The sequence below is a fragment of the Onychomys torridus genome, chromosome 6, assembly GCF_903995425.1.
Source record: "Onychomys torridus chromosome 6, mOncTor1.1, whole genome shotgun sequence".
Lineage (NCBI taxonomy): Eukaryota > Metazoa > Chordata > Mammalia > Rodentia > Cricetidae > Onychomys > Onychomys torridus.
The window spans coordinates 100,060,395-100,132,483 of NC_050448.1; positions in this window are offsets into that span (position 1 = coordinate 100,060,395).

A 72,089-nucleotide genomic window follows, 5' to 3' on the forward strand; every position below is an offset into this window, starting at 1 on the left:
CCAAGGAAAGTTGCTAACAGAGAGTGATACCAGACCAAGAGAAAGAAGTATTGTTATAGTCAATAGAGCTGAATGGAGCTGGGGATCTGAAGAACAGTTTGACATCAGACATCGAGATGCAGAATTTAGAATTTGCCTAGCTAGTTTTCAGTCTTGGTTCAGTATTTCCTCACTATGCTGACTTGCCAGCATATTGGAATGGTAATGAATATCCTATGCCATTATATGTGGGAAGCTATGGGATGTGTTCTTGATTTTTACTTTTGTAGGTGATTACAGTTAGAACATTGCATGGATCTCAGAAGAGACTTTGAACTTTATACTTTAAAATATTGTTGAGACTTTGATAGACTATGGGGACATTTGAAGTTGGATTAAATGTGTTTTGTGTTATGATATTTTCATAAGTTTATGGGGGCCAGGGAGTGGAATATAGTAGTTTGAATGTAATTGGCACCCATAAGGTCATAGGGAATGGCACTATTAGAAAAAGTGCCTTTGTTGAAGTAGTTATGGCCTTGTGGAGGAAGTGTGCCAATGTGGGGGGTGGGCTTTGTGGTAGCATATATGCCTAAGCCACTTCCAGTGCTTTAGACCATTTCCTGTTGCTTTCTGATCAAGATATAGCCTGCATTATGTCTGTCTGCAGGCCCCCATGCTCCCTGCAGTTATGGTAATTGACTGAACTTCTGAAACAGTAAGCTAGCCATTCCAATTCAATGTCTTCCTAATAAGAGTTGCAGTGGTCATCGTGTCTCATTACAACATTAGAAACTGTAACTAAGATGTTCCGCTACCATCTATGCTTGGACTATGAAGCACATTTTATATACCAGCACAGTCCCCTCCTTCCTCCTGACTTCCTTCATTAGTCTTAGGGTTTCTATTGCTGTGAAGAGACATCATGACCACTGCAACTATTATAAAGGAAAACATTTAATTGGGTGATTTACAGTTCAGAGATTTAGCCCATTATCATCATGGTGGGACACAGCAGCGTGAAAGCAGACATAGTGCAGAAGAGGAAGTTGAGAGTCCTACATCTTGCACAAGAAACAGAAATTCAACTGCCTCACTGGGCATTATTTGAGTATATGTGAGACCTCAAAGCCCTATAGTGACATGCTGCCTCCAACAAGGCCACACCAACTCCAAGAAGGCCACACCTCATAATAGTACCGCTCCTTACGGGGGTCATTTTCTTTCAAACCACCACACCATTTCCAACTTCTAGGCCTAACGTGAGTATACATTCTCATTTCTGGAATAACATTTTGTTAATTTTTGCATCTATTAATTAATTAATTTATTTTTTCAATACAGAGTTTCTCTGTGTAGCCTTGGTTGCCCTGGAACTCACTCTGTAGACCAGACTGGACTTCAACTCAGAGATCTGCCTGTCTTTGCCTCCTAGGTACTGGGATTAAAGGCAGCACCACTACCCAGCTCCTGTGACATTTTATTTTATTTTTTATTTTTGTTTTGTTTTGTTTTTTAAATTTAATTAATTTATTTTTTTGGGTTTTGTTTCTTTTATTATTATTATTATATTAGTGTTTTAATTTTACACATCAGCCATGGGTTCCGCTGTCCTCCCCTGTCCCGTCCCCACCTCCACCTTTCCCACATCCCCTCCCCTCCATTCCCATCTACTCCAGGGCCAAGACTCCCCTGGGGATTCATTTAAACCTGGTGGATTCAGTACAGGCAGGTCCAGTCCACTCCTTCCAGGCTGAACAAAGTGTCCCTGTGTAAGCCCTAGCTTCCAAACAGCCAGCTCATGCACTAAGGACAGGTCCCAGTCCCACAGCCTGGGTGCCTCCCAAACAGTTCAAGCTATTCAATTGTCTCACTTATCCAGAGGGCCTGATCCAGCTGAGGGCTCCATAGTCTTTGGTTCATAATTCATGTGCTTCCATTCGTTTGGCTATTTGTCCCTGTGCTTTTTCCAATCTTGGTCTGAACAATTCATGCTCCTACAGTCCCTCCTCTTTCTCCACAATTGGACATCTGGAGCTCCACCTGGGGCCTGGCTGAGGATCTCTGCATGCACTTCTATCAGTTATTGGATGAGAGTTCCAGCATGACTGTTAGGGTGTTTGGCCATCTGATCATCAGACTAGGTCAGATCAGGCTTTCTCTTGACCATTGCCAGGAGTCTACAGAGGATGTATCATTGTGGATTTCTGGGGATCTCTCCAGCACTCTGCCTATTCCTGTTCTCATGTGGTCTTCATTTATCATGGTCTGTTATTCCTTGTTTTCCCTTTCTTTTCTTGATCCAGCTGGGATCTCCTGCTCCCCTAAGCTTTCTTTCCCTCAAACCTTGCCCTTATTATTCCCACTGTTGTCCAGGTTGTTCATGTAGATCTCATCCATTTCTTTGTCATTGGGTGATCCCTGTGTCTTTCCTAGGGTCCCATTTTCTAGGTAGCCTCCCTGGAATTGTGAGTAGCAGTCTAGTCATCTTTGTTTTACATCTAGTATCCTCCTATGAGTGAGTACATACTATGTTTGTCCTTCTGAGTCTGGGTTACTTCACTCAGGATGATTTTTTCTAGATCCATCCATTTGCATGCAAACCTCATGATGTCATTGTTTTTATCTGCTGAGTAGTACTCCATTGTGTATATGTACCATATTTTCTTTATCCATTCTTCAGTTGAAGGGCATCTAGGTTGTTTCCAGGTTCTGACTATTACACACAATGCTGATATGAACATAGCTGAGCAAATGCCCTTGTGGTATGATTGAACATTCCTTGTATATATGCCCAAGAGTGCTACAGCTGTGTCTTGGGGGAGATGGATTCCCAATTTTCTAAGGAAGCACCATATTGATTTCCAAAGTGGCTGTAGAAGCTTGCATTCCCACCAGCAGTGGAGGAGAGTTCCCCTTGCTCCACATCCTCTCCAGCATAAGCTGTCTTCTGTGTTTTTGATCTTTTCCATTTGGACAGGTGTAAGGTGGTATCTCAGAGTCGTTTTGATTTGCATTTCCCGGATAATTAGGGATGTTGACCAATTCCTTAAATGTCTTTCAGCCATTTGAACTTCCTTTGTGGAGAATTCTCTGTTTATTTCTATAGCCCATTTCTTAATTGGACTGTTGGGCATTTTGATGTCTAATTTCTTTAGTTCTTTATATATTCTGGATATCAGCCCTCTGTCAGATGTGGGGTTGGTGAAGACCTTTTCCCATTCTGTAGGCTGTCACTTTGTCTTGTTGACCATGTCCTATACTCTAAAAAAGCTTCTCAATTTCAATAGATCCCATTGATTGTTTCTCTCAGTGTCTGTGCTACTGGTGTTATATTTAGAAAGTGATCTCCGGTGCCAATGCGTTCAAGAGTACTTCCTACTTTCTCTTCTATCAGGTTCAGAGTAACTGGATTTATGTTGAGGTTTTTGATCCACTTGGACTTAAGTTTTGTGCCTGGTGACAGATATGGATCTATTTGCAACCTTCTACACATTGACATCAGGTTATGCTAGCACCATTTGTTGAAGATGCTTCCTTTTTTCTATTGTACATTTTTGGTTACTTTGTCAAAAATTATATGTTCATAGGTGTGTGGGTTAATGTCAGGGTCTTCAGTTCGATTCCATTGGTACACATGTCTGTTTTTATGCCAGTACCAAGCTGTTTTTATTATGGTAGCTCTATAGTAGAGCTTGAGGTTGGGGATTGTGATGCCCCCAGAGGTTGTTTTATTGTACAGGATTCTGTTGGCTATCCTGGGTTTTTTGTTTTTCCATATGAAGTTGAGTATTATTCTTTCCAGGTCTGTGAACAATTGCGTTGATAATTTGATGGGGATTACATTGAATATGTAGATTGCTTTAGGTAAAATCGTCATTTTTACTATGTTAATCCTGCCTATCCATGAGCATTGGAGATCTTTCCATTTTCTGACATCTTCTTCAATTTCTTTTTTCAGGGACATAAGTCTCGGGCAAATGGATGTGGGGGCAGGGTGTGGAGACTGCAGGGTCTGCCTGCAGTCTTGGAAAAGGGGAGCCTTCCCACAGGGCCTGATGAATGGCCAGAAACTAGGGCCAAGTTGGGCAGGTCCTCCCTGGATGGCTGGTGCCCAGGGGTGGGACCCAGAGGTGGTTGCCTCTCTGACTACAACCCCAGGCACTCACCTCTGGTCCAGATGGGTGTTCCAGGGCAGGATGGAAGCTGGGGGCTGGTTTCTAAATCTCAGGAAGTGCCTGATGTCTTGGACATATGGGTGTGGGGGCAGGGCATGGAGGTTGTAGGGTTCACCAGAAGGTCTTATAGAGGAGGAACCTTCCCAGTGGGGATGGGGCATCCTGCCCTATGGCCAGAACCTGGGGCCCAGTTGGGCAGGTCTTCCCTGAAGTGGCTAGTGCCCTGGGCTCTGACCCAGGTGCGGGCCACTCTGAGTGTGACCCCTGGCACTCACCTCTGGTCCAGGTGGGAGTTCCAGGGCAGGATGGAAGCTGGGGGCTGGTCTCTGATTCTCAGGAAGTGGCTGGGGTCTTGGGCAAATGGGTGTGGGGGCAGGGTGTGGAGCTCCTGTGACATTTTAAAATTACAACTATTTTTAGTGCTTTGCCTCAGCTATCGTTTCTTGTCTTCAATCTATCCAACCATTTTTCTGATAGTCTCAAGCAAGCTTGCAAGTCCATCTAGCAATTTACATCATTTTAGTATCAGTACTATATATTCTGCCATAGAATATATTTCATCAATAATATTATTACTCTCATCAGATTTTTCTTGTGTTACTGCATCTTTTACTTTCCTTTAAGTTGTTGAACATATTAAAAAGTAACATGTTCCATGTTCTAATTTCAAGTGCTACATGCATATAAGCAAAAGGTGTATGTCCTTTTATTTTCCCGGCATTCATGAAAATGGGTGACAATTCTTTTTCATGTCAGGTAATTTTATATTATTAGTATAAACTGAAAATAATAGAGTAGGGAACTTAACAAAGTATTTATTCAATTTTATGCACTATATTAATGTTTAATTAGGAGAACATCAAGAAATCATGCCATGCTTCTCATTTTATTCATGCACTATAAAAAATGTATGTCCCCAAATTTAATAAGAGTTATTATTAGGTTTGAGGTAATACAAAATGTACTTTGATAATATTAATATTCACCAGATAAGGAAAATCTTAATTGCTTTACCTCTATCATTCCTGTGTAGATATAATTTAATGAGTCATTTTCATCACAACTAGTACATTGTTGATACATAAAATAGAAAGCAAAGTCAGTATTTTAAAATTTAATTTTACTTAATGTTTTAGTAAAATGATAAAAAATTTTGCTGAGTTACTTAGCATAACTTTCTGAGAGCTTCACTCTGTAAACACAGTAGTTAACATTTACCTTCACTTTCCAATTAATAAAAGTAAGTAGATTTCACTTCATCAAATGCTGTGAAGTTGGTGAAACATTTCAATTTTTTCCTTGCTAATTCCCTCTGTATAAGGAATCTCGTGTAGACAAAGAAATAATTTTATAAAGTTTTAATAAAGTAACCTTAATCTCTTTCCATTCCTTAGTTTTTACATTTGCATTTTCATAAATGTATCTTAACTTGTTGGACCTTAAGGATCATATTTTGTGAGTCAGTTAGTCAAATTTAAACTCATTGTCCCAGAGAACATGAAACCTAGTTGCTTGGTTGCATCTCTTCACATAACTGATTTCTGCATTCATGGGATGCTGATGAAGTAACTGCCCGTTCAGTTATTCAGATAGGTTCACAGGCCTCCATGGCTGTATTCATACCAGGTCTCCCCAAACTGTGAAAGGGAAGGAAATGAAGCTGCTAGCTTCTCCATGAGCATCCATGGTATAAAACAAGCAAGGGAAGTAACCATGCCATGCAAGTTTAGACAATGAAACGGTTGATTTATTTTCAGGGAAGTTGGAAAAGAATAGTAAGAAAACGATGTTACCTAATATCATGTAAATTATAAAACAAGTTTTTCTAATTTTTAAATTGCAAGATTTTCCCAAAGTCCTTTCAACACACACTGTTAAAATTGATTGCATTATAGATAGATACTGGTAATGACAGGGCTAGTTGTTTCCCACACCATGAGATTATAACTAAACCTGCACATATTTGAAAAATAAGCCCAGTGAATGTTTAATGTGTAACCTTAAACATATTTCACCAAAATGCATTGAAAGCATCTATGGTGTGCCACCTTCTGGTTATCTAATATTTTTTGCATATTTTAAATCTTTTGGTAAACTAATGCTCATCCTTAAAGTTAACATATACTGGCAGGTAAGCTAATGCAATATTTAAAAACACATATATATTTTGAAGGTAAATTCTAACAAATTACAAATAGTCCACATAAAAACCTAAAAATAAATAATTTAAAAAATAGAACATGTCTGAGTGGGAAAATTGAGTGTGCAGTGTTCATGGAAGGATTGAAGGGAGGGGTGAAAATGATGTAGTTATATACTAATAAAATTTTTAAAACTTACCACCTTAATCTTGTCTTTAGAGAGATTTCTCTGTGTAGTATTCTAAAGAATACTGGCACTATATGTTTGAAGTTCATGACATATATCCATGTGAGTCTATGTAAAGTCCCTGAAGCTTAGTTTAGAAGGTCAGGGTGTTTAAGGACTAAAACTGAAGAAAGTGAGAGGAAGTCAAAGAGACATATGGATGAACTTTGAGTAATGAGATATAATGTACTAAACAGGTAATTTTGAATGAGGTAAAATGACTGAACGACTTTGATATCTTTCTTCAAACACACTAGAGTTTCTCAATAGGATAATTAATGTGATGATGGAGGCAGAGACTGTAACTCTGTCAATTTCTATGTGTTCTATGGCTTCTGATAGACAAACATCTGAAAATAGAATTTACTTACTGGCAAATTTTGTCTGTGCCTATACTTCCATGTCACAGTCCATCAAGTAAAGGCATCAGGGCAGGAACTCAAAGCAAGAACCTGTAGGCAGGAACTAAAGCAGAGGCATGGAGGAGTGCTACTTAGTGGCTTTTTCTTTATGGGTATATTGTCCTGCTTTTTTTTTTTTTTTTTTTTACATAGGGCCATGACCAGCCCAGAGGTATTACCATCCACAGGGTGCCCTCCCATACTAATCTTCAATCAAGAATATTCATCACAAGCTTGCATGTAGGCAAATCATACAGAGGTGTTTTCTAAATTGAGATCCCTCTTCCCAAATAACTCTAACTTGTGTCAAGTTTATAGTAAACCATCTGGGACAAGCCTCTTAACTTGGAAGGTGTTAGGATGCAGCAATTTGTAGTGTTTGTACATATCTCCTGACAGCCTTTCTCCAGGGATAGCTGTTTGAAAAGTGTCATCTCAAAAACAATTCTGAGACCAAATAGATGTCTTGCTTAAGAAAGATAGCATGTTTGAATCCTGGCATATTCAATAGCAAAGGCAAGAAAATGACTGCTTAGCTGGCATTTTCACAAGACTGGAGATAGAACATTCAGGTTCCTTGTATTTGAGCTACATGCGCAGGAATCACAATGGTGAATTCTGATTTAGATCTGTAAAAGAAAAGGGGAAAACACAAAGCTCTTGCTTCTTGGTCTTCTACCACTAAGGCAATCTCTAAATTCATCTCACTCAATCATTTCTTGTTGACTCAATTGGTAAAACTACCAAGCAAACCAAAAAGATCATTCTATTGTGTGAGTTCCTGTTAGAACATTCTTCTAATGACTATAAGCATTCTGCCAGTACTATATCTAAAATCGTTGATTCCATTGTTTTTACATCTCAGTTTGATGTTACTCTGCTAGGAAGTGAAAGGGGAAATACAACATACATATCACTCATTACCTCAAACTCAAACTTAAACTATGGAATGAACTAATAAAGATGCAGGGACAGAATATGTCAGATTTCTATCATTGTGATAGAACATCAGAGGCAATCATTTTAGAAAGAAGAATTGTCTATTTTTGCTCAAAATTTATAGGTTTTCAAGTCATGTCTCTTGGTTTGTTACTCTGCCTTATGACAAGGCAGAGGCCTATAACAGGTGAAGGACACTGGACATTGCTTATTTGTTTGCTTGGGTACAGGAATAGAGAAAAATTATAGATTCCCAATATCCGTTCAAGGATGTGATTATGATAACTGTAACTTTGCTTACTACACCCATTTCTTCTCCAAATATGGACCAGTAGAAGGCCAAGCCTTCACAAGTGTTTGCAGAACATTCAAGATCCAAATACTAGCACTGGAAATCAATATTATCCAAAAATATTCTGGTTACTACAAAAATCTCAGAGGTAGTGCAAACATGTCTGGATACAAAGCACTTCCAAAGAAGAAATGTCATGTCTCCATATCCTTCATGCCTGCCTCTACATTTGTGTCTTATTTCATCATGTTTAGTAAATTACCAGGTTTGAAAACTTTATTAGTAAATGGGAAAACTACTGTGAAGGGTCCAAACAATGTTTTCATAGAACTGAAAATTAAGTATTCAATCCAGCAGCTTTGAGTCTCATATTGAACCATTGCATACCACAAAAGACATAACACCATAGTTTTTGTTTTTTAGAGTAAATTTTTAAGAAAGCTAACTTATAGTAGAAACAACCAATCTCTGTTTAGATCAGAATCACAAGGAAAAGCCTGATATATTGTTCTTTCTTGACAAATAACCATGTCCCTGGAAGAATCTCCTGTAAGAATTTCATTACTCAGTGAGCGCCTACGCTCATCAGGGATCAGCTGATCTAACTATCCCAGAATTCTTCTACGGGAAACAAACCTGTTTCCTTATGGATTATTTAAATTCACATGAAAGAAATTTTTAAAAAGTCTTCGCATATTTTGGGTTTCCCAGAAACAAGTGTAATACAAGGATGTGCATAAAATTATTTGCAAAGTGTTCCCAATAAACATTGTTATGAGAGAGGAAAATTGAGACAAATATAGAAAAGAAGCAATTTCAAGTCCCTTATTAAGACAGTTTGATGAGCACATGAAGGAAAATTCTGCCTGGGATCCTGGGACCTCCTTTAGAGCACACAGTATGGAGACATCACACCTGGAAGCCAGGGACCTGCAGTGCAACCACATTAATTCCCATCAATCACTGGATGAGAGATGCTCCCTCAGGCATGTTAGTTCACAGGCATCACCATGTGGTGTGGGTACAGCAGGATGCAGAGGGCAGGGAACACCTGCAGAGAGTCTCAGGGGCTGACAGTTGGATGTTATTCTGGTATGAACAAAAATGTTAAATACTGACAGGACACTGGTAACATGCCAAAGACATTTACAACACATTTTATTTGATAAGAAAGACAAAATTTACTGATTAATAAATTTAATAATAAATAATTCTTTATAGAGTCTTGATTTGGATAAAAATAACTATTCAGGTTCTTGTTTTTCTGCAAATAAATTAGCTGTAATTCTTAATTTTGATGATATGATAATAAAAATGAGTTCTTCAAACTTTCTAATTTGAAGGCTTTGATCTTATATCAACATCAAGATTATTGTATCACATTAAATAAGGTCAATGAGATAATTACACAAGAAAGTGCAATGTAATGCTTAAGTACTATAATGATTTCAGTTAATTAAGTCCATAAATTTGACATTTAAAGATTAATAGCTGTTAAATGCCTTACTTACCCAAGAAGTGGAAATTTAAAAAGATATGTGGGATTTTTTCCTATAGAAAGCTTTAAGAATTATTCTTTAAGTAAATCCATCTATAAAATGCAAAATATTTCAAATCATGTCAAAACATTTAAGTTATATTTTGTGTTTGACATGAAATTAATTAATAGTCCATGCTAAGCATGAGGAAGTTGTATAGAAAAAACAAAAAAGTGATTCCTACTGTCTTACATGATATTCTATATGAAGTAAATTGAAGAAATGGAGTATTAGAATGCATTGAGAACAAATGTCTTAATATATCTTTATTTAGTGAAAACAGTAAATATTAGAAAGTGTGGACATTATTATGGATTATCTAAAAGACAGATTTAAAACTTTACCTTTAGTAACAATAACTGAATCTTTTAAATCATGCATACATTGATTGTATAATGTGATCTGTACCATCAGATACATGGTCTGAAAAGGCTTTCTTTTTCAATAAAATGTTCTTTGATTTCTGTTTTAACTTTCATTAAAATAAAATTTAGTAGTAATTATACATATGCCAGGCTTTTAATATATGAGATGTATTTTAACCTATAGAAGTCAGTGACTATAGATTGTAAAGTGCATGTATAATTTAAAGAAATTGAAAAATAGCAATTGAATGTCTGAATTAGTACTACATTCATGACAATTGAAGGATAAATACTGCTACTGATGCAATGTTTTGCTTTCTGAAACTGAAGCTTGCACTGGGAGATTCAAGGAAGTTGGTGTAGAAAATGAGATTTCTTTCTTCATGACTACATGATTTTCGTTATAGGTATTCTAGTAAATCTACACTTACACTTGTATACTTTTGTAAGCATGGTGTGAACCAGCACTATATATTTACATCCACTTTTATCTATAAAATTTACATGAACACGTATGTTGTTATTTTTTTTCAAGTAACAAATGCATAGACTGAATTCTTGGAAGGTATGAACAATGAATAATGAAACTGCAAATGCAGGCATCTCTTAGCATGCTGATTTCACTTTCTTTGCATACATAACCAGAAATCAGTTTGCTGGATCATATAGTGATATATATTTTTAGGTTTCTAAGGAATCTTGACTTATGTAACAATGATACTAAATTGTATTCCTACCCACAGTGAATAAGGATTCTGTCTACTTTCTTCTGCCAAAATTTGTCCTTTTGCATTTTCCTTATTATTCACAGCTACTGTTCTAGAAAGTGGAAAGTAGTATATTGAGTCTCTCCAACACTTTAATGAATTTTATTTGCAAGTATTTTGGGAATGTTAGGGATTGTATATATTCTAATTTGTAATAAATATTAAACATATAATAAATATTGAGATCTACTATAGTGCAGCAATTTAGTTTCACTTTCTTACTTAGAATTTCTTGTAAATTGAGAGAAGATAGAGTTTTCAGAGTTTCCTATCTGCTGTAAGATAGAGAATATTTGTGTAACTTTTCTCTGTAAATTTACTTCATAACACACAGTAAAATTATTAAGTAAAAATGTAAAAAGTCACTGTTAAATTCAAAGTATATAAAGTTATAAAATGTTTGAAAATTAAAAATTGCAAAAATGTATTAATGCTTATTTGAAAGGGTTATCTGAAAATAAAAACATATTAGCTGCTAAAAATTAAACAATACTACATTAGAATTTTCTGATATTGTATTCAAAAGCACATTAGTTGGATTTAATTTGAACATTTCATTATTGTCAATAATAATGTAAATAAAATTAAAATGTTTCCCATGGAAATAGAAAACAATTATATCTATCTATCTATCAATCTATCTGTAATTATATATATATATATATAGTATTCATTTAAACTAAAATAAATGAAAGAGCAAAGCGCCTAAGTAATTGATATCTATTATATTTATGAAACCAATAGTTTCAAATAAATGATTATGCATGAGAAGGTATTGCAGTTATTAAACTTTTGTTTGACTCAAATGTGTCTAGTTAGAGAAAATATAATTTTGAATCATTTCTATAAGTAGAATGATAGTAATAAGGTAATAGCCATCTGTAAATCATACTTATATTAGAATTTTCTCTATTTCATTAGAGAAGAATATGTTATGAAATGCATTATGTTTTCTTCTCCAAACTCTTGTATGACTTTGCTACATTCCTCAGTAGTCTGAATTTGTTGCAATATATATATATATATATATATATATATATATATATATATTACACTAAAATTAGAATAACTTAATATAGATGTTTATCTCAAAGAACCAACTCTTTGTTTCATTTTTTTTGTATTGTTCTCTTTGTTTCTATTTTGTTGATTTCAACTCTCAATTTGATAATTTCCTGGTATCTGTTCTTCCTGGGAGACTTTGCTTCTTCTTGTTATAGCACTTTCAGGTGTGCTGTTAAGTCACTAGTGTGAGATTTCTCCAGCTTCTTTATGTGGGCATTTAGTGCTATGAATTTCCCTCTTAGCACTGCTTTCACAGTGTCCCATAAGTTTGGGTATGTGGTATATTCATTTTTGTTGATCTCTAGGAACTCTTTAATTTCTTTCTTTATATCTTCCTTAACCCATTGGTGATTCAGTTGAGCATTATTCAGTTTCCATGAGATTGTAGGATTTCCATAGTTTTTGTTGTTGAAATCTAACTTTAAACCAATGGTGGTCTGATAGAACACAGGAGGTTATTCCAATTGTTTTGTACCTGTTGAGATTTGCTTTGTAGCCAAGTAGGTGGTTGATTTTAGAGAAGGTTCCATGGGGTGCAGAGAAGAAGGCATATTCTCTTTTGTTAGGATGGAATGCCCTTCAACTGAAGAATGGATAAAGAAGAAAAACAATGACATCCTGAGGTTTTCAGGCAAATGGATGGATCTAGAAAAAATCATCCTGAGTGAGGTAATCCAGACTTAGAAAGACAAACATGGTATGTACTCACTCAGAGAAGGATACTAGATGTAAAACAAAGATGACTAGACTGTTACTCACAACTCCAGGGATGCTACCTAGAAAACAGGATCCTAAGAAAGACACAGGGATCACCCAATGGCAGAGAAATGGATGAGATCTACATGGACAACCTGGATGTGAGTGGGGGTAATGAAGGGGAAGTTCAAGGGAAAGAGAGCTTAGGGGAGCAGGAGATCCCAGCTGGATCAAGAACAGAAAGGGAGAAAAAGGAATAACAGACCATGATAAATGAAGACCACATGAGAACAGGAAGAAGCAAAGTGCTAGAGAGTTAACCAGAAATCCACAAAGATACCTCCACTATAGACTACTGGTAGTGGTCAAGAGAAAACCCGAACTGACCCAGTATTGTGATCAGATGGCCAAACACCCTAAGTGTCATGCTAAAAATCTCATCCAATGACTGAGGGAAGGGGATGCAAAGAGCCATGGCCAGGCCCCAGGTGGAGATCCAGAAGTCCAATTGGTGAGAAAGAGGATTGATTATATGAGTGAGAATTGTTGAGACCAAGATTGGAAAAAGCACAGGGACAAATAGCCAAACTAATGGAAACACATGAATTATGAACCAAAAGCTGTGGAGCCCCCAGCTGGATCAGGCCCTCTGGATAAGCGAGACAACTGAATAGCTTGAACTGTTTGGGAGGCACCCAGGCTGTGGGACCAGGACCTGTCCTTAGTGCATGAGCTGGCTGTTTGGAACCTTGGGTTTACACAGGGACACTTTGCTCAGCCTGGGAGGAGGGCACTGGACCTGCCTAGACTGAATCTACCAGGTTGAGCTGAAACCCCAGGGAAGTCTTTGCCCTGGAAGAGATGGGAATGAGGGGTGGGCTGGGGGAAGCAGGAGTTGGAGGGGGGAGGACAGGGGAACCCATGGCTGATATGAAAAATTAAATTAAATTATAAATAAAATGAAAAAATATAGATGTTTTGGATAAAAATATCAGATTATTCAATTATTTTATATTCATAGGATGACTTATTTATTGTCCAAAAATATTTTTTCTTCTATTTAACACAAAACTTATCTTTCTAAATATTAATCCTATGCAGCAAAATATGACAATATTTCATGAATTCTGTTTCAATCTTGAAATAACAAATAAAATAGCCAAATGCACTAGGCCACACCTTAAGGAAATAAAGAGCTGTGACATGCACAGAGAACAATCTGGCCAGAGGAAACCTGACCCATAAACTCCAAAATGAAAGGTGATGACATGCAGCCCCAGAGCCAACCAAGAAACACCACAGTAGCTAGGAGCAGAGCCCTCCAAAAATCCACATATATAAACCTCAGATCTTTGTTTAACAAAAGAGAGATTGCTTGCAAATCTCCCAGAGTCTGTGTCATTGACTCTGCATCTGTTCACTCCCGGCCCCTTAGATCAGGGACAGCAGGACCCCAGCTGCAGAACCAGCAAGACATCATTAACTTTTAAATCTATGTATGTATGTATGTATGTATGTATGTATGTATGTATGTATGTATTTATATGCATATTTGTTTGAATGTTTATATGAATGTTTAAATACCACATTTGTGCTTCCTGGTGACTGTGTATGTCATAAAAAGTTGTTAAAGCCACCAGGACTAGAATTAGATTTTTGAGCTGTTATGTGGGTGCTGGGAATTGGACTCAAGTCATTTGCAAGAAGAGCCAGCATTCTATATCATTGAGTTACCTATTAACTCCTCAATAATTATCTTTTTAGACAGTAAATATATTTCTAAACTAGAAATGACAAGAAAAACTAAACCTATTATTAATGAAGACAATCATCCCATGGGACACATTGCAAATTTAACTAAATCAATAACGCTATCTCCACTAATTAAGACTTTCCAAGTATGTGACACCACTATTTGTATAAAATAAAGCTTTTTACACCCATTTTTATTTCACCCACATCATTCTCTTTATGATAAAAATGACTGCAGTTTTATGAGAAAAAGATTGAAACCATGATTTAAATGGTTAAGTATGGGAAAATAGCCTCCTTAACCTCATCAGGTCTCATATTGTTCTGCTCCTTGTTACATTATCAGATGAGCTCCCAATTCTTTGTACAACTGTGGAAATGAAATAAGATGCAGAATCAGACTGTCTCTCTACTATTCTTATGTGTTATGTCATTTCAATTTTCAGCACATGATCCAAACTATAGACCAAAACATGTGGAGACAAAAAAGAACAATGAAGAACTTTAAATATTAAGCTGGGCAGTGGTGACACATGCCTTTAATCCCAGCACTCAGGTGACAGATCCTGGCTAATCTCTGTGATTTTGAGGCCAGCCTGGTCTACAGTGTGAGATACAAACAGGCACCAAAACAACACAGAGAAACCCTATCTGGAAACCACCCCCCCAAAAAAACCAAACAAACAAACAAAAATAATATTACATATGAAAGAAAGGGTAGACTTATTTTGTTTTATTCCTTAACATACATAGCAATCCATGATTTGAGGTTTATATAATAAAGGGATAATAAATCTTTGAGAAACTTATTATATCCCTACTGAATTAAAATATGAAAGAAGGTCACACATTTACTCAAATATATTAGGCTACTGGGCAAATAGACATGAAAAGTAGAGTTAATATTGAGATAGGCCTTTTGTGAAATGTCTAAGGAAATTATGTTTCATTCAGTGTATAACCAAGTGGGAACTGTATCTAGAAAACAGTTGAAAGCTGATATTATAAGTAACAGATGCTTGGTTATATAACCTGCCAGAGCCTGACTATCTACATGGAAAAAAAAATATAGAGTTAATAAAACTGTAATTTGAGCTATGTTTTTTTTTTCAAGTGGCTTAACCAATAAAAAAAAAAAAAGAATGGGAATGAACATGTCATAGATGCTTAGAGTTTATGTTTCCAGCAGGAATTGAGCTTTGGCTCTTCATATAGAAGAGGGACTAGGTATGAATTTTATTTATGAGAAATTATGTGATATTTTAGTCTGGGGACTGAAAATTTTATTGAAACAAACAGGCAAGGGATAGGTATGTACTAGATGAAGAAGTAAGATGCCATGGCTATATGTTATCTTTTTGGACCAAAGTAGTTTCTCCTATGGAAATGCAATGAACATAAGCCAAGCTATTATTCTTCATAGGGATGACAAGTTAACCAAGGTAGCTCATTAAAATTGTTTTAACCATTCATATAATGCTGTGGTAACTTACACAAATGGAAAGCACTTAGGATGAGAAATAATGATACCCAGAATTATTTTCTTAAACCTTACAAACATTCTAATGGTTATGTCTCTATCTCAAAAGTTAGAAATTGCTTTATTCTTTAAGCATATGGGATTGTAAGTTATATATTATGAAATTTTATATTTCATATATGATATATATATATATTAAATTATATATAATATATTACATATATAATATAATAATAATCTATAGTATCTGTGACATTTCTAAGAACATGTGAAGTACAGTGTAGCACATATAAATAACATAACTGCAGCTGAATCAGTGACTGAAGTTGTAGCTGGAGTTAAATTCAGTCCCACTGGGGCCTGCAGCCACAAGTAAACACACAGAGACTTGTATTACTTATAAACTGTATGGCCATGGCAGGCTTCTAGCTATCTAGTTCTTACATCTTAAATTAACCCATTTCTATAAATCTATACCTTGCCACATGGCTTGTGGCTTACCAGCACTTTACATCTTACTTCTCATGGGGGCAGCAGCTGGCAGTGTCTCCTGACTCAGCCTTCTTGTTCCCCCAATTCTCCTCTCTCTTTGTCCAGCCTATACTGTCTGCCTGACTACTGGCCAATCAGCACTTTATTTATTAACCAACCAGAGCACACATTCATAGCATAGAGATATCCACAGCATAAAGTTACATACATTAAATCTGCCATGCCTGCAGTAGAGTGTGCAGTGTCAAAGGATGTGATCATGCTTGTGACACTCCCCTAGGTCACCCTACGTTTATAACTGCTTCATAGGTCCATTTTGTTATCTTTTGAAATCTAGACCAACTCTTATGTGTCCTTCTTCTAAGCACTGATCTCATCAATTTACTTCATGAGAATAAAATGAAGAAAGAAAGAAACAGACACGGTGATGAAAGAGGTACACACAGACAGAAAGAGAGATAGAGACAGAGAAAAGCAAAGAGACAGAGAGAGATCATGACTGTTGGTGGGAGTGAATCTGTGAGGAATTTGGTGAGAGAAGCAAATAAGAACAAAACCACATTGTATGGATTCCTTAAAGAATGAGTAAAGATATTGTTTAAATAAAGCACTGCTTCTCTGTGGTGATAGATTGTGTCCCCCAACATATTGTGCACCCTAATAAACTTATCTGAGGATGAGAGACAGATCCAGTCACTAGATTAGACATAGAGGCCAGATAGTGGTGTCACACATAACGTTCATCCTATCACTCAGAGGTAGAGATCCATCTGGATCTCTGTGAGTTCAAGGCTGCACTAGAAACAGAGCCAGGCATGGTGGCACACACCTTTAATCCTAGTCCTTGAGATCTCATGTCATTGCTATCAAATATTTGGGAAGCACACACACCTTTAATCCCAGCACTAGGAAGGAAGGAAGATGGCAGGGCACACAAAGGTACATAAGGTGTGAGTAAACAGGAAGTCTCACTCTGGAGGCTGAGGGGTTGGTGAGGTGAGGTTGGCGGTGGCTTGTTCTGCTTCTCTGATCTTTTCATTCACCACAATATCTGGCTCTGGGTTTTTAAAAAATTTTTTTTTAATTAATAAGACCGTTAAGATTCGTGTTACACTGCTCCATACATAAAGCTTTTAGGATACTGGAAGTTTTCAGGTAAAATTTACAATTTTGCCAATGTTGATGTGTTCTTGATATGTCTTTTATTAAATAGGAATAAATATAGATTCACATTTTAAATCATCTGTATGCTGTATCTTTGTATATTTTTTCTCTGAGCTTTTTGTAACCTCATGTTTAAAGATTTATTTATCTGTATGGGTGTTTTTCCTGAATGTTTGTTTTTATACTACATGCATGCCTGGTGTCCACAGGGGCAAGAAGTTGGTATGAAATCTATATATCAAGTTACAGATGGTTGTGAGCTACCATGTGGGTGATATAAGTTAAGATTGTGTTCTCTGTAAGAACAGATAATGATCTTAACCACTTAGCCATTACTCTAGCCACTAATCTCTTGTTTAAAGTGTGTCTTCTACACACAGATTTAAAAGCTAACAATCCAACCTTAAGTGATAAGATCATTTTACTCATCATTACTAAGCTGTTCACAAACATGCTAATACCTATGATATTTTTATGGATTTTACTTTCATTTATGTTTATTTTTGAGAGTTGAAGTGAGGTCTTCCTATAAAAGTTAGGATGGGAGCACTAACTTCCAGGACTTATAGTCTTCACAGCGGTGGCTCTCTAGTGTGAGAAAGTCCTACAAAGGAGTTTTTAGAAAAAGGTTTCTATCTCAAACTGATAGTGAAAATACAATTAATTATCTGTTGTCTAAATTAAGTACTGTATGTTAACTTTAATACACACACACGCATACACACACACACACACACACACACACACACACACACACACAAATTACACCTTGTTGACTGGTAATACCTCTCCCCAAGAGCACTAGACTATTAAAAACTCAGTGACAAGCATGGTATGGGATATGTGCCTTCAAAGTTTTGGGCAGGGGAGTCCAAAAGATTCCCCAAAACAAAGTAGGATATCGCTATTTCCCTTGGTTTCTTCTAAGAATTTGAAGGGAAGAATTTATTACAGTATAAAACATACCCTTAGGACAGAATACTTAGAGGATACAGCTGGGATTGATCTGGAAGCTTCCTCCCTGATAATAACATTCATAGTATCCAATGATACTACATATGCTGCCTAGGGAGAAAAGCAATCAATAATCTTATTGAGCTTTGAAGCTTACACATGTAATAATGACCAGCAGTGCAAGGAATCCCACAAGGTGAAATAATGGCACTTAGATCTTGTGGATAACCAATGGCTTTCTAATTTGACTTACAACTTAATAGGAGGGAAATTCAAGCCTGGTTCTGTATACCTAGGCAGGCTAATGAGGGTATGGCACCAGAGGGGCTTTCCAAAGGAATATAATTTCTAACTCTTCTTTACATATAAATTTCTTGTATGTACTTACAAGCTTTTCTTAAAAGTTTCTTGTTAGGCATATAAAAACTATTAAAGAAAATCACCACTAGTCAAAATGCAAAGAACAACAAGTTGTAGGGTGTCCACCTTTCTTGATATGTCTTCAATTCAACACTTTTACCTAAAGCTCAGGGAAAATTGTGAAAGGTATAAAAAGACTGTAAGAGCCCCAAGACCAATGTATCTACTTAATACAGGTTAGGGAAACTTACGTAATCTTAGAGTACAGTTTCCTCATCAAGATTTGGAGTATGACAACAACATTGTATGTGAAACAGAGATGTGGCAAATTTCACAATGTCTCACACTTAAATGAAGAGCTACTGGCAATCAATGGCTGCTAAGATAAGAAGAATCAGTCTTCTCCAGAGATAAGCATCCTCATACGCAACACCAAGCAGTTAACCCTAAACACACACATACATATTAGCAATACTAAAGAGACTCATCAAGTTGCTATGTAAATACATTGTGTGTGTGTGTGTGTGTGTGTGTGTGTGTGTGTGTGCGGTTTGTGTGTGTGTGTTGGTGTGTGTGTGTGTGTGGTGTGTGTATGTGTGTGTGTATAGTGTGTGTGTGTGTGTGTGTGTGTGTGGTGTGTATGTGTGTGTGTGTGTGGTATGTGTATGTGTGTGTGTGTGTTGGTGTGTGTGTGTATGTGTGTGTGTGTGTAGCAATGAAAGTTAAAGAAGATAAATTCAGTAATTTGTATAGGGATTGAAGAGACATCAATTGGAGAAAGAAGAGGGGTGTGGAAACGCTGTAAGTACAGTACTCATCTATGAAATTCTGAAAACAAAAAAACATTTAAAAAAATGAGGAAAGGTGGGTCACTGGCCTCTAGCCAGGGAGAAGCCTGCCTAAATCTTCACCAAACTGAGGGAGGTAATTTTAGAGTTTATTGATATCTAAGCAAGAATAGAAGCTCTGCATTTTTTCTGATTCTGAAATTCAGTGAAAAATATATAGAATACAGAAAATGGCTATGCTAAATTAACAGGCATTAAAATAAAAATAACAGTAGCAACAGATAAATCAACCTTAAAGTATTCTGACAGGGATTAAAGTGAATGTCTACAGTTTACGGAAATGACTGAGAGGCTTACACAATGCCACAGCTGGCTTAGTCTATTTCTCTAATGAGCCTGCTCATATCAGGCCAAAAGCCTTTCAGAACTTTGGTCTGTCTGCTTGGAAGCCATCTCTCAACTTCCACAATCCTGTATTATTTTTCCCACTTGACTATCATTTCAAACGATATTGCTAAAGAATGCATTTTGTTATTACTGTATGGCAAATGAATGTAGAGGTAAATTGTCATACATCTTCAGCTTTGCTTTGTGACTTAAAATTACACCCTGCCCTTCCATTAGTTTGCTTTTTCCCAAAGCTCCATTGTAGTACAGTTTCCATGAAAACAGTAACCACACACGAGTCTTGCCTGCCATCATCTTTTCAGTGTGTAACACCTAGCATGAAATCTAATGCATTATTGATCCTTTTTAAATTATGGGTCACACAGATTTTTCTTAAGGCTAATGATAAGAATATTCACTCAGTAATTAATTCACACAGATTCTGTTACGCTGTTTCCTATTGCTGGTCAATGTGAAGCTAATAATAGCAAATTTTCCATAGGAGTTTAAGGATATAAAGTAAATGAATGAATGTAAAACTTTATAACGTACTCATGAAATGAATAATTAAATAGAAATTAATAAGTATTAAATTTATACACAAGCTAAAAAGGAATAATTTAATGCTGCCTACAAAAAATGTAAACATATTTTGAGTAGTTGATTATTTTATAAATTTCTTTCCAATACGGGAACACTTTGTAAAAACACAAACACAACTATCTTACAATGTAGTCGCATAGTTCAAAGCCTGTACCTTTATTTCTCCCAGAGTTTAAGCCAAAGACATAATGAGAGCAATTATCTTTACAAGGTTAAAGATACATTTTTGCAATGTAGTGATCTGCATATAAAAATCCATGTTGACATTGCACATAGTCCTCATAATAATTGCATTCAGTGTTACAGTTTAAGAAAACAGCTTGTTGATAAATATTTCTTTTCTTTTTTTAAATTTTACTTTTTGAACATTCTTTCATCTGTTATTTAGAATGACTCTTTGCTTGCAGGATATCCACCACAATTGGGGACAAGAGTGAAAAAAATATAGACCACACATACATTTGCCATTGGGAAACAAAACCTAAAATGATGCTAATCATGTTCTCTACAAGCTCCCTCACCCTTTTCAAAGAACCTTAGTATATGTGCCTCATTTTACAGAGAGAATTCAGAAGAAACTGAGCATCCCTAACTTGGCCTCCTCAATCCAGGATTTGCATAACTGCCTAGCTCTACCCTCCTCACATGACAGTCACAGGGCTTCTAAGGTCACTATGTCATGTTTGGTGATAGTAGTTTATACAGATGACTTATTATCTTCAAATATAGTATTATTTTACATACCTTAATATTAAGTTTATTTCTCTAACCACATTTTAAAATTAATTTAAAAATTGTGTCTGCAAAAGCAGACAGACTGTTGAAACAGAATGTAAACCTGATGATCTGAATTTGAAACTTACATCCCAACATTTGAGAGAATCAACTTCCAAAATTTTCCTATGACTTTCATTCATATACCATGACATCCATTGTACAAACACAATAATAATGGAAAAGAAAATGAAATGAAATAAAAATTAAAGTCTCTCTAGGTAATTCTACTGTGCAGCAAAAATGGAAATAGCATCTTAAGCTCTGTTTTGTGTTTGCACTTTACCTTCTTTCCATTAATTATAAGGCCATTATTCATATCAGAGCTATATTGTTGTTGTCCCAGGATAACCTAACCAGGTGTCCCAGGTGTTCTTCATATGAAACCCTGAACTGTTTGATACTTATGTTAAGATGTTACCTTTTTCAGAAGATCCTCAGGACAGAGGTAAATTTGTCTTTTAATTTTGAGTCCTTAGACATTTTCAACTTTAAATATACAAGAGACATCTGATGAAGAAAATTAATCATGAGGTGGGAACTGCAATGATGTTAGGTTCAATGCTAAACTTCAACATTGTCATGGAATTGCCCACAATATATCGAGTATTTGGCATATGAGGGATTGTAGAAGAAACTAGTTCTTATTCTCAACAGGCTCCTTGGATGCAGCTCTGATAAATCTAAGTAATGCACTAAAGAGTGAAACAGAATTTCCTAAGGGTACAACTGTAAATAAGCTCAATGTAAATATAAAATTTAGTCAACTATTTTTGTCATTCTACTTTTCACTAGCGCAAGAAAAAACACAAAATATTTAGACATGTAGTAAAATACTGGAGGCTGCAACATCATCACCATTGTCAATAGCAAGTGGGTAGTTCATCACCATTGTATTTATATAGTCTAGATCACCATTTTTTCAAAGAAGTCTGGCCTGAAGGTCTGTCAGGAGCTTCAACATGAAAAGAACACACAGCTTGCTGTCACGAATCCTAGTTGTTTTTAAAGATTCCTGTTGATGTCTGACTCAGAGGGGCCAGAGGCAGGATGTAACTTAAAGACGTATTTTTTAAATCTTCCCTATTATGACAGACTCTTACCCTCTGGAACCATAATCCCAAATAAACTCCTTCCTCTACAGTTTTTATCACAGCCACAGAAGTGTAACTCCAACAATGAGCAGACATCCTTTTTAATACTTCATCAAATAAATCTCCACTGAAATCAATACATAGATGTTATCATATCTAATTTTATGTATCAAGATGAGGTTTCTGTGCACATTTCTGCAGCCTTAATAGTCCTGAGATCAAGACAAGAGGGTCGAGTGATGAGCCATGTCTGAGAATAAATCCTTGGATAAAAGAATGGGGAAGGGAATTAGTGGTTAGGATTATGGCCAATACCTAGTTTTTGGTGTCTCTCACCCATGCACACATAGAGGCATACTTGTGCTAAGAAATAGCCTATGAAAGAATTCAAAAGCTCACTGACATTACACACCAGACATTTTCTGGCACAGTACTTTCTTCTGAATCCCAAAGTACATTTAATAGTGCTGAGGGAGTTGATTGTTGAAGATCACAAACAGATACCACAAATTCTCCCAAGACAAACAAAGAAACAAATAAAATTGCATTATTTTATTTATTAAATGTTTACTAATATTTCTGTTAGGACTTTCTTGATTTATAGCATTGACTGAAGAGTCTTTATACTATTTTATCAGGGATTGTATTATGGGGAATAAAGTATAACATCTTCCAAGCAGTATGATACAAACATCTCCTTTTCCTGCTAGTATCTTATTATGTGTGTTTCTGTTCTCTGAAGCCATTCAGCTAGTCACATCCAGCTAGCTGTCTAGGTACTCTTTTAATAGCATCCCTGATAAAATTGATGACTGGTGAAAGTTTGCTGATTATTTTACATTCTTATATATTATTCATCACTAGAATGTAGTCTATTTTAATCTTATAACTCTAGAGTTTTTTTTAGCCTTAAATTCATTTGGAACTCCCTTAGGGACTCTTTATAGAGTCAATGCAGGCCTTAAAGGGCCTAGGTATTGCCATCTTACTCCTGGGTTTATCTTTGCTCAGAGAAGGAGAACTGAAAGAAAGGATAAAGAGTTCAGTCAAGCAAGTCAACCTTTGGTTCAAGGCTACCCTCTCCAGAATCCCATCTGATATCTGCTCCAAAGACGTTGAGAGTAGAATGATTGATATTTGCAGTACACACACACACACACACACACACACACACACACACACACACACACACAGTAGTTTAGACATTCAAGATGTGGTAGAGGCTCTAAGATCCTCCACTCCAGTTTGTGAAAAAAAAATCCATCCATCCACCTCTAATGTAAGACATGGGAAGTAGTTCATCTTCTTTATTAATAAGGCCGAAAAGGATGGGCTGCAAAATTGAGTGAATAAATGTTCAAGAAGGACACATAATCTAAGAGAAAGCAAAGTAGAAGAGACACTCAACAAAAAACTTCCAAGAAAATTAGTTTCAGTTTTTCATGGACCCACTAAGATATAGGAAGTAACATAACATTTTATTTGGAGATAGACCAATAAATAATTGGAGTTATTTTAATTCTAAGCAAAATTATAAGGGAAAGATAATGTTAATCACAACTAAGAATGGGGAGTTCTCTATCTTTCAGAAGACATTTTCTATTACCATTAGTTTATATTTTTGATTTTAAACAACTATTATCTTCTCTTTGTCCCCTTTCTTTCCTTTTATAAAGTATATATACACATACCTGTTTAACAAAGGTGAATATCCCCATACAGTTATAACTTGTGTATTGTATCACACACACACACACACACACACACACACACACACACACACACACACACACAGCTGAGACTACCAGTGACTCCCTTTCTGGGAGGATAGATGTGGGTAAGAATCTATTTCTGGTGGCTCCATGGCTTCTCTGATCAAAAGAAAAGGCAACTGAGCAGAGTGCCCTCATTATCCTGAGTCCTCACTGCTCTTGGCAGGCAATACCCAAGCTTTTCCATGTCCTCTCTGACCCCCTTATCCTCTTTGGTACAAACTCCTTAGCTTCCTTGAACACCCAGGAGAGAATTTCACCAGTCTTGTAATTTAAACCCTTTTAAACATGTAAATAAGGCTTAGACAAAGCAATCTAAACATTTAAAAAACAAAGCTTGTTTTATTTTTTAATTTTTATTTATTTTTAATAAATATTTTTATTTTATAATTAATTTAGTTTTACATATCAGCCACGAATTCCCCTGTCCTCCCTCCTCCCACCCCCAACCTTCCCCCACAATCCACCCCCACATTCCCACCTCCTCTAAGGCAAGGTCTCCCCTGGGGATTCAGCCCAGCCTAGTAGATTCAGTTGAGGCAGGTCCAGTCCCCTCCTCCCTCCACCAAGGCTGAGCAAAGTGTCCCAGCATAGGCCCTAGGTTCCAAAAGGCCAGTTCAAGCACTAAGGACAGGTCCCAGTCCTACTGCCTGGGAGCCTCCTAAACAATTCAAGCCAAACAACTGTCTCACTTATCCAGAGGCCCTGATCAAGTTCCATGGGGGTTCCTCAGCTAATGTTCACAGTTCATGTGTTTCTGTGCTTTTTCCAATTGTTGTTTCAATATCTCTTGCTCATATAATCCCCCCTCTCTCTCATCGATTGGACTCCTGGAGCTCCACCTGGGGCTTGGCCATGGATCTCTGCATCTGCTTCCACCAGTAACTGGATGAGAGTTCTATCATGACAGTTAGGGTGTTCAGCCATCTGATCACCAGAGTTCTTTTCTAATGAGTCAATTTTATAAGGTGGTTAAGGTTTAACAAAGTTAGCAAAACAGTAAGTGATTATTCTTATTAGGTGTACATATTTAGGATCGTTTGGGTGCATGAACAGAACATTATAATGCTATGAGTTGTAATAAACTTGAATTATTAAGCATATATCATTCTTAAGTTCCATACTCCATAAGCCTTATATAACTCCCTTTGACTTTCTGTGACTTTAAGCCTTTGTGGTTTTGTCATAATACTTTGTCTTTCATTCTTAGAACAAAATCTTATTTTCCATGCAGAATCCATTCTTATTCAAAATACTTTTTAAAAAACATTTCAAACAAAAAAATATAACCTAAAGCTTTTATTCTTTTCAAAAAATTTATATATATTGTTTCTTATTTATTTCCATACTTAAAACTTGAATCAAATTTCATATATGACATATTGCAGAACAAGATAACCTATACACATATTGTCAAATTAACAGTATAGTTCATTAAATTTTTGTTCATTTGCATATTTGTACACTATTTTTTTTAACTTAAGCTGAAGCAACATGTAAAACACTGGTTGAATATTTAAAATTATGAGGGTTAGTAATTAATATAGCAATATTCACTTGAATCACTTAATACATCTAAAATATTTTATTAGAATTATGCAAATGCAAAAATTAGTGCATAATCTGAACCTTTATGAAAAATAAATTTGAAGAAAATGGATTAGAGTATTTAAATTATTTTATTTAATTTTATAAATAAAATTTTATTTTATTAAATAAATGAAAACATATTAAAATAGTTGGCATTAAGAATGTGTCATAATGGCTCCCATGAGGATGTGTAATGAAAACCTCAGTGACAGAGTAGGCTATAAACTGCTTGGTACACTACAGAACTTCTAAATAAGATGTGCCCCCTGGTGTAATAGTGGCATGATTACTGTGGAGTACCCAACTGTGTTCTAATTGAATATGAGGCCTTCTCCATGGGAAGGAATTAATGTCCTATACTATAAACATGTTAAAGACCCATGGCTGAGGAGATTTTAGGCCCAATGGAGTAAGATACTGTTGTTGTTTTGCTAAATAGATATGCTGTACTTATCAAACCGTAAGCTTATTGTTTCAAACAGCTAAAGACAGCAGTGATTCTTCCTGCTGTGGGCTAAAATTACTTTGGAGGCTTACAACTGGTCAAAATATTGGAGTGTTAGTCTCCTCCTATATTATCCTTCTAGAACTCAAAGTATGTCATGAAAGAGGAAGTGGAAAGACTGTAGCAGTTGAAAAAGGAGATGCACGATGAACACTATGTTCCTGGAATGATGTGCAAATTATATTCATGAACTCACAACAATTCTCATGATCTGTTGAAAACCCAATAAGGATTGGGATTTCACATTCTGTTATGAATTGGAAAAGGTTCACAAGGCCTCACTGCACTTTGAAGATCAATTGGCAATTATTATTTGTAGAGAGAGGAAACTTAGCCTTCAGTAGCCACTGATAAGTAACCCATGCACCTGTAAATAATTTAACCTTACTTGTTGTGCTGTATTGAATGTAATTGACCCCTTTAAGCACACAGGGAGTGGCACTATTAGGAGGTATGGTTTTGTTGGAGTAGGTATGGCCTTGTTAGAAGAAATGTGTCACTGTAGAGGTTAGCTTTGAGGTTTTATATAAGCTCAAGACATTCCTAGTGTCTCAGACTAGTTCCTCTTGCCTGTGAGTCAAGATATAAGAACTCTCAGCTCCTTCTCTAGCACCAGGTCTGCCTGCATGCTACCTTGCTTCTTGCCATGACAAAACTGGACTAAACCATCAAACTATACTTGAGTCACTCTAATTAAATGTTTTCCTTTGTAGAAATTGTCATGGTTATGCTGCCTATTCTTAGGAGTAGAAACCCAAACTAAGAGAGAAGATGATACCAGGAGTAGAGTATTGCTATGATAGGCTGGACCATGTGTTTGTTTGGAGTTATATGGATTTTGGGAGTTTGGGTTAAAAAAACAGTAGAATGCTTTAAGTGCTGTTTAATGAACCATACTAGTAGGAACATGGAAGACAGTGATGCTAATAGTTATTTAAAATGTGGGAACCTAGCTCAAGAGTTTTCAGGGAATAAATAATAATAATAATAATAATAATAATAATAATAATAATAATGATGATGATAATAAGTGGCCTGGAGATGGCTCTTGTGATATTTTGGTAAAGAATACAAATGTTTTTGCCCTTGTTCTAAGAGTCCGCCTGAGGCTAAAGTGTAGAGATTTGGATTAATTTCATTAGCAGAGGAAATCTCAAAATATTCTAGTATTGAAAGTGTTGTGTGGGTATTGCTGGTCACTTTTATACAGATTTATAATAAAAAGGAGGAGACTTATTAAGGAAAGATACAAAAATGTACATTTTGAGGAAAAAAACAAGCACCAAGAAGTGGAATGGAGTTAATTCCTGCATTCAAGAAGATAAACAGGTTACAAAATCAACTAAAGGGAGCAGTGACCTCAGGACAAGACCTCCCACCCAGCTAAGTTTCCAACTTGTGAAAATGAATTAAAGCAAAACTTAGAGCTAAGTGTTACATTACATGCCTTTAATCCCAGCTCTCAAAAGTAAGAGGCTGGAGCATCTAAAAGTTTGAGGCCAGCCTTGTCTATAGATCCCCTTTCCAGACAGCCAAACTTACATAGTGAAGGAAACCATCAAAAACAGAAAGTTGGTGAAGACATAATTGAACAAGAGTGCCATGTTCCAGACCCATTGACCAGAACTTAGCAATTTTGGCCATGTGGTTTTGACTAAAGTTAGAAAAAGGGGTCTATGCAATTTTCCTTCATGCCTAAGAAAAAACACTAAAGCCGCGCATGTGTTAGAGGTGTCCCTGGATGGAGGCCCAGTAGAGAGACCGTTGCATGAAGCTCTGAACTAGAAGCCTGAATTTCCTTGGAGAACCCAAGATGTTAGAGATGCCAGAGTCATGGGATACCTGCCAAGGATAGCTGTTGGTGGATACTGGAAATAACCCAAGAGAAATAAGTGTGCTGTAGTCAACAAAGTTTAAGGAGTTGGAGATTGAAGAGCATTTTGACATCAGACATGGAGATGCAGAGTTTGAAATTCGCCAAGCTGGTTTTCAGTCTTCGTTTGGGCCAGTATTTCCTTACTAGGCCCCCTTCCCTACGTTTTGGCATGGTCATGTATATCCTGGGCATTATATATTGGAAGTGTGTAATCTGACTTTTTATTTTATAGGGGATTATAGTTAAGAGATTGTATGAATATCAAAAGAGATCTCAAACTTTGCATTTTTAAACAATGTAGAGACTATGATAGACTATGGGGACTTTTGAAGTTGGACTAAATATATTTTGCAGGGAGTGGAGTGTGGTACTGTGAATGTAGTTAGCCCCCATAAGCTAATAGGGAGAGTAACTATTAGTGTTTGTGGCTTTATTGGAGTAGATATGACCTTGTTGGAGGAAGTGTATCACAGTAGAGGTTGGCTATGAGTACTCATTTATGCTCAAACCATTCACAGTGACTGAGACACATCCTGTTGCCAGGGGGACAAGATGTAAGAACTCTCAGTTCCTTCTCCAGCTCCATGTCTGCCTGCTTACTACCTTACTTCTTGCATGACAATATTGGAATAAACCACTGAACAACATTTAAGCCACCTCAATTAAATGTTTTTCTTTATGAGAGCTGCCATGGTTATGTTGTGTCTTCATGGCAATAAGAACCCTAGCTAAGACACTTGTATTCATGAAAGAAACTTTAATTCACCACTAATTAAGCTCATTCACACACACACACACACACACACACACACACACACACACACACACACAAACACACATACACCACCACAACCACACATACTACATGGGTACATAAAATCTTATAGGCCAGAAAAATTTAAGGTTATAGAAACAAGAAGTTAAAAATTTCCTACTGTGTCACTAAGGGTAATAGAGAGTGGAACTATCCCCTTTGACACCCCTTGATTTCTAGATGCATGGAATTTTGCTACAGGAGAAAACATACCATATATTAGATGCTGATTCAAAACATATACTGCTTTTGGGAGAACTCTGCCTCAGCCCTACAGACTGTTGACATGTAATAGAGCTGTAACTGTGTATTCTAATGGCCATTCCATCTTTCTATGAGGTCATCTGCTTCAGGATGGTGAGCAGCATGGTAAGAATAGTGGATTCCATGAACATAGGCCTGTTTCTCTAGCTGTAAAGTGGGTTCCTTGGTCAGAGCAACACTGTGTGTAAAACCAGAACAGTGGATTAGGTTTTGGAGTCCATTCTTTAAGTTCATGGATGGTGGTTTTGGGAGAAACATTATATGCAAGAAAGGCAGATTCATAAACAAAATAAGTATCTATTCCAGTAGGGACAAAGCATTGTTTTTTTCCATGGACAAAGTGGCCCAATGTAGTCAACTAGGCACCAGGTCACTGGCTGGTCACCCTGTAGAATGATGCAACACCTGGGTTCAATGTTGGTCTCTGTTATTGGTAAATCTAGCACACTTACCTACACACACACACACACACACACACACACACACACACACGTGCAAGGAATGAAAATAGAAGCTATACTGGAAAGAGAGGAATGGGTTTAGCAGAAGTTTGAGAAATGGAGTGGAAGAGAGTCAAGGTGAATATGACCATATATAAATAAAGAGGTTGGAGAAGTGGTTCAGTATTTAGAGTAGTTGTTGTTATTGCAGAGGAGCCAGGTTTAGTTCCCAACACATACATGGTGACTTAAATCATTCATAACTGCAGTTGTATGGAATCTGACACCTTCTTATCTCAGATGCTCTGCTATAGTCACTTATGAAGTATGCATACACATTAACCAAAACTATCACATATATAAAACAAAATAAACAAATGTTTAAAAATTGTTAATGGAATACTGAGACTCAAAATATATAAAAATGTATTATCTACTGTTAATTAAATTAATGGGACTAGAAAGTTAGCTCAATGATTAAGAGAGCTTGGTACTCTTGCAAGGACCCAAGTTCAGTCCCAGTACCTATGTCAGGCAGTTCAAAACTGTGCGTAACTCAAAAACCATGTGATCCTAGCTCAACTCTGACCTCTATTAGCACCTATACTTATGTTCATATAAGAGAGACAGAAATATTCATAACTAAAAATTAACCTTTATAAAAATATTGAAGTAGGTACTTTGCCTGGAAATCAGTTCTGGTCAGTATTATGGATCCACAAGCACAAAGACCATAGATAGTGTTGTTATCCATTCTGGATTCAAATATTCTTCATCTTTGGCTCCAAACTGGAGAGTGAAATGCCTTCAGGTCCCCATTCTTTCACTCCAATTTTCATATAGTTATTTCTTTGTCTATGGAGATAAGAAAGGGTAAAGATAATTGTATAATCAATTCTGGCTGTAATGAAACTCTTCTGGGAGCACAGGTAGATGAGAAATTCTAAAATTAAAAGTACAACTCATTATTCAGAATCTTCTTCAGCTTAAATAATTCCTTTCTTTATGAAACATGGTCTCAGCCTAGGCTGGCCTTGAACTAACCCTGTAGTCCATGATATCCTTGAAGTCTCAATTATTCTTTCTGCATTCCAAAGTGCTGAGATCATACAGGAGTATCACCACATCCAGCTTTGATTAATTTTTGTTTGTCTGTTTTGGGCTTTATTATCCCCCTTTGTTCTTCATGGAAACTGGGTCTCACTATGTAGCTATTGTTGGCCTAGAACTTGCTGGTTTCCTAGACTGACTTTTAACTTGAGACCATCTTCCTGCTTTAGTTGCCCAGGTTAAAAGTTTCCAGGTTTAATTCATCAAGTCTGATTTCTAATGTCACAGTTTTTGAAAACTAGAGATGGCATGAAATAGTGTAGACCAAAGACAAAGGAATAAAGAACAGATTTTTTTAATAACCAGAAACAATCCTCAGTTTATATGGCTGTCCTAACTAGTTGAGCTGTCAACTTGGCACTCCTTAGAGTCACCTAAGGGAAGAATTCCTCAGATTAAACTGGCCTGAGAGGAACTGTCTTGTTAATTGATGTAGGTGGGCCCATTGCACCTAGGGCAACACTATTCCCTGAACTGTTGGTATTGAGCTTAAAAGAAAGTGAGCTCAGAATGAGTCATCAATAAATAATATTCTCCACAGTTTTGAGACTCCTTTATCATGAGTTTCTTAGCCTAAGAAATACTGTGTGGAAATATATGCAGTACTGACATCAAGTATAGTTCATGCATGAGCTCCTGACTTGACATCCCTCAATGATGGATCACAATCTAAAAACTAAATAAATTCTTTCATTCCATGAATGCCATTTGGTCATGGTATTTATCACAGAAAAAGAAAGAAAATTGAATATGATATAAAAAGTTATGGAGCTGAGAATTACTCTTTCTCAATTATCACCATAAAAAATGTAGAATTGAAATCTTCATATAGGAAATGATCTTAAAAATGCATGGTGCATTAGCTAAAGAATAATGAGCCCAAAATGTCCAAGAAATTTGGAACACCATGAAAAGACCAAACCTACAAATAATAGGGATAGAGGAAGAAGAAGAATACCATCTCAAATGCACAGAAAATATATTTAACAAGATCATAGAAGAAAACTTTCCCACCTTAAAGAACAAAATGCCTATGAAGATACAAGAAGCCTATAGAATACCAAACAGACTAGATCCCCAAAAAAAGTCCCCTCGCCACATAATAATTAAAAAAAACTAAACATACAGAATAAAGAAAGAATTTAACTGTTTGAGAGGCATCCAGGCTGTGGGACAGGGCCCTCCCCTTAGTGCATGACCTGGCTGTTTGGAACCTTGGGCTTACACAGGGACACTTTGCTCACCCTGGAAAGAGGGGACTGGACCTGCCTGAACTGAATCCACCAGGTTTAAATGAATCCCCAGGGGAGTCTTGGCCCTGCAGGAGATGGGATTGGAGGGGTGGGGATGGGGGGAAAGTGGGAGTGGGGGCAGGAGGTGGGAGGAGAAGGGGAACCCATGGCTGATGTGTAAAATTAAAACACAAATATAATAAAAAAATTTTAAAAAATTAAAAAAAAAAATAAAAACTCAAATAAAAGAATGAGCCAAGAAACCAAAAAAAAATCAGCATGTAGCTTAGATATCTAATTATTTTTTTAAATGTCATTTCCTACTTTGGAGGATGAGTGTGGCATTCAATGTTTTGAAATTTTAACCCACTGTATTCCTTTTCTTGTTACAAAAAAATCACTTTCGTTTAAAATGACATTTAGTTCATGCTTGTGGTGGATATTGTTTTTCTAACATTGGATGAAATTCTTTTATAATTTTTGTCATTTCAATATTCTTCATCTTCTGACTATATATCAAGATAGATATCATTGAAAGTAAGATTAATATGGCAGTTTTGCTCTTCTGTTACTTTTCTTCAAGTGTGGAGAGCAATTTTATATAGCAAATCAAATAATTAAAAATTTATTATTCTTCATATGAAATATTTTGTAGACATGATCATCTTTTGCAAGATTGAAGCAGTGTAGACAGTATGTATATTTTTCTGAAGAATTAAATTGTCAAATGAGTAAATCCCAAGGCATTCTTGAAATATATTCTAGTGCTCAGCTTCTAGCATTTTGACATGGAAACAAAATAAGTAATTCCAGATCTAAAATTAACACTTACATGTAACATTAAAATATTTATTAGAAATGTGTTTTATTCTGTTTTGTGACAAGAACAAAAGAAAAATCACTTTTCACTTGACAAAAATTTTAAATTTCTTTCTTCACTAGTTTTCCTTCTTTTTTTTTTGTTTCTCTCTGTGTAGCTTTGTGCCTTTCCTGGAATTCACTCTGTACACCAGGCTGGCCTGGAACTCCCAGAGATCCACCTGCCTCTGCCTCCTGAGTGTTGGAATTAAAGGTGTGTGCCACCACCATCCAGTGCAGTTTTCCTTCTTATAACTCAATTCAAATGTAGACGGTCAGTCATCAATTTAGAAAATCCAATGGTTTTCTTTGCTTACAAAATATTTATTATTGATGATGAGAGTGTAAACCAGTATAATTACTATGAGAATTGGTGTGGAAGTTCTTTAGAAACTTACAGATAGATCTGCACCAAGGACCAGCTATACTGTTCTTGGCCACATATGTTGTAGACTATTATTTTAAGATGTGTTGCTTTTGTTTATGTTGCATTTGTTAATTCTGTGAAGCTGTGTTACTGTGCCTGTCTAAAAAACCTGATGGCCTAATAAAGAACTAAGTGGTCAATAGCAAGGCAGGAGAAAGTACAAGTGAGGCTGGCAGGCAGAGAATATATAGAAGGAGAGATCTGGCAGGAGAAGAAAAGAAGAAGCCAGAGAAGGAGGAAGACATTAGGGACCAGACAGTTACACAGCCAGACATGGAATAAGAGTAAGACTTACCGAAGTAAGAGAATGGGAAAAGCCCAGGGACAAAGATAGATGGGTTAATTTGATGTTAGGAAAAACTGGCAAGAAACAAGCCAAGCTAAGGCCAGACATTCACAATTAAGAATAAGCCTCTATGAATGATTTATTTGGGCACTGGGTAGTGGGCCCCCCAAAAGAGTAAAAAACAACTAACAACACACATATTCAAATGACTCCATATGGTACTATAGAGATACCTACCTGCTCATCTATGTTCTTAACTTGTCTTTTTGTAACAACTAGAAAGAGGAAACCTCCCAGATGATCATCAACTGATGAACAGAAAATTAAAATGTTCTATAATATTGAACATTATTCAGGTGTTAACATAAATGAAATTCACAGGTAATTGGATGGATCTGGAAACATCACTGAGTGAAAGATAATTCAGATTCAAAAAGTTAAAGGTAATATGTTTTCTCATTTTATGGATGTTACCTGTGAGTCTTTGGGTGTTTATGTTTTATTTGGAATGCCCATAGAAATCTGGAATTTAGTAATGAGTAATGGGAGAGGATTCATGGGGAAGATGTAGAAAGCAGTCATTTAAAAGCTTAAAGGGGATTAATGTAACAGGGAGGATAAAGTTATGGTGAGGAATGGGAGTCAGTGGTAAAGCAGGAAATATGGGGAGGGATAAATAAATATAAAGACTTTTCAAAAAGGCATATGGAAAGTTGCTACAGAGGCATCTACCATGGTAATGATGTTTCCATATGACTTTCTATATACTCATGTGTGTGTGTGTATGTGTGTGTATGTGTGTGTGTGTGTGTGTGTGTGTGTGTGTGTGTGTGTAGTTTATAGAACCTTTATAAAGTTTTGTTATAAAGGAAAAAATGTTCCTACTACTCTCAACAGGCAAGCCCATTAAAACTCCCCAGGAGGGCCAAATATAGGTCTCCTATTTTGGAGTTTTTGACTGGTGAGGTTTTATAGAATCCCAACCTTGCAAGCTATTGCCAATGATCTTGGCCAGCCTCCAGTCTTTACAATAAGAAACTATTGCTGAAGGTACCATATTCTTGAGTCACAGAACATGGAGAAATCAGCTAGCACTGATATGGAATATGTATCCCTACAAACTGGTTAGTTCTTGTAGTGCTAGAAGGTGCTGTGCATCTTACTGCAGAACAAAAATAATCATCAATTTTAATCCAGCTATGAACCTTATGAACTATAGTAATTCATTCCTCCTGGTACAACAGTGGAATAAATGTTATGGGAGTCATCATACACTCTCTGATGGCATGTAAATCTACAAGATGAAAGCACAGCTGGAACCACTGTCAGACAAAGATACTGTGGCTAGACAAGTTATAGGTTCTATAGGAGACTTCAATTACTCTGTTAAGTGAACATAGTATTAAAATGAATCTTAATTATTGATTGCTTTACCCACAGCTTAATGTGCCCCTCAACCCTAATCAGAGAAGCCTCATTTTGCAGCAGATAGTAAATTAACAAAGATGGTCACAATACATGATGGTGTAGAAAATAAGAGCCTTAAGAATACTCAACCTTAAATGAAACATCTAAACTGCACTGTCCCCTCACAAGGCTTATTGTGGAAGATGGACAAGCACCAGGGGCAATGGATGGATAAGAGAAAACAATGGCCTCTCAACAAAAGGGGAACTGGCAGATATGAACCAGCAGTGGTTACAATGTACAATTCCCATCAAGCGTAAGCCAGATGAAATCTCAGCATGTACAGCAGAGGTGAACATGAAGCCACACTCCTGTCTAACAGTTGATAGCTACTGGATAACTGTGTTTCCACTGGTAGGTCCACCATGATCCAGTGGAAGTCCATACATCTATGAATATATAGGCAGCAAAATTGAATTGAGAGGTTTGGTTTATGTTTTTATGAGTAAACTTAGAATAACTGCATTTTATTTTCTGACATCAAAATATACATTGTCTATTGAAAGATGATTTTTTTTTTAATTCCAGCACAGTTTGACCTTTTATTTTGACATTCAGTCATCTGCTATTGAAGAAGTCTGGTTATGAAGATTGCAGCACTAAGGACATGCCTCATAGATTTCCAGATCTCTTTTAAGGCGACATTAGTCTCTGTTCAATCATTTCATATCTGTTAAATGTATTGGCATAGTTCCTTAGCTCGTCATTAAAATACTTCAAAATGGCTCATTACTGCAATTTCTTCACATTGCTCCATCTAGATAAACATTAAGCAACCATTACATTAAGATTTGCCTATTAGATGAATGGAAAATATGTTTCAAAGGCATAATTTATCTGCTCAACAGAGTTAAAGAATATCCTTGCTTTAACTTTGGTATTTGTTTTATCTACTTAATACTAGCTGCAGAATAATTTATCTCTTATCAGTGACATTTCTTACTCAATGATAAAAATAAGGTGATATAGATGGATCATGAACTTTTTTCCCTTTAAATTCTTTTAAACATGACCATGATAAGAAATATATTTTCACTTCCAAAAGACCCTTTCACTTGGCAAGGTAATACAATAAATATCACTTTGTTGATTATCTAAAATAAATGACCTAAATAATAATCATTATTTCTTCTTTAAAATTTTCCTAGTATATTTGCTTCCTAATATTACTCAGCCTCAGAATTATTTTATTTTGAATTAGCATAAATCTCTTTTATTTATCTGAATTATTTAAAATATACATTCCACCCCCTCCCAATGATACTGTGCACATGTGTTCAGTAAAAATGATCAAGTTAACTTCATTGCTACTATCAGCCTTTTGTATTGTTTCGAAAATGTCTTCTTCTCCATGACCCCTGACCTCCCTTTGCTCAGATAATTTGCTTTAGAAAATATATTATGTAAATCATTTCCCTGTTCCCTGAACAGTTAATACCTTCCCAATCTTTGATTAGTGCTTCAATCCAGTAAGTGTTTCCAAAAGGATTCAAGTTTAGATATTTGCCCACTGTCTGTGGTACACCCAGCAAAGATGTTCATTGATGCCTGGTTTATCTCTTTACTCTATTGATGGTCTGCCATCAATATATATAAATGCAGAAGTGTCTACATTCATATATAAACACATTTTCCCATTCTTGAGATCACTTCCTATGCTTTTTTAGGCCTTTGGAGAAAACTATTGCTTATGACAAGATCTTGAATTATTCCTGAATTTTGAATTCTATGTTAAAGCATTTAATCCACTTTGAATTATGTTTTAAGAAAACAAAGATATAGGTATTATTTTCTTGCTATTCACAGAACTATCCATTTTTCCTAGCACCATATATTGAAGAGGCTGTCTTTTTTTCAATGCATATATTTCACGTCTTTGCCAAAATTAGGTACCTATATGTCAGAGAAAGGACTAACATCTACAATATATTAAAAATTAAAATTACATAGCAAAACCTCATATATGCCAATCAATACATGAGTTACTAGACTTAATAGAAACTTCTGAAAAGAAACACAAATGTCCAATACACATTATAAAGAGTAATACACACCCTTAGCCATCTGAGAAACCTAAATTAAAAGTACATTGAGAATCCACAACACCCTGTTAGGTTAATGAATGACATGAAATGCTTGAGAAATATATGGTAAGATAAGCACTTACTGTCACGGGAAGGGCAAATTGGTAAAGCTATTTTGAAAATAAGTGTGGAGGTTTCTCACAGTACTGAAAATAGAACTCCCATATGACCAAAATACTATACTAGTGTGTATATACCCAAAGGATACTGAGTCTCAACACAGAGATACTTGAGTATATATATTTATTGTTGAATTATTCACAATGGCTGATAATTGGACCTAAGTATCCACCAACAGAAAAATGAATAAAGAGAATACAGCATATGCACACAGTGAGGTAGTTTACAGTTGGAAAGAATAGAGAAAACACACACACACACACACACACACACACACATACACAAACAAAAAAAAAAACAAAACAAAAACAACAACAACAAAAAAAAAAACAAGCAAACTGGAAATTGTTAAGAGAAGTAAACCGGGTCACACAAACACTACAGACTTTTTCTATGTAGATTACAGGTTTTATTTTATTACACACACACACACACACACACACACACACACACACACACACACCACATAGATAATAGACCATGACAGTAGAGAGAGAGCCATTGGGTTATAAAATAGGTCTTAAAGTCATGTAGGAAAGAGGAAAAGTCAAACAATAACATATGATGTGAAAGCAGAAACGTGGCTCCTGTAGGATGGAAGGGAAGCAGCAGGACGAGGGGAAGGGAGCCACAGAAGGACAAAAGGGAAGAGGATCAACAGAAGTTTGCATAAAAATCCGATAATGAATCCAATACATTGCATAAAAATAGACGTTCTCTACTGCTCTCAGCTTTCTAAGTTGCCTGGAGCTCTTTCTATAGGGTTTAAACCTCTCCATGTTTTCATGTCAACTAGTGTTTTCTTTTGTAAGCATCTGTTTAGGCAGCCATGTTGGTGAGACTTTACAGGTATACCTTCTAACATTACTAGGAGACACAATTTCAAAGCAAGCTCCATCTTCTGCTGCCTTTTACAATCCTTTAGCCCTTCTTTTGGAACAATCTCATCTCCCCAAGCAAAGACACATTTCTACTTCAGTGTGTGTGTGTGTGTGTGTGTGTGTGTGTGTGTGTGTGTGTGTTGTGTGTGTGTGTGTGTGTGTGTGTGGTATGTGTGTGGTGTGTGTGTGTGTGTGTGTGTGTTGTGTGTGTATGTATGTATGTGTGTGTGTGTGTGTGTGTTGTGTGTGTGTGTGTGTGTGTGTGTGTGTGTGTGTGGTATGTGTGTGTGTGTGTGTGTGTGTGTGTGTGACACATGAGCATCACACATGCATAATTTTTAGCTACCTCACTTGCATAAAACAAATACAATGCATTGATAATAAATTGATACTAATGGGCAAACCTTTTAGTTTCTAGTAAATATGGTAGAGTTACAGCATTGCTAATGAAGTAAGCTCTCCTTAAGCCCTTTCCTTTAGTGGATTACAAAAGGAACAGGATGTGAACACACAAAGCCACCTGCAGTTGCCATTGGGCTGTCTTCTGACAGTCTGATGCTTTAGCTCTCCCTGCCCTGTGAACAGCCCCTGGAGCTCCAATCTGCTGCTTGGACTACTCTTGCACTGACCCATGGCCTTGAATTCTACCTGAGGTTCCCACCCTTCTTTCTCAGGCACCTTCTCTATATGTTAATCAAGGGGAAAAGAGCAATGCTTTTTAATCTTCAAATTTTGTTTCTAGAGACACGTCTCAGTAGAGAAGGGAGTAAAGTATTCTCACAGAGGACCCAAGTTTAGTTCCCAGACCTGTATCAGGCAGCTCAAACCCCTCTTCTGTAACTTGTGCCCCAGGGAATCCAATAGCCTCTTCTGGCCTTCACAGCATCCAGACACAGGTAGTTGAGGCAGGGGCATCAACCTTTCCCATGGACAAATGATCAGCCCTAGGAGGTAGAGTAAAACTTCTTTAACTAGAGCACAGCTGTAGCCTCTAGCTATTGCTTAGAGGCCCAGGCTCTAACAGAAATTTTTTATATAGGATTAAGCATTGTCTGAATTTTGTGAGAATCTTAGGGTGATCTTTTTGCCTCTATCCGATAAGAGACGCTTCCCAAAGCCGAACACATTTTACAGAAGCTGAAATGCTCAGGTTTCTGGTTAAGACAGTTTTATCTTCATCAAACAGAACGGGCTAAGTGGATGTTGGTGTTGGTCCCTTCTGAAGGGAGAAGAGCAAACATTACCTTTTCAGAAACTGGAAGGGCAAGGTGTTTATGACAGCAGAAGTCAGCACTTCCATTTTATCTCTCTGTTTAGCTCATCAGAGTCAATTTGTTCTTCTGGGTTTTTGTTGTTGTTGTTGTTGTTGTTGTTGTTGTTAGTTAGTTTGTTTGTTTGTTTCTAAGTAGCCTCATATTTTCAAAACAAGCATATTTTAGGCTTTTTTCCTTTTTTCATTTCTCCTTCAATGTGGTATGCCTTCACACAAGCACACATATACATCCATAAAAATTAAAAATATCTTAAATAATGCTAGTTTACAGAAGCACTTTTCAAAAATTAAATTTTAATATCTTATTTATTCTTAAACATAAAAAAAAAAAACCTTAAAAGTCCTAATAGACTTTCAGGCAGCAAGATAAATAAATAGATGATAGATAGATAGATAGATAGATAGATAAATAGATAGATAGATATACAAGAAAAACATGTGAATATTTTCAAATATAACTGTATTGGAAACAGTAAAATTCTCATGCTGATATAATACTATATGTGACAACATTTTTGTGGTGTCAGATGTAAAAAAAAAAATATTAAGTAATCAATCACTTCAGTATTATTTTTCTCATGTGCAAAAATAAACCTGAGAGGTAAATCCCTTAGAACTCAAAGAAATAATTAGAAGACATTGAACATATTGTCATGTTTACTATTAACGCACTTGGGGATTTCTTTTCACAATGATCGCCACACTAAATAACTGTCTCTCATCTAACAGCATATGTGTGGATGCCTACCCAAACATTCACAGTGTAAATTTTGTTTAAACCTAGAGGTATGTACAGGGCAGTGCTTAATTCTATTTATATTCAACCACACATAAGGATAAGAATGAAAAATAGAGCACATATTCCCATGCCATGCTATGTCCTATAAATGTGTGCAAATAGAATGTTCCAGTTAAAATCATATATGTTATAAAATTGAACTAAAATGCAAGATTTATGAACGTCATTATAGATTCATTTACTGAAAAATAAGCATTTTTGTTTTGTCTCTTACCAAATGTGTTTAAAATTTACATATTTTCAAATTTCACCTATACTCTTTATTTAAACACTGTATTAATTACAGAACGCACTGTCAAAATTGGCTATTTGTTACAATATAATATATATCTTGCAGAGAAATTTCCACTTGATCTAAAAAGAAAACAAACAAAATAATAATAATATTCTACAAATGGAGGTGAAAAAATTGTTACCCTATGGCTCCCATTCAGACAGGGGCAGAAAGAAACAGCTGGAAGCATATTTGGTATGGTTCCTTTGTTTCAGTGAAGCATCCAGAGGAATATATTTCTCTGAAATGAAAAATCTATCAAGATACTAATTCTGTATTGCCTGACAATCATTATATGTAAAATAAAAGCTCTTAGAGAATAAGTAGACCATGACCAAGATCTGAGAATATGCAGTGTGACACCTATTTGAGATGATTTCAAACTCTGAAAATAAAAAGGAGGGAATAAAATGTTAAAAAATATATTTATAGGATTCTAGTAAAGAGACATAGATGAAAGAGTAGATGATCTCTCTGAACAATAGGAATTAATATTTGCTTTAAACTATTGAATTAATAAGAGGACGATTAAGCAGCAGAAAAAAATGAACAGCTTTTAGAAATGAACAAAGTAAAAACAAGACAAAAATCTTCAAACTAATTAGAGGAAAATCATTTTTGCTTCAGCAGCCAGTATTACACGTATACAGGAGAAATAAATTCAATGAGCAGTCACACTAGTTTTCAAAGTAAAGTGTTCTGTTGCTGCTGTGTGAGTAATCCCAGACTTGTTTAAACCACACAAATCTCTGACCTTCCTGTTCTTGTCTGTTGCTTTCTGGAGACATAGAACCAGAGCAGACATCTCTACTTTTGGTCTCTTGAACCCTGTTGTATCCAAAGCTGTCCCCAGTGTCTCCTTGGCTCTGATTCTATCTTTACATCTCTCTTATCAAGGTTTTAATCTCCCTTTTCTCTTTAACAAATCTTTGTTGTCACATCTATTTATTTCAAAGACATGGCTGATACATGTTTCAGGGTTAGCTGGTTAATGAGGTCAATTCCACCAGCAAATTTATCCTACTTTTGCTAGTAAATCTAACACATTCTGGGAACATAGCAGATCTGTATCTGAAGGGTATTCCTGTGTCTAAGATATAACCAAGCAGGAAGGAAAAATGAAGGTGAATTTCACGTAACTCAAGAAATGAAATTTATAACCATCAATGCCATTTATATAATGAAATATAATAGATATATTACAAAAGAAAATGTGCAATTTATAAGAAAATATGTGAAATAATAAAAAATTTTAACAATTAAATATCAGTGTTTTGTGGAACTTGAGAAGTGTTCTAAAGATTAATACAAACAAAGAGATTTACACTTACATTTGAAGACATTTGAAAAAGACTAGTATAGCTCAAGGTTAACTTTTGTCCCAAACCCAAATTCTCATGTTGAAGTCTAAAATCCAGTACTTAATAATGGGATTTGTTTGGTAGTGGAGTAATTGAAGATTGAATTTAGCAGGCTACGATGGGTATGGACTGTAAACAGTAGAAACCATCTAATTATAAAGAGGGAATAAATGGAAACTAATAAGACTTATTCATTGCATACTCAGCTACACTTCTTTAAAGCAATGAAAATAAGTAATAGCAAAACTTTAAAAAACAGGGAAAATAAAATTAGTGTAATATTTTCAATAGGTAAAAATTCATAATGTATATGACAATTCAAAATTATTATGAACAGAATATTCAATAGACCATCATAATAAGATACAAAGTCAACAAATAAATAAGAGATTTACTTATGAATAATTTATTTATATGAATACTATAACAAATTCATTTTAATATGATAAAATGTTACCTAAAGACATGTTTTTCCATGTGCTAGTATTTTGGCAGTAATAATTTTAAAACACTTATAATATTTAATACAATTTTGTTTAGTTAATAGAAAGTGATATGAATCAATCTCAATTTTTCATTGTGCTAATATTACATCTTCAGTCATAATTAGAGTTCTATCTATTTTTCTAAATCACATCAATAATGTTAATAGTGATTAATCATATGATGGTTCTAAACTAATAAATAGTTATTTTAACAAACAAAATTATTTTCATAGATGAGCAAAACAAACACATCCATCCTTGACGTTTATATACAAATTAAGTATAAAATGAGCAGGAAACACACTTCCATTTGAAAGATGCATTGACACCTGGGATTTTCAGAAATGGTCTTGTATATGAGGACACTGGTTTCAGAAAATCTTTATGATGTTTCATGATATACGTTCTGAGTTATTAGTTATAATTTTACTTATAATCTAGAGAGCTACAGACAACCTGCACTATGGCATGAGAGCAGCCCTGATTCATAGGAAGGTAACTGATATTTATGCCCCTGCCTTGAATCTTTCTCAACTCCCAGGAAGACAGAGATTTTATCTTTCCCTTTTTAAAACCAAGAATCTGGACTGGAGAAAAGGTTCCTACTACAGTTTCACCCCTATGCCGTGTGGCTCAAAACTGCTGGGTGATAGGTGATTATGAACTCCAGTTTGTATTTGGCAACAAGAAATTATAGGCAAATGTCCTACTTGTTCTTTGTATAAAGAAATTCCATTTTCTGCAGGAATTAACCCAAAGGTACTCAAATAAATGAAATTTGTGAAATAGATGTGTTTCATTTTTTCAGGATTCGGAAAATTAAACTGTGTGTACCATACCATAGACATGTATTAAACACTTCAATAAGCAACTGCTTTAAGGTCTGAGAAGGCTGTTTCTGTAATTACACATTTATTAGAAGTCATGGCTATTACAAGGGTATTTGTACAAATTAAGACTGACCATCCTCCAGCATTTGTCTGTAGTAAGATGAAACATTTTTTGCTTATTACAACATCATTTTACAGATACGACACACAATCCTACAGGATAATCAGTTATAGAAAGTTCTAATCATATTTTAAAAGATATGCTTAATAAACAGAAAGGGGTAATAAAGATGCCCAGAGATAGATTACATAGTGCTTTATTAAATTTGTTAAATCTTCAAATGCTAAAGAACAAGGAACAACGGCAGCAGAGAGACATTGGATAATAGGGAAAACTGCTGAATTAAATGAACCTATATCATTTAAAGAAATGTTGACCTCAGAATGGGCCCAGGGTACATGTTATATTGGAGAAGAGGTTTGCTTTTGTTTTCACAGGAGAAGAAATGTTATGCACATCATTGAGACTGATAAAGATTAGATTCAAATAGGAGACCTCTGGATTAGGAGATTCAATTCATGAACATTGATGCAAAAAATACTCAATAAAATTCTGACAAGCAGACTACAAGAACACATCAAAACCATTATCCACCATGATCAAGTAGGCTTCATCCTAGGGATGCAAGGGTGGTTCAACATACAAAAGTCCCTCAATGTAATACACCATATAAACAAACTCAAAGGAAAAAAAAAACACATGATCCTCTCCTAGATGCAGAAAAGTCATTTTACAAAATCCAACATCCCTTCATGATAAAGGTCTTGGAGTGATCAGGAATGCAGGGAACATATCTAAACATAATAAAGGCAATCTACAACAAGCCAACAGCCAACATCAAATTAAATAGAGAGAAACTCAAAGCAATACCACTAAAATAAGGAACAAGGCAAAGCTGTCCCCTCTCCTCCTACTTATTCAATATAGTACTTGAAGTTCTAGCCAGAGTTATAAGACAACATAAGGAGATTAAGAGGATCCAAATAGGAAAGGAAGAAGTCAAGCTCTCCCTATTTGCAGACGACATGCTAGTATACATGAGTGACCCCAAAAATTCAACCATGGAACTGTTACAGCTAATAAAAACCTTCAGCAACATTGCAGGATACAAGATCAACTCAAAAAAATCAGTAGCCCTCCTATATACAGTAGACAAACAGGCTGAGAAGGAAATCAGAGATACATCACCATTTACAATAGCCACAAATGATATAAAATACCTTGGGGTTACTCTAACTAAGCATGTGAAGGACCTATATGACAAGAACTTTAAGTCCCTGAAAAAAGAAATTGAAGAAGATGTCAGAAAATGGAAAGATCTCCCATGCTCATGGATAGGCAGGATTAACATAGTAAAAATGGTAATCTTACCAAAAGCAATTTACAGATTCAATGCAATTCCCATCAAATTACCAACACAATTCTTCACAGATCTGGAAAGAATAATATTCAACTTCACATGGAAAAACAAAAAACCCAGGATAGCCAAAAGAATCCTGCACAATAAAACAACCTCTGGAGGCATCACAATCTCCATCCTCAAGCTCTTCTATAGAGCTACTGTAATAAATACAGTTTGGTACTGGTATAAGAACTAACATGTGGACCAATGGAATTGAATTGAAGACCCTGACATTAACCTGCACACCTATGAACATATAGTTCTTGACAAAGAAGCCAAAAATGCAAAATGGAAAAAAGAAAGCATCTTCAACAAATGGCGCTGGCATAACTGGATGTCAATGTGTAGAAGGCTGCAAATAGATACATATCTGTCACCATGCACAAAACTTAAATCCAAGTGGATCAAAGACCTCAACATAAATCCAGCTACTCTGAACCTGATAGTAGAGAAAGTAGGAAGTACTCTTGAACGCATTGGCACCAGAGATCACTTTCTAAATATAACACCTGTAGAACAGACACTGAGAGAAACAATCAATCAATGGGACCTGTTGAAACTGAGAAGCTTTTTTAGAGCAAAGGACATGGTCAACAAGACAAAGCGACAGCCTACAGAATGGGAAAAGGTCTTCACCAACCCCACATCTGACAGAGGGCTGATATCCAGAATATATAAAGAACTCAAGAAATTAGACATCAAAATGCCAAACATTCCAATTAAACAATGGGCTATAGAACTAAACAGAGAATTCTCCACAAAGGAAGTTCAAGTGGCTGAAAGACATTTAAGGAATTGGTCAACATCCCTAATTATCTGGAAAATGCAAATCAAAACGACTCTGAGATACCACCTTACACCTGTCAGAATGGCTAAGATCAAAAGCACAGAAGATAGCTTATGCTGGAGAGGATGTGGAGCAAGGGAAAGTCTCCTCCACTGCTGGTGGGAATGCAAGCTTGTACAGCCACTTTGGAAATCAATATGGTGCTTCCTTAGAAAATTGGGAATCCATCTCCCCCAAGACCCAGCTATAGCACTCTTGGGCATATACCCAAGTAATGCTCAATCATACCACAAGGGCATTTGCTCAGCTATGTTCGTATCAGCTTTGTTTATAATAGCCAGAACCTGGAAACAACCTAGATGCCCTTCAACTGAAGACTGGATAAAGAAAATATGGTACATATACACAATGGAGTACTACTCAGCAAAGGAAAACAATGGCATCATGTGGTTTGCAGGCAAATGGATGGATCTAGAAAAAATCATCATGAGTGAGGTAACCCAGAGTCAGAAGGACAAACACGGTATGTACTCACTCATAGGAGGATACTAGATGTAAAACAAAGATGACTAGACTGCTGCACAACTCCAGGGAGGCTACCTAGAAAAGGGGACCCTAGGAAAGACCCAAGGATCACCCAATGACAGAGAAATAGATGAGATCTACATGAACAACCTGGATGACAATGGGAACAATGAAGGGCAAGATTTGAGGGAATGAAAGCTTAGGGGAGCAGGAGATCCCAGCTGGATCAAGAACAGAAAGGGAGAACAAGGAATAACAGACCATGATAAATGATGACCACATGAGTACAGGAACAGGCAGAGTGCTGGAGAGGTCCCCAAAAACCCATGATGATAAATCCTCTGTAGACTCCTGGCAATGGTCAAGAGAAAGCCTGATCTGACCTAGTCTGGTGATCAGATGGCCAAACACCCTAACAGTCATGCTGGAACTCTCATCCAATAACTGATAGAAGTGCATGCAGAGATCCTCAGCCAGGCCCCAGGTGGAGCTCCAGATGTCCAATTGTGGAGAAAGAGGAGGGACTGTACGAGCATGAATTGTTCAGACCAAGATTGGAAAAAGCACAGGGACAAATAGCCAAACGAATGGAAGCACATGAATTATGAACCAAAGACTATGGAGCCCTCAGCTGGATCAGGCCCTCTGGATAAGTGAGACAATTGAATAGCTTGATCTGCTTGGGAGGCATCCAGTATGTGGGACCAGAATCTGTCCTTAGTGCATGAGCTGGCTGTTTGAATCCTTGGGCTTACGCAGGGACACTTTGCTCAGTCTGGAAAGAGGTGACAGGACCTGCCTGTACTGAATCCACCAGGTTTAAATGAATCCCCAGGGGTGCCTTGATCCTGGAGGACATGGGATTGGAGGGGAGGGGCTGGGGGGAATGTAGGGAGGCAGGAGCGGGGAGGACAGGGGGAACCCATGGCTGATGTATAAATTTAAAACACATAATAATAAGGAAAAAAAAAAAGAAAAAAATACTGTTTCAGTGCAAAAAATAAAATCCTACTTCGTCATAGGAATATCATAACATGTATTTTCACCTATTTATATTATTAATTTTGTGAGCTTTAACTTGGAATATAGACATACAAATTTCAATTATTTTAAACTGCAATTAGTGATGTTCAATGAATTAAGTCAAACTCAGAAGGACAAATATCACATTTTTTTCTCATATGTTTTGAAACCTGTATACATTTTAGAATGAATGAGTTAGGTAAAACAAAACATATATTTATTCACAGACATCTTAGTGTGGTGAAAACACAGTCTCATCTTGGCAATTTTCAAGCATACAGTTCATTTTTATCAAGTACAGTCTTCATGCTCCCAGTAGTTTTCATCACTGTTCCTCTTGTCAAACTGTCAAATTGAAAATATGTATTCATTAACCAAAATCTTGTCAACTTTTATTATGCTGATAGTAACCACCTGCCTTCTATCACATCTATGTCCTTTTAGTAGCTTGCTGCCCTGGAGTTTCAAGAAGATAGGTCCTCTGAGGCTAAGCAGCCATTGTGAATCGCTGGGCAAGAATCTGTGGAGTAGGACCTTGAGTCCTTTGGCATACATCAAGTAGATGTATCCCTGAGCCATATGGTACATTTCTTTTTGTTTTAAATATTACTCACACTACTTTCCATAGTAGTTAGACCAGTTTGTAGTCCCACTAAGAGTGAATATGGGTTTATTTTTCTGCACAACATCCTTAGCATTTACTGTCAGCCTAGCATAACAATTTTCTTTTGAAGGGAACAAGATATTGTTGAGGTGGCTTCCTCCGTCTATTGGCACCCTGTGACTGAATTCAAATGTGATTTAGGCAGTGACTCAGTTTGCTGGGAAAACCTCAGTCCAGAGGAATAGAGATGTAGTTAGAAGACAAGGGAGTCATGAACATACTTAAGCTAGGTCCTTATTTGATCTGACTAGAACGAGTCAGGTGTTCTCTTTCTAAACAGTATTATTGATGTCTTTGCTGCCCTTATCATTAAAGAAATAAGACATATATTCATATGAGCAAGTGTTTCCTAAGTTAAATATTTTATTAAATAGTGGAAATAAATACTAATCACATATTTTTTTGCATTACTTTCAATCTCCATAAGATGTTCAGAAGTCCTAATCAGCAAGAATGTAAATTAGGAGACAAGCCACTGGTTCTAGTGATTAACATCCCTGAAAGAAGATATTTACTGACTTGCCAGTAAGTGGCATGTTCACTGATAATGTTTTCTGAAAATATCTATTGCCTTTGAAGAGACTGAACTTTTGCCAGATTTTATAGTCAAGATTGCCAATATGCCTTAAAATTATTTATAACTATGTACTCAGTCAGCTGTCCTACTGTATGCTCAGACTGTTTAAGTTCAACCTGCCTGTAAAAAAATAATGTAGTACTACTAAATGGGGCTGTGTTTATGCCTGTGATCCAAGCTGTTTCTGAGGTCCATGATGGTGTCTGTGGTCCATTCATGCTGTGGCCTAAGGCCATGTTGATGACCATGATCTGTACTGCCTCCAGAGATCATGCTGAAATCAATGGTCCATGCTGCCACAGGAGGCCATGTGAAAGTCCATGGTCTGTGCTGCTGTTGACTGTAAAGGATATGGAGGCTTCTTTTGCATTGGTGTTGGTGTATTGATGACAGCAGGCTCACAGTTAAGAAAGAGACAAAAGGCTTCTATGACAACCCCTCATGACAGACACATAAGACGCAGTCTAGTTAGGAAGCCATTGAAGAGAACTCTTAAGGATTTTGATAGGGATACTAAAGTGAAGCTCTTCACAGTTGATGAGTTCTGGCAGGGATAGGGATGGGGAAGCACTCAGTTCTCTTTAAGGGACTGGTCACTAAGAGTTTGACCATGGTCCAGCAAGTATATGGGCAACACAAAGTTAACTTTATTTTTCCCTCCCTTGGGGGAGATCACTAGTGTGTGAAGTGGTGAACCTATGAGGACTGGGAAGTGAGCTTGATCTGTGTACATTGTGTGAAATTCCAAAATAATCAATACACATGTTATGTTGGGAAAACCAGAATAGAAAACAATGTAACCAAACTCACTAAGCCTTGAATTTCCCATGTGATCAACTTTTACAACATAACTAAATGTGTAGTTTTAATCTTAAACTATGCTGTCTTCCAAGACTCTGGCTTAGAAACTTATTTTGTGTTTGTATGTGATGTGGTAATCATTTGCTGAAAGCAATATTAAGGAACAGATACCCCATAAATGTTGGGAGTAACATGTGAATATAGGATGATTCCATCTATATGTGATTTTTAGAGCTATTTTGGGTCAGTTACAGTCAGTAAAATACCTGCTACCATTGTAAACTCTAAAGTATTTCTGTAGGAAAGTATCCCCTCTTCCTTGCCTGTAGCATATTCTCTGTGTTGTTCAACAAGCAGGCCAATGCCTTTTGTGAAGGAAAGGTGACACAGACATGCAACAAGGACAGACAAACAACAGACAGCCTACAGTCAGGCTACAAACCATAAACTACAGAAAGACACAGAGCTAGAAGTTAAAGATTCCAATTTGGGCTTATCTTTGGTTTGAACTACTCCAAGAGGAAGTCTCTCATTATAGTTCAAAGTCAACACATCTGAGGTTTCTCTTATGAGCAATAGAAGCATCTACTTGTCCAGAAATGAGGGTGATGGTTTACATATTGTGAAACTGGACAATTATAACAATTAAATTAAAATTATGATAATATTCTTAATTAAATCTTTCTAAAAAGTCTAAGAAAATAGAACATTCATGCTTAGTTCTTTTATCATTTTATATAGGAATAATAAGTAACAAAACTGTATGTCAAAGAAAAGGCTGATTTGTTGGTTCGTCATTTTGCTAATGGCATTATAAAATAGATTATGATTACTATTAAAACTGAAACCATGTTTTTGCAATCTGCTCCTCTATCTTTTTATCTTTTTGATATGTTATAGGATACCTGTTAATTTTTACATTATATTTTCAAATTCTAGCATACCAACAAATCAATGTAAAAAATACACATTGAAAATGAATGTACTTAGTAGATGAGGATCAATATGTGTCAATTATATGACTATCACTAGTTCACAATATGTTCTGAATTCATTGTTGGGAGATGAAAAGGAGATCCATAAGCTAGGCATTCCTGACATACATACCACTCAGCTTTCTTATAGGTACAGCAATTAATTCAGTTCTATAAGAGACTGTGGTTTGGGATTTAGGTAATAGAGTCACACACTCTTCACATGAACACAACTACACCAAACATAAGATGCAATGAACACCATATGATGGCCTTACATACTGACAGCACCCTAAAGTCAATACTCAAGTCACATTTATTATGTTGTGGCTGGGGCAGAAGAGCCATTTTCAAGAAGTCTCATCTGCATAATGGCTCCAAAGTGTTATAGCAACTTTATAATGAGGTTAAGACCCATTATGGGAAAAGTGGATTATAAAACTGATGAATATCAAACATCTATTATATATAATTATGCTCTGAGTAACATTTCACTATGTTAATAACACTTGAAGAAAGGAACCGAGCATTTTATTTCTTTTAATATTTTATTACTTTTTCAAATTTTGTACTGTGCTGTATAAAACTTGAGAGAAGTTTATAAGAAAAGCATACTCTGGCAGGTTGTTCCATAAGCTCCTCAATTTTTGATCCCCCTCCCCAGTGTAAGGCTTGAAACCTTCCTGAAACCTGCAAAAGTATTGGGGATGTTAAGACTTCCTTTTTTGTTTCACTATTTTCCATAAATATAATTAAATAGCATTTATGTTGTATTATGTAAATCTTTTAATAAACTGAATTATAGAAGTGATGTATGTTATGTTATGTATAAACACTTCACTAGTTTCTGAAAAAAATCTAGTAAAAATTCAGCATATATAGACTTTGAGGAGATTGTATGAGGAAAAAAATACATACATTATAAAATTATATATATATATAATTGCTGATTTATCTTCAGTCAGATGTGCTCATGCAGTCTCTCTTTCCCCCATCTCTTACTCCTCCCCTCTGTTCTCCTTTCCATTTTTACTCTCTTCAATTCTCCATAACACACACACACACACACACACACACTCACACACACACACTCACACACACACTCATAACACACACACTCACATACACACACACTCACACACACACTCATACACACACACACTCACACACACACACACTCACACACACACTCACATACATACACACACACACACTCACATACATACACACACACTCACATACACACATACATACACACACACATTCACACACACACACACTCACACACACACACACACACACACACACACACACACACACACACACACCAGTTATGTCTTGCTTCCAGATAAATTTCTTTAGGAAAATATGAAACAAGGGAGTTAAATTTTCTCTTTATTTGATATATTATATATTAATTTTTGATAAATGCATCCTGTATAAACACTGACTCTAGCAAACCAGATTGTTTTTACATCATCTTCTTAAAACTCTTTCAGGAATTGGCTCCCATTTTTATATAGTTTTCACTTGGAGACTTAGAATTGTATGTGTAAGCATCAAATTTTTTTTTTATCTCCAATGCACAACGTTGATCATTTATTTTAAAAAAAGTGCTATAAGACTATGGAATTACCAATCAAAGCTGAAAATGTACAAATTAAACAAAAATTTATAATGGCGTCAAGAACTTGAAAATGATCGTAAATAGGGTTATAGAAACAATAGAAGACTATGGGGACATTGATTACTTTACACATGGGGATTTCCAGCTATGCAATTCCATAAATTTGGTAAAGATAAACATAGCTACAAAATAGTGGTTGTGACAGAAAAAAATGCAAATGTCTTAGAAATGGTAGCAGAAGAAAGACTGTAAGATTACAGAAACATTCATGAGTGCTTCACTATAATTAAGGTCCATAACAGGTAATGTTGAAAACTTAGAAAAGTTTAGAAATGAAATGACAGAGTATACATAAAAGAAGGAAAGAAAGCCTCTTTCTTTGTAAATGTAAAATAAATTTGTGTTTCAAATGTTTTGAGTTACAGTATATGAATTATATTGTTTTGATTGGTTTACATTTACAGGTAAGACTTCAAAACTTTTTAATGTTTCAACTTCATCATTACAATATATGAAATTCAGCACTCATTAGTAAGGATTTTATTAATTAATAATTAATAATTGATTAATTGATTTCCCAGTCTGATCACATGTTCCCCTTCCCTCCCTCCTCTCCTCTCAGTCCCTATCCCTAAATTCCCCTCTTCTCCTACTCCTTTCTCTTCAGTGAAGTGCCAGCCTTGCATGTGTATCAGCCATCCATGGCATATAAATTTGCAATAAGACTAGATACTTGCTCTCTGGTTCAGGCTGAACTAGGCAACCCAGTAAGAGTAAGGGATCCTCAAAGCAGGTAACAGAGTGAGATACAGCCCCTGCTCCCATTGTTAGGAGTCCCACAAGAAGTCCAAGCTACAAAACTGGAATATATATACAGATGGGCCTAGGTCAGTCCCATGCAGGCACCCTGGTTGTCTGTTCAGTCTCTGTGAGCCCCTCTGAGCCTCATTTTGTTGATTCTATGAGTTTTCTTGTGGTGTTCTCAGCCTTCTGGCTCCCATAATCCTTTCTTCCCCCTTCCATAGATTCCCAGAGACTAAAAGTCTGCATCTTTTTCCATCAGCTGCTGGGTGCAGCCTCTCTGATGACAATTGGGCTTTGCAATGTTCTATGATTATAGCAGAATATTACTAGGAATCACTTGTTTATTTTTTAAATTTATGTATTTTTTATCTCTTTAACTTTTTATCTTTTTATCTTTTGTCACATTTGGTGCTATCCTGGGACTCTGGGTTGTCCAGCTTCTGGGGGCTGGCCCTCCCTGCAGTGTCAGGGGTGAGCTTCCTCTCATAATTTGGGTCTCAAGCTGGACTAGTCATTGCTTGGCCACTCCCATTATTTCTGTGCCGCCTTTACCCCAGCATATTTTGTAGATAGGGCAAATTGGAGGTCAGAGATTATGTGGCTGGATTGGGGTTCCAGTCCTTACACTGAAAGACTTGCCTGGTTGGAGGAGATGGCTGGGTCAGGCACCATATCTCCCTTTGCTAGCAGTCTTAGCTAAGGTCACCCTCATAGATTCCTGGAAGTTTCCATTGCACCAGGTTTCTAGCTCATCCCAGATATGCCGATGATTCCTCTTGTGTTTCTCAGTCCTCTTTCTTTCCATCCTCCTCACACCTGTTCCCATACCCAATCCTCATTCAGACCCCTCCCCCATCCTTCTGTGATGTCTATTCTATTTCCCCTTTATGGTGAGATTTATGTGTCCTCCTTTGAGCCTCATTTTTACATAGCTTCTTTGGGTTTGTGGAGGGAAATTTGCTCTCAAATTTCATGATGTTATTGCTTTTACATCTGAGTAACATCCCATTGTGTCAGTGTATCACATTTTCTGTATCTGTTTTTTGGTTGATGGACATCTAGGTTGTTTCTCATTTCTGGCTATAGCAAATAATCAAAACATTAAACATAAAGTACAACAAAAAAGAACATTAAAAGCTGCAAAGGAAAATGGTCAAGTAGCATAAAGCAGACCTTTTAGTATTACAACTGACTTCTCAGTGGAGATTCTAAAAGCCAGAAGGGCCTGACCAGATGTTTTGCAGACTCTAAGAGATCATGGAAGGCAGTCCAGACTAATATACCCAGCAAAACTTTCAATCTCCATAGATGGAGAAAACAAGATATTCTGTGACAAAGTCAAATTTAAACGGTATCTATCCACAAATCCAGCCCTTTACAAGGGACTAGAGGGAAAATTCCAACCCAAAGAGGTTAACTACACCCAGGAAAATATAGGCAATAAATAATCTTAAACTAGCAATACCCATTTGTAGGTTTTCAAATTGAGATTACATTGAGTAGTTTCAGCTAACAACGTCAAGTACACAGTTGGTGTCTGTGGCACAAGGGGTAGAATGTCATCTGAGAATCAGTTGACAACACAAACGTCTACAGGAAAGAGCCGATGCCTAATATGTGGTAATTCACAGTGCAGCTGCCACAATCAGAAGGGCAATAGAGAAGCAAGAGTGATCTGTACATAGCACATGCTAAATTGTGCTTGAAAATAGAATATAGAAGTACACATAGACAAATACGCACATACATGATTCTTCCAGTCCAGTATCCAGCCTCAGATCATCGTAGTACTTAACTATTTCTCAACCTTTCTTTATCTTTGGCAGTTTTTTTCATTATTCTTTTTTTTCTCTTTTTTTGAGACAGGGTTTCTCTGTGTAGTTTTGGTGCCTATCCTAGATCTCACTCTGTAAACCAGGGTGGCCTCAAACTCACAGAGATCCATCTGCCTCTGTCTCCCAAGTGGTGGGATTAAAGGCGTGCGCCACCACCACCTGGCTTGTCATATTATTCTTAATTTCAAGTATTTGCATAGTTTTATTATGATTATGAAGTCATCTATTTCAGTTCACTGAATTCTGAAAAATACACATGTCTATCATATTAGAGGGGTAGGTAACTCTAGTCCTCTAATTGCGATCAGTTTGTGTGTGTATGTCTGTGTGTGTGTGTGTGTGTGTGTGTGTGTGTGTGTGTGTGTGTGTGATACTTCTCTGACTGTAAAACCAATTTCCTTTCAGTCAGTATCCCATGCTCAAATATCTGCTTTAAAATTATTAACATATCATTGTTTCACCAGCCTTATACCCACTGGCTTTAGCATTCAATAATGCAGTTAATATCCCATCTTGATTATGAGCCACAGTTTTGTCTTTGATGGGTCATTAGCATGTTAGTTAATTGGACTGCTGCCTTGTGTTATGGAATGAATTTCTCAACATTTGATCATAGCTGACATTGATTTTCACATGTATATTAGACCAGGAAGGATTGTTCATTATGACTTCACTGACAGACCTAAAATTTATTGGAATATTCCATTGTATTTTCTTGGACAGAAAATTGAAGGCTCACAAATGAATGGTTTTTTCCTATTAAAGAGTACTTCCCAGATAATTAGGGATGGTGAGCAAGTCCTTAAATGTCTTTCAGCCATTTGAGCTTCCTCTGTTAAGAATTCTGTTTAGTTCTATAGCCCATTTCTTAATTGGACTGTTGGGCATGTTGATGTCTACTTTCTTGAGTTCTTTATATATTCTGGATATCAGCCCTCTGTCAGATGTAGGGTTGGTGAAAACCTTTTCCCATTCTGTGGGCTGTCACTTTGTCTTGTTGACCATGTCCTTTGCTCTAAAAAAGCTTCTCAGTTTCAACAGATCCCATTGATTGATTGTTTCTCTCAGTGTCTGTGCTACTGGTGTTATATTTAAAAAGTGATCTCTGGTGCCAATGCGTTCAAGAGTACTTCCTACTTTCTCTACTATCAGGTTCAGAGTAACTGGATTTATGTTGAGGTCTTTGATCCATGTGGACTTAAGTTTTGTGCAAGGTGACAGATATGTATCTATTTGCAGCCTTCTACACATTGACATCCAGTTATGCCAGCACCATTTGTTGAAGATGCTTTCTTTTTTCCATTGTACATTTTTGGCTTCTTTGTCAAAAATTATCCGTTAATAGGTGTGCGGGTTAATGTCAGGGTCTTCAATTCAATTCCATTGGTCCACATGTCTGTTTTTATGTCAGTACCAAGCTGTTTTTATTACAGTAGCTTTATAGTAGAGCTTGAGGATGGGTAATGTGATGCCTCCAGAGGCTGTTTTATTGTGCAGGATTCTTTTGGCTATCCTGGGTTTTTTGTTTTTCCATATGAAGTTGAATATTATTCTTTCCAGGTCTGAGAAGAATTGTGTTGGTAATATGATGGGGATTGTGTTGAATCTGTAGATTGCTTTTGGTAAGATTACCATTTTTACTATGTTAATCCTGCCTATCCATGAGCATGGGAGATCTTTCCATTTTCTGACATCTTCTTCAATTTCTTTTTTCAGGGACTTAAAGTTCTTGTCATATAGGTCCTTCACATGCTTAGTTAGCATAACCCCAAGGAATTTTATATCATTTGTGGCTATTGTAAATGGTGATGTATCTCTGATTTCCTTCTCAGCCTGTTTGTCTACTGTATATAGGAGGGCTACTGATTTTTTTTTTTTAGTTGACCTTGTATCCTGTTATGTTGCTGAAGGTGTTTATAAGCTGTATCAGTTCCTTGGTTGAATTTTTGGGGTCACTCATATATACTATTATGTCATCTACAAATAGGGAGAGCTTGACTTCTTCCTTTCCAATTTATATCCCTTTAATCTCCTTATGTTGTCTTATTGCTCTGGCTAGAACTTCAAGTACTGTATTGAATAAGTATGGGAAGAGGGGACAGCCTTGCCTTGTTCCTGATTTTAGTGGTATTGCTTTGAGTTTCTCTCCATTTAATTTGACGTTCGGTGTTGGCTTGCTGTAGATTGCCTTTATTATGTTTAGGTATGTTCCCTGTATTCCTGATCGCTCCAAGACCTTGATCATGAAGAGGTGTTGGATTTTGTCAAATGCTTTTTATGCATCTGGTGAGATGATCATGGTGTTTTTTGTTTGTTTGTTTGTTTGTTTTGTTTTTTGTTTTTTCTTTGAGTTTGTTTATATGTGTATTACATTGACAGACTTTTGTATGTTGAACCACCCTTGCATCCCTGGGATGAAGCCTACTTGATCATGTTGGATAATGGTTTTGATGTGTTCTTGGAGTCTGTTTGCCAGTATTTTACTGAGTATTTTTGCATCAATGTTCATGAGGGAGATCAGTCTGTAGTTCTCTTTCTTTGTTGCATCTTTGCTTGGTTTGGAAATCAGGGTAATTGTAGCCTCATAGAAGGAGTTTGGTAATATTCCTTCTGCTTCTATTGTGTGGAACAATTTAAAGATTATTGGTATTAAGTCTTCTTTGAAGATCTGGTAGAATTCTACACTAAAACAGTCTGGTCCTGGGCTTTTTTTTTTCCATTGGGAGACTTTTAATGACTGATTCTATTTCCTTAGGGGTTGTTGGACTATTTAAATGGTTTATCTGGTCTTGATTTAACTTAGGTATGTGGTACCTATCAGAAAATTATCCATTTCTTTCAGATTTTCCAGTTTTGTGGAGTAGAGGTTTTTGAAGTATAATCTGATGATTCTCTGGATTTCCTCATTGTCTATTGTTATGTCCCCCTTTTTATTTCTGATTTTGTTAATTTGGATGCTCTCTCTCTGTCTTTGGTTAGTTTGGATAAGGGCTTGTCTATCTTGTTGACCTTTTCAAAGAACCAACTCTTTGTTTCATTAATCCTTTGTATTGTTCTCTTTATTTCTATTTTATTGATTTCAGCTCTCAATTTGATGATTTCCTGGCCTCTGTTCCTCCTGGGAGACTTTGCTTCTTCCTGTTCAAGAGCTTTCAGGTGTGCTGTCAAGTCACTAGTGTGAGATTTCTCCAACTTCTTTATGTGGGCAATTAGTGCTATAAATTTCCCTCTTAGCACAGCTTTCATAGTGTCCCATAAGTTTGGGTATGTGGTGTATTCATTTTCCTTGATCTCTAGGAAGTCTTTAATTTCTTTCTTTATTTCTTCCTTAACCCATTATTGATTCAGTTGAGTATTATTCATTTTTCATGAGATTGTAGGTTTTCTGTAGATTTTTTTGTTGCTGTTGTTGAAATCTAACTTTCAACCATGATTTATATATTTATTTATTGTGTATTTTGCAAATATTCATTCAGTTAAATCTTTACTAGAAAAATCTAGCTTTATTTTTATCTTTTAGGGTGATATGTTGGGTAGAGTAAGAGCACGTTCAGATGTACTTGGGCTTGCTGACAGAGTTCATCTTGAAGGCCGTAAGCACTGTTCAATGTACTTAATGAAGCTCTTAATGATTGCATGGTTTTTCTCCTTTAGCAAGTTAAAGGATTTCAGTGCAATTAATTTTCACTATTTAATCAGCCTTTGATTGTTTAATCATCTTCACACCACTGGCATAGATCCCATTTTACATAGTGTATTAATATTTATATGTCTCTTGAATTGGATTAATCACATTTTGTTAAAGGTATGATATGGAATGTCATGAGCAAAATAGGGCTTTTGTCATTTTTCTTTGTTTCTACTTGTCTGGCTCCTATATCAGAATAATATAATATAAAGTTACATGGAAATCATTCTATCTCCTATCTTTAGGAGATACATTGTAATATCATTAATTCTGAAATATGTAGTAGAATGTGCCAGTAAACACATCAATGATCAAATATTACTGTACCTTGAAATTCATAATTAAAATTAATTTAATTCCATGTGATCACTTTTGTTTGATGGAAACATCTTGAAGAAATGTATGAGAGATAGCAAAAACAGACCATAATCATACCATCTCATATCAGACTGTATGTCATACCACAGGGATACCTGTTCATTCTTGTTTATTGATGTACTATCCAGCAAAGATAGATAATGAAACCAACCATGGTATCCATCAACAGATGAAATGAATGTGAAAAAGTGTGTGTATGTGTGTGCACTGCTTTATGTTTGTAAGGATGTATATCAGCATCGACAACTGTGGGCATATGCTATGGAACAAGAAAGAAAACCAGGACGGGAAAAAAGAGGTATTGTGGATTGTATGTTGGCAGCAGAAGTATTTGAGTTACATTTGTCTGGTTTCTTGTGTTAGTGTCTGGTTCTTTTCCTATGCTAATAGAACAAAATATTTTTGTTTTTTCAGTCTACATGAATGGACAGTCAGCTAATCTCTACTTTGGCACTATTCTGAATTTGCTGGTTTGCACTTATTATGTTACTGTGGTTTTGTGTTTGAATAGTCTATTTATGCTGTGGTTTTATGCATAAATAGTTTATTTTTCTATAGGAAGGCCTGGAGTTGAAAATTATAGCTAGTAGCATTTACATATGTCTATGTCTATCAAAACACATGAAAAGTTATGTAAAGTAAAACTGCTAGAATTTTTACATCTCCATTAACAATGGTTAACAAATCTCTCTTAGTACCCTTGCTTTTAATATCTTATCTATAGTCTTTCACTGTGGTTTTCATTATAGCTACTTGTGTATTTATTTCTTCCTAAAAGTGACAGGCTTAAAGTATTTTAATTTTTTATATATTAGAGGAGTCTTTACTATATCTTTATTTATCACTTTCCATTTTTTATTATTACCAGAAGAGTTGGTTTTATTTTATAAAAGTAGTTGCCCAATACATTCTGGGTTTGGTCATGGTAGGATATGCAAAATACTTTTATTAGCAGTAATATTTAATAAAGTTTACTTAGGCATATATTTTGGAAATGCATGCATTTATATTGATTATTAGTAGAAGTATTTTATCCTTATGCCAAAAAGTAGCCTCACAATTTTCTTTAAAATTATTTGTATTTTGTTCATGTGTTAACTATTATAAAATACAATCAAATATAACAAAGTACATAAGTATGAATATAATTAATATTTCTTAAATCCTGTGAGTCAAAATTATGAAAATATATTGTTTCCCTAAATGTGTTTAGTTACAGATGTTACATAGCTGTTTATTAGAAATGCTATTTCCTGGAGGGTTGTGTAGTCCCACATCTATACCTTTACTCTCTATTTGAGACAAGATGATCAGGAGTTGCCATTACATAGGAAGCTTCAGGTCAACCTCTGTTTAATAGGAGAATTTATCTATTAAAAAAGGAAATGGAAAATTTCATTTTCATATACAAAAAAATTGAAATAGCAACATGAATTTCAAAAGTGGGTCAAGGTTTAGCTAAATGTAAAAATGATGACTGTTTTCCAGTTTTAGTTTGGGTTTGATACTCTTTTTTTTTTCACCCTTTGGGGCTGGATTACAGATGTATACCACATGCCCAATTTCTGAGATACAAGATACCAAGCCCAGAACTTCACATATGCTACTGATTACATCCTTGTCTCAACATATTATCATTAAGGCAACAAGGTCTCTGTTTTTCTTTCTTAAAGTCATTTAGATCTATTATCAACGCTATTCTAAATTACCAATAAAACTTCTGCAAACTAAAGAAAGACATATATCCATGTGGAGACAAAGAACATCTACAATAACAACCAGACAAGACAAGACAAAAACTCCCTTACGGCTTATCATAATTAAAACCCTAAAAATACAGGACAAAAACAAAACAAAACAAAACAAAACATAAAAAAAAAAAAACCAAAACCAAACCAAACATCAAAAGCAGCAAGGAACGTAATATAAGTCACAGGTATAGTAAACCCATCAGAACTATACTCCATATCTCACTGGAGATTCTGAAAGTTGACAGAGCCTCTATTGACACATTCTAAGCTCTAAAGGTCTGCAACTGCCCATCTAAACCACTGTGCTCAACAACACTATGTGCCGTAGTTGAAGAAGAAAAGAAAACTTTTTATGGTACAGACAGACCAAAGAATAATCATATCCTATAAACAGTCCCAAAGCAGGATACTGAAAGAAATACTTCAAACTGAAGAGAGAAAAACGCAAAGTCAAGAGACTCTGTAATTAATGAGAGGCAGGACACAAATAATAACAAAGACTGGCAACACCAAAAACAAAGTGATTTCAATCTACACATACCTTTCAATCATGACTGAATGTGAATGGGCTCAACATTCCAATCAGAAAACACAGGCAGGCTGAATAGATTAAGAAACAAAATCCAAATATTAGTTGTCTACAAGAAACCCATCTTAGCTTTAAAGATAAGCAGCACAAAAAGGTGAAAGAATGTAAGAGTATCCAAAAAAATGGCATCAGAAAATACCAGGCATGGCCATCCAGAAGACTGACAAGACACTTTAAACTAAACCAGAGAATGCTCCAACACCAAACATATTCAGCACAGAATTTCAGAAAAGCTCTGCCAATGAAATTAAAACTCGATTAAAACAGACTCAATCTTAGTAGGATGCGTCAACACCTGATTTTCTCTAGGAGATTGATCATCTAGACAAAAAGATTATCAAGGAAACACCAGAATTCAGTGATATTTACATTAAATACACCTAAGTATATCTGTATAAAATTTCTCCCAAACATTAAAACTAGACGTTCTTCTCAGAAGCACATAGAAGCTTCTCTGAAATAGACAGCCTGCTGAGATGCAAAACAATCCTCAACTAATACAGAAAAATTGGAATAATTCCATTTATTCTACTTGATCTGTATGCTGTACAACTTAAAATTATCAACTAAGAAAACTAGTAAATATATAAGCATATGAAGATTAAACAACTCACTTATGAATGATCAATAAGTGAAAGAAATTAAGAAATAAATCAAAATATTTATGGAACTAAATGAAAATAAAAGTGTAATGCAAAAACACTTCTAAGTTACCAATGAAGAATATAAATTGCTATATAACATTTTATTCAAGGAAGACTGACAATTAAAAAGAACACTATGGGATTTGCATTTTATTTACTTCAAATCTATATATCTGAGTGTATTCCTATAAAACACTGAAATAATGGAATAAATGATTATTCATGTTATATAAAAACAAGATGATTCAAAGGATCAATTTATGAATATTGTATGTATAAGATGTGCATTCATAAATTAAATAAGATTGTAGACATATTTTTGCTTCTAGCAGGTTATTGCTGAGTTGTGCTGAAATGATCCCTGAAATTTTTGTCAGTCCTGGGGACGTTGTAAAGCACAAGAAAAATTTGCCATATGAAATAGCTTTCCTCAGACATCTGCTGCACAGATAGCTTGTTTAGAGCTGGTGATGATGGATGAATTTTTGACAGGTAATTGCAATTCAGATCAGATGCAGACAGATTTAGTACCTAAAAGCTTCTAGTTTATTAAAATCACCACTGATTTATTTAGCACCCCTTTCCCCCTCCAAACTGTCATGCATTTTAACACTTTTGGGAATTAATAATTTAGTTATGATACCTATAATTTATGTGATTTGTGAAATATATTAGATTTTTTTGGGTTTGGCAAACAAAATTTTAAAGAAGAAATTATTTGCAATTAGGCATGCTTTTTTTGTTATTATGAGCACCAAAACTCATAAAATTTATACAATTGTTGCCCGAGCAATAATTTCTCCTCTTTTCAAATTTTATCTAATGTTTTGTGTCAATTGACTAATCCTGAAAACAAATAATAAAAGTTGTAGGTGGCTTTCTGTAAAATTGATTGACAGTTGGAAAATTGTGTGATGAAACAGTAGTGTGGAAGACCTTAAAGACTGATCCATAAGGAAACAGGGTGAAATAAAATTGGATAGACTAGGAGTTGATTAATGATATAATTGCAACCAATCCATCAGCTCGAGCTATGGGGTACTATGAAATGTTTAGTAAAGAAGGCATTTCAGACTCATTTTGTTGTATTTTAATTCATACTTATTGTTTGAGTTTGAATATATCATTTATAAGAGTTTTAAGAGAGATTTTTGAGTAACAGATGTGCATGTGGGTACAGTGTAACATGAGAGAAAATAAAAAAAGGCTAAATGTAGGGGGATGACGAGTAATGGATGAAGGTAATAAGAAAGTATTATTAAAAAAACCTAATGTATAATGCTAGTTGGTTTTCTAGTTTTAATCCTGTCATGTTTTTTGTTGTTGTTTGGGTGTGTTGAATAGGCGCATAATATATACTCAATATTGAAAGTGTAACATTTAATATGAATTTCCACAGCTGCAGCTCCTAATGTCTATTATAACTGTAGAGAAGTTCACTGACTTGTACAGACTTCACTGTGGTGGATTATGGTATGTGCTGTATTTTATTCATGAGTATGTTTTTATAATAAAGCTTATAAAGTTGAAAATAAATAAATAAAAGTGATTTGTCCCTATAGTGGTATATTAAATCTGCTTTGTGAAGTAGGGGTGACTATGTATTTATTTATGTAAAGGCTGTTATTGAGACACACATGAAAATTTCCCAGAATGGCAACAGTCTTGTCAATGGAAACTGCACTCAACTTGTTCATGTCTATTAAGGAAGCAAAAATAAACTGCACATTATTAAATTTGGCTGAATTTTGTAGACAATACATGACCCAAAACTCATGATAGGTGTTTGTCATAGAGTATAGTGTACTGAATTGACTATCATGAGTTTATATTTCAGTATTTGATACATTTTGCAAGGAAGACACAGCTGCTTCAATGATAATAATAATAATAATAATAATAATAATAATAATAGTAATAATAATAAATACTTTGAGAATACCATATATTCTATTTTTATCATATTTACCCCAACCTGCTTCCAGATGAAATCTATGCCCACTCAACTTTGGGTCTTCATTCATTTTTTATTAAACCCATTAAGTCAAATTAGTGCAGCCATCATATTCTTTGAGTGTCTGGGTGTCTACTGCCTACTGGTGCCATGGTGGTATGAATGTGATGGGGTTAACAAGGGACTTCTCATTAGATTTAAGGCCTTTTCCACACATAGAGCATACACTTGGCACAGTTTTCTGGGTCAAATAAACAGGTTATAGGACCTAAGGAGAATTTATTACTATTACTTTTATAAATGTACCTAATATTGAACTTATCCCTACCAACTTATTACTATACCCATAGAATAATGCTTCTCTCCAACCTCATCTGGGAAGATTTTATATTTAATAGATTGTTGTTAACACAAAGACTCACAACTGGTCATTGGGGAATCCTTTCATGGCTTTGGGGATTGACCTGAAAGCTGTGGCAAGACAATGAAAAAATGAAACATGGTCATATTCACAGAAAAATTAAAATTGGGTTAACTTGTCTCTCAAATGGATAAATTGTAGCATCCCTGAATCTCAGCAGCATATACAAAGATCTAGGGTTTTTGGATGTGCCTGAATCAGGAGGCAGATTTTATGATATACAATTAAACCAAGAAGGTGAGTTTAACTAATCATTGTAGGAACATTCTCTGTAGGGGAGCAGTCTCCAGGCCATAAATTTCAAAAGTATGAAAGGTATGGTGGAAATTTTCTCTACACAGTATTAACATTACACACTGAATAGGAAGGCTTGGCTATCCTTCTGACCTTCTGAACTAACTCCTCCAATTCCTCATTCCTCTGAAACTGTCCTTTTAAGTATTATTGTTTTACACACACACACACACACACACACACACACACACACACACACACCCACACCTAGCTTAATTAAGTTAGAGTGTTTTGTGTGTATACTGTTATTCCAGGGCTGAACACTTTGTATTAGATAACCAGTTAGGGTGCTCACCCTTGGGAAATGGTATCTCTTTTTCTCAGAAGTCAGTAGTTGCCTGTAGTTCTTTACTTAGTGGTGAGATCCCATGAGATTTTTCCCTAGAAATTACAGGTAAGCCACATTCATGATACTTCAATAACATTCCCACCAAACAAAGCAACAACAACAACAAAACCCAGAACACTAATACTGTACCTATGATAATTCAGAAGGGGGAAATGAGGACATTTAATAGAAGGATTGTTTCTTTTCTGATTTGAACTCTACCTCAATTACATTGTACTTGGTAAGAATTCATCTTAGGTCATACTCATGAGAAATAAATGGTTGTAAAAATGAGAGATATTTAGGTATTTAGCAAAGCAAGAGAAGGCACTAACTCATCACAAGTGAAAATTGAGCAGGCACTCCGTAAAGTACCACTTCAGCCTGACCTTGTAGAAAATGTCTGGGAGTAATTAAAGCATAAGATTTTATTCACTGAAGTGCATAAGTAGGCTTTTCTATTGCCACAATGCCAAATCATGAATTAGGAGCCATGCCTGGTACATCTAAATTCACAGACATTTTTAATGTATGTACAAGGATTAATCACAGTGGTAGCATCCTGAGACCTTTCCTTAAGCAGGGGCCATGAATGTTATTAGTAAGAAACAGAACAATACAGGAAACTTTAGTCACTGGTTCAGGTACTGCATGAATCTGTTTCATGTAATCTGTGTAATTGTCAGCTCCACTTGAGTTTATGATATATTAATTTCATTCTATTATGCTTGGTCAAGATGACGTCTGGTCATAAGTGGTAGAAAATATAAAAGCACAAATAATGTGAAGCATAAAAGCTATACTGCCCTAGATTGTTCTAAGACTATCAATGTTGCTTTTTTTTTACTACCCAATGCTTCCTTTGATTTCATTTAACATGTATCTAACAGTTTTTGTCTGACTTGTTCAAATGATACCTTGATTTCCATGCTTTTCAATGGTGCATTTGAATCCTTTAATTAGAGTTAAATTGAATAATAAGGTTGCAATAATTGACCCTATTGTGTGGGACAACCGTCCTTATCCATGTTCATGATAAACAAAATCAACTTTCCCAACAAGGAGATACCTCTCTGATTTCTCTGTTGGTTGTCTCCCAGTTTATTCAACTGAAATATGGATATTAAGTTTTATCATATTCCTGAAAGTCTTGTTCCTGATATAAATATTCTTTCATTAGGATGAAGATGTCCAAACTGTTAATACTTGGAATTATCTGCACAGAAAGCACAGAAGTGATTAATAGTCAGTGGGCTCCTGCCAAGTCCACCCAATCGCAGTTCCGTGATGTATGTGTAACACCATAGGTCTGAATTATACACTGTGTCTTAAAAAGACAGTGTCCTTGTAGAGTTTTTCCTAAAATAATGTTTCAGCTGAGACACCAAGGGACTGGTTTTCATATCTATTAAGTCAACAATTTGTCTAACATAGTATATGATAGTATCCTCATAGGCTTTAAAATATAATCACTTTCATAACTCTTTGGACATACAGTGAGCTACTTGGTTATAGATAATGTTACCCAAGATCCTTGAAAGTGATTATACTCTGTAAAGATTCACATAGCAGTGCTAGAAAAGACATGATAAGCCAGAAAATGAAGTCCACATTTGGGACAGTTCTCAATCCCAATACATCTTAGTAGTTTATTGTGGAGAGTGTTGTACTGTGGCACAATATTAGTCTGTACCACTGACACATCAAGCATTCATTAAAGGTGGCACTAATCTTGGTGCTGGCAGAGTCATGAGACAGTACCCAGGCACAGTTCTTACTTCTTCTATACCTCTGGAATTTTCATTGTGGGTCTAATTAAAGTTGGAGTGTTTGAGTATTGACTGGTTTAATGCACATCCTTTAGAGAATATTGTCTAGTGAAATATGTAGTTATCTTCATGATTGACTTTGTGACTATTTATCTAGATTCATTGTCGTATTTCTTTTCCAAATACTCAACAACCTCTTGTTAAAAATAAGAAAACCCCAACTTCTGACCAATATATTTTACCACAGGAGAGTTCCTGTCTACATCTATTGAGATATATTTATCTTAGGCATTTTCTTGTTTTACTGAGGTGGTTATCCATTGTTGTAAACAGGTAGAGGAAAATCTCAAAGGAAAAAATAAAAACTTCATTTTAATGACATTTAAGAAATATAGGAGATAGTTTAGTATACTTTCATATATTATATCTAGTTAAAAATAAAAGTTAAAGTACAAAGATATTCATGCATTTTTATATCACTCCTAATTATTCAATATCCAGCCAGATTATGAGCATTGATAATAAGATGCTTTGCCTTTGAATCTCTATGGAATTTGATATTGTTCATTGTTTTAAATGCCTTAATGTAGTAAGCTTTTATTTTAGTGAATGTATAGCATAAATATTGAGAAGATATATGATAAGCAAAAATATAGCATACCCCAAGGAACTTCAAATTGATATACTGATATTTTGCAAATTTTAATAGCAATATTGGGGGAATAGAAAATTAAATGTTTTAAAGCATATTAATGATAACTGATCTAAAAAGAAAAATTGAATCACATTGTTCCAATACAGTGAAGCAACTACAGAAACTATAGAATTAAAAAATAATGTTAAATAACTTTAAATAAAGTAATTTAGTCACAGATGTTGAAGCAAAAGCAGGAAAGAATACTTTTTTTAAATTTTACTTTTTATAGTTAAAGTTGTGCTAAGTATTGATCTTGTAAGTTAATTTTAAATTGGTTTCTATTAAAATGTTTTAAATGGCATTTGCTTAACATACAAGTAACTTTAAAATGTTAAAAAACATAATCAGTCATACAAGAAAGAAAATGACATTTTTAAAAGTATAAATGAGGATAAAAATTAAGGTCTCTCTCTGGGTATATTTTAATTCTTAATACTTCTATTCATATTTAAAGAATTCCCGTAAGACTGTCAGCTCCTGGACAGAGCTTCTCTGGTGAGTTTCTCCAGAGCCTTGCCTCTTTTATATGGTCTTCACTATCCCAAGGCATCCTCCAGGCTGAACTACTGCACTTCCCCAGAGTGAGGCAGGTTACAATTTCATATCTGGCACATAAACAGTGAAAGTTGTGTGTGTGTGTGTGTGTGTGTGTGTGTGTGTGTGTGTGTGTGTGTGTGTCTGTGTCTGTGTGTGTGTGAATGCTATAGTATGAAAACCAAGATGGTAAAGCCCATCACAAAGCAAATAATCCTATAGAAGTAGTCCTATATTCTCCAATGAGAAGTATGTAAATGAACACTGAGACATAAATTTGAAAGAAAAAAGATCATCTTTATCAGAAAATTCAAGGAGTTTAGAGAATACATGAACAGGAACTCAATGAATTTAAAAGATAGCAGTAAGTGATGTCCCATATAAACAAACATGACTGAAGGGAATAATAAACACAACTCTAATTGAAACTTAAATTCTTCAAAGAAGTGGAAATACTAAAAAAGAACCCAAAAGAAATGAAAATGGAATGGAAAAATTCAGTAACACAATCAGAACACTCAGTATAAATCCTCATAGGTAGAATCCATCAAGTAGAAAATGGAATATCAGGACTTGAAGACAAAAAGGAGAGATTGTGGACTATGAAAAAAAATGAAAGGAGCATATAGCAACTTTGATAAAAACATGAAAAAATCCTTTTATTTATAGGCATAAGAGAAGGAAGATAATCCCAGGACAAATGTAAAATGCTCAGCCCTATAAATATACTTCTGAGCAATATCAACTTGCCTCAGCATGCCACATATATAAGCATGTATATGTGTGTGTGTGTGCGTGTGTGTGTGTGTGTGTGTGTGTGTGTGTGTGTGTACATATATGTGTGTAGATGGATAGATAGTTGATTGGATAGATGGATGGATGATGGGTGGATGGATGGATGGATGGACAGATAGATGATAGATAGATAGATAGATAGATAGATAAATAGATAGATAGATAGATAGATGGGAGATAGACAGATGATAGATAGCTTGATAATTAAAGAAGAATATGTCAATAATTTGAAAGGCAGTGGGGGGCATGGGAGGAGTTTGAAGAGGAAGATTGAGGGATGTAAATGATATAGTAATAGTACTTTATATACAAAATTCCTCAAAACTTTAAAGCATAAACTATGGGAAAAAGAATGTTATTAGTTTTGACTCCAATTAAATACAATTAATATTTTTTTCGTAAGTTTAACATAATTTAAAATACAGTAATAAAGATAAGATTAGTCCATTAATAAAATTTTCCATTTTTCTTAAATTTGTTGCTTTTCAAATTGCTTTTTTCAAACCAATAAGATGTATGACATTTAAATTTTCCAAAAATGCTGTGTCCAGAACATATACACAACTCTAACACTTGATAATATAAAGTTGCATTGCTTATATTGTGAGATTTACAAATTGTGTCACTGTCTTTCTTTTCAGAAAGTTCAAGTGCTAGTTTATATGAATTCTTCCAAAACATTTACTCAATTTTTAATGATAATATAATATAAATTTCTTTTTTTATTTCATTTTCTCTTTTTGTTACATCATCATGTTAGAGACAAGAATTTTTTTTTTTTTATGTTGAAGTCTTTCACTTATTTAATCTTTTTTTTTAAATTTTATGTGCTTTGGTGTTTTGCCTTCATGTATGTCTGTACGATGGTATCAGATCTCCTGGAACAGGAGTTACAGACAGTTGTAAGCTGCTATGTAGATGCTGGGAATTGAACCTGGGTCCTCTGGAAGGGCAGCCAGGGCTCTCATCTGCAGATCCATGTCTCCAGTCCCTCTTTCACTTTCTGTTAGATTTATTTCAAGATGATCTTGAGGCCACTGGGAATAGTGTTGTTTCTGTCCTTTCCTTCTCAGTTTGTTTGCTGTTATAGAGAAAGGATGCTGGTGGTTCTGTGTTGATCTGTTTCCTGCTGCTTTCCTGAATGTGTTTATCTGCTAAGGGAGTTTTCTGTGGAACTATTTAGAGTCTTTGTGTATAGAATCATAGCATCTGCAAATGAAGGTCCTTGGATCTTCCTTTTCCTATCTGTGTCTCCTTGATCCCCTCCACTTCTCTTACTGCTGTAGCTGAGACTTCAAGGACTCTAATAAGCAGGAATGGAGAGAGTGGACATCTTTGTCTTGTTTCTGATTTTAGTGAAAATGATTTATTTCAAATCATTTTTCTATTTATTTTATATTTATTATAGAACAGTGATTTTATTAGATGTATATATGATTTCAAAATATGTATTCATATCATATCATTTTTAATAAACAAATTAAATTGTACAAAATTCACAAAAATTAACAAAGATATTTTTAAAGTATTAATTTGATTTCTTTATGATTGGGGTACAAATAGGCTTATATTTTCATTTTATACCCTCCTCTCATCTAACTATCTACAAAATACAGTTAGAATACAAGCAAAACAGTTAGATGAAACAAGATCAAAAACAGTGACTAGCATATTATAAAGATCTCTATAAAAATAAAGCAGGCATATTAACCTGGTATAGTTTTACGTTGGGGAAGTAGCTACTTCATGTTTTATCATCAGTGGAACTACTAGATTTCAAAAGGAATGTAAAGCAAAATATCTACATGATAAGTACATAACAAAAACAATCACTCAAAGATACAGTGAGAATTCTGAATTTTAGTATGTAGGCTTTGCAGACAGAGCATTTTATTGTCTCCACGGACAGTGCTTCATGGAGGACATGTTCTTAAGCAGATGCCACAATCTGTCTTTGCAGACGAATGTTCTCTTCAGGGAAAAAAAATAGGTTCTGTTTCAACACTCCACAAGTGATAAGTGAGGCTTCTCAAAAATAGAATCTCCTAGATGTGTTGATGAGACAATATGTCATTGCTTAGGAAAAAGAAAAAGAAATCTGCTAGAAAAGGCTAAATTTCACCCTACCCTGCAGCCAGCTATTGAACCGTTTCCAGCTGGGTGGAACCAGCATTCCTGATGATTCACAAAATGGAAGAAGAGGGCCCATAGACTTACAGTTTGAAAGCAAGTACCTAGTTCTACAAAATATACAATGATTTTACATTTTATGTAATAAGATCTAACATCTTAGCTGCTTATCACAACTTGTGAAGAATAGACACTAATGTTGTAGCGTGGGAATAAGGATGACCTTGGTACTACTGTGTTCCAAGAGAACAGGAAGCCTAGGACTTAGGCCCTCAGCACTTCAAGAAAACAAGTGTCCTCTAGTGTGGAAAGGAGCAACAGACAGACCACATGGCAATCATCAAATTTAGTTAGTGACTGACTGCACTTCCCCTGTTGAAAGCAGGTCTTCCCTGTCTTCATTTCAGTTTTTCCCACCTAGGAGACTTTGAAAGTTAGAATAAATATTCTGCTAGGCTGCCCTAACTTTCAAAGTTTTAGTTGCAAAGTCTGTGTTAGACAAGTTTTTCCATTATGTACCCCTTATATTCAAGAAGCCTTTCATAGATACTTGATCTAACTCATATTTATTATATCAAGTGAACATAGATGACATACCTGCATCTATTCCCCCACCTGATGATCAGATCAATAATTTTAGTATGAGTTCCCATTGTTTCCATTCTCGGTGTTCAGCACTGTGGAAGACATCACACATCTTCAAGTTAGAGCATTAAGGTAAAAGATGGAGAACTGAATTGGTCTTAGGTTCAGCAAATGAATTTCAAGGGGTTCCTTGCATGATGGATAATTCATCTATTTTCACTTTCTTTGTTTGATCTAGTAAAGATCAAAGTTGGAAAAGATTTCCTGTTCATTATTGGCAATTGAGTGAATGAATCATTAACAATAAATCCTACGGCCTTTCTTTTCACATACACACGCACATATAGTAACATGTATATACATATAGTAACATATATATGAGCATTCCAAAATTTAAATCTAATATACGTATATATGCATTTATGAGCTTACTTAAATATAACCAGCTTTGGTCAAAATGTAATCATATAATCCCTAGAAAGTGTTTCAGAGTACCACAACAATTAATTTATTTAGTCTAGTAGAAAAATCCCACATAATTTTTATTCAAAACATTACACAATCCAGAGAAATATTTAGATCTATTTGTACTTTTCTCCTACTGTATATTTACTCTGAATATTTGCTTTTTCTCTTCCTGTACAAGTACATATATTAACTTCCTTGCCTCCTGATTTGAACATCTCTTTGCACTCTCTTCAATGTCAGGAATTTCTAGATGTTCCTTTACATTAAAACATGAGCAGTCTGCTTCCATGGCTCTTCACTGAGATTTCTTATATACTTGAAATCAGACTCCTCACTCCAAATACATTTGACTCCATACAGAAATAGTTGGAAATGGGCAGTTCTCTGGGCAGCATACTCACTAACTTCCAGATAACTGTAAAGTCACCTGGAAGTAGAAACACCATTTCTCTTCTTACCTCTCAAATGCAGAAAGTGGAACATGTCATATAAATGACAAATAAATCTCATGAAATACCAGGCATAGAATAAATAAACATGTCTTTCTCCTCATGAGATGAGGATTCATTCTATATTTTAAAGATGTTATAAAATCAATAACTTTCTCAGTTCTATTGTCACTAGGATGTGATGTATTAACATTGCTGTCATTGTTTTACTTGCTCTGACACCTCACAGCTAATACAGAAAAGCAACCTGTGTCTTGTCTAATACATTATGTTTGTGCGCGCTCAACCGCTGAAGATCAATGCTCTGCTAACTACATCTCCATTTGTGTCAGCTACTTAGATAAATGTAAAA